Below are 72,089 nucleotides of genomic sequence, written 5' to 3'. Positions count from 1 at the left end.
GAAATTGTCCCATGTATCCTATCAGATCACCATGCACTAAGGCTGATCTTCAATAACAAAATAAATAACAGAAAGCCAACATTCACATGGAAACTGAACAACACTCTTCTCAATGATACCTTGGTCAAGGAAGGAATAAAGAAAGAAATTAAAGACTTTTTAGAGTTTAATGAAAATGAAGCCACAACGTACCCAAACCTTTGGGACACAATGAAAGCATTTCTAAGAGGGAAACTCATAGCTATGAGTGCCTTCAAGAAAAAACGGGAGAGAGCACATACTAGCAGCTTGACAACACATCTAAAAGCTCTAGAAAAAAAGGAAGCAAATTCACCCAAGAGGAGTAGACGGCAGGAAATAATCAAACTCAGGGGTGAAATCAACCAAGTGGAAACAAGAAGAACTATTCAAAGAATTAACCAAACGAGGAGTTGGTTCTTTGAGAAAATCAACAAGATAGATAAACCCTTAGCTACACTCACTAAAGGGCACAGGGACAAAATCCTAATTAACAAAATCAGAAATGAAAAGGGAGACATAACAACAGATCCTGAAGAAATCCAAAACACCATCAGATCCTTCTACAAAAGGCTATACTCAACAAAACTGGATAACCTGGACGAAATGGACAAATTTCTGGACAGATACCAGGTACCAAAGTTGAATCAGGATCAAGTTGACCTTCTAAACAGTCCCATATCCCCTAAAGAAATAGAAGCAGTTATTAATAGTCTCCCAGCCAAAAAAAGCCCAGGACCAGACGGGTTTAGTGCAGAGTTCTATCAGACCTTCAAAGAAGATCTAACTCCAGTTCTGCACAAACTTTTTCACAAGATAGAAGTAGAAGGTATTCTACCCAACTCATTTTATGAAGCCACTATTACTCTGATACCTAAACCACAGAAAGATCCAACAAAGATAGAGAACTTCAGACCAATTTCTCTTATGAACATCGATGCAAAAATCCTTAATAAAATTCTCGCTAACCGAATCCAAGAACACATTAAAGCAATCATCCATCCTGACCAAGTAGGTTTTATTCCAGGGATGCAGGGATGGTTTAATATACGAAAATCCATCAATGTAATCCATTATATAAACAAACTCAAAGACAAAAACCACATGATCATCTCGTTAGATGCAGAAAAAGCATTTGACAAGATCCAACACCCATTCATGATAAAAGTTCTGGAAAGATCAGGAATTCAAGGCCAATACCTAAACATGATAAAAGCAATCTACAGCAAACCAGTAGCCAACATCAAAGTAAATGGAGAGAAGCTGGAAGCAATCCCACTAAAATCAGGGACTAGACAAGGCTGCCCACTTTCTCCCTACCTTTTCAACATAGTACTTGAAGTATTAGCCAGAGCAATTCGACAACAAAAGGAGATCAAGGGGATACAAATTGGAAAAGAGGAAGTCAAAATATCACTTTTTGCTGATGATATGATAGTATATATAAGTGACCCTAAAAATTCCAACAGAGAACTCCTAAACCTGATAAACAGCTTCGGTGAAGTAGCTGGATATAAAATTAACTCAAACAAGTCAATGGCCTTTCTCTACACAAAGAATAAACAGGCTGAGAAAGAAATTAGGGAAACAACACCCTTCTCAATAGCCACAAATAATATAAAATATCTCGGCGTGACTCTAACGAAGGAAGTGAAAGATCTGTATGATAAAAACTTCAAGTCCCTGAAGAAAGAAATTAAAGAAGATCTCAGAAGATGGAAAGATCTCCCATGCTCATGGATTGGCAGGACCAACATTGTAAAAATGGCTATCTTGCCAAAAGCAATCTACAGATTCAATGCAATCCCCATTAAAATTCCAACTCAATTCTTCAACGAATTAGAAGGAGCAATTTGCAAATTCATCTGGAATAACAAAAAACCGAGGATAGCAAAAACTCTTCTCAAGGATAAAAGAACCTCTGGTGGAATCACCATGCCTGACCTAAAGCTTTACTACAGAGCAATTGTGATAAAAACTGCATGGTACTGGTATAGAGACAGACAAGTGGACCAATGGAATAGAATTGAAGACCCAGAAATGAACCCACACACCTATGGTCACTTTTTTGCTGGTAAAATCAAGTATTATTAATATTAGTATAGCTTTCCATTGTAAGTAGGAACACACACATATCTGAGGTGGAAGTCAGAACACTCCACATGAAGTAGGTAGCAGTACTGTCCATGAACTTCAAGATAGATTCTTCTGGCAGTAGGGCTCACAGACATCACCAAGCTCTTGAGAGCAAAAACTGACTAGGGATATCAACATGGTTAACAAAGGCAGCAGGATTAAGTGACATCAAGATATTTTCCTATGCAACTGAGATCAATGATATAATCAATAGGGTCCAAACTGACAGCAAGAATCCCTCATCTTCTTGTGGCTAATGGCAGCCATCATCTGAGATGAACCATGTTGTTTGTTGCCAGGAGGTATCATTGGCATGTACACAGTTTCAGAGGACATATAAGACCATAGACAGTAATGTCCACTCTAGTGGGAGGATAGACCTTTGACATCAAATTGGTTAGAGCTGGCAGTACACATCATATACATAACATGGTGTCAGTTGGCAGAAGTGTGGATTGATGATATCAGTATATATTTTGGTGGCATTTGGAGTAGCTTGTATTAATGTTCCAAGTGGCAGCAGAGAACATGGACATCCTGGATGATCCTGGATGATCCTGGTATCAAGGATTGTGGATATACAACAATGGTATCTTTTCCCAAATTATATCAATGAAATCAATATAACATATCTTAGAACACTTCACAACATGACCTCATGCAGCAGTATTGACCTTAAAGTTCAGAATAGACTCTGGTGGCCACAGGGCTCCTTGATATAAACAATTCCATCAGAAGCAACACAGACCATACATTTCAATATAGATGCTTGTTCCATCATTGGTTATGGATATCAAAATACTTTCTGACAGCACTTTGAATTATTGATTATAATATGGTACTCATTTGCAACAGGGGTCACTGAAATCAAGGTTGCCTGTGGTAGCATAGATCTTGGGGGAAATAAAAAATGGTTACTGTTTCCAGGTGTATCTTTGACATTAGCATAGATTCAGAACCTGGGAATAGTATTAACATAAGTGTCTTCTCCATTGCCAGGATGGATCAATGATACTGTGATCAGTTCTTCTGGTTGCAGTAAAGAGCGTATAAATTATTAAAAAAACCAGGAGGGGCTATATGCATAAATCATTGACATTTCATAGATTCCTGTGCCCCATAATATCTTGAGAGGAACAATAATCACTGTCGTGATTACTGATGTCAGTAGGCAGTCAGGTCACAGGCATGAAAATCATAACTGATTGTAACACAGTACACTTAAGTAAACATGACTTAGGCAAGAGTATTTACCAAAAATTTCAAGACAGAGTCTTCTAGCAGTAGGGATAATAGATTTTAGCAAGATCTTCAGAGGCAGCACTGTCTATAGATATGAACAGAGTTACATGCAGCAATATGGATGGCTATCATCATAATTTTACTATAGGTAGTTGGGAATCACTGATATCATCATGGTCCAAAGTGGCAGCACAAATCTCTAATATGATGTTTGCTATTGGGGGTAAGAATTGTAGATATAGTATGGTATCTGCTGACAAGTGTATCACTGATATTGAAAAGATTCAATTATGGACATAAATCTTTTCTCTGGTGGCAGGAGGGATCAATTACATCAAATATCTTCTTGCAGCAGCAAGGATATTACCCACAACAAGTTCTACAAAAGAAAATACATTCATGTATCAGATATATCAGCACAGTTTTCAGCAGCAGGTAAGCTCTCAGACATCAAGCTTATCCCCAATGCCAGCTCAGAACATTCACCTCAATGTATAACTTTGTACATCAATATGAACCTTGGAATTCAGTCTGTTCTCATGCAGCAAAACAGATCATTGACATCAATAGGTTCTTCCAAGGAATAGAAACTATGGATACAATCATGTTTCCTGGGTTCAGCATATAGCAGTGACAGCAACATAGGTTCAGGTTGTAAGTCACATCAGAGGCTTAAAACAAGTTTCCTATAGGAAAACACACTACTAACCTCATTGGGATCTTGGGCAGAAGTTCTGACCATGCATTTCATAATTGATGCTTTTGTCCACAGTGATCATAGACATTACCAAGATCATCAGAGTCAGCACAAGTGGTTACAAATGGTACAATGGGAGAGTAAAATCAACATATTTATCTTAGCAAATAGGACAATTGGTATCACAATCTGGTCCAAACTGTCAGTAGGTATCATTAACATCCTGGTTGCCTGTGGCATCAAAGTTCTTGGATATACCATGGCGTCTATTGCCAGGAAGAATCAGAACATCGTGATTCTTTCAGAGAGCAGGGAGAACCATGAACAGAAATCACATCTATAGTGTCAGAATGGAGCATTGACTTCAAAATTATCACAGCTAAGAGTATATATATATCTCATAAAAGCCATTCCCACAGGTGAGAGAAGCATATATCACTGACATCAGTATAGATTCCAATGACAGTTGGAATCACTCATATTAATGTGGCCCTAAATGGGAGAAAGGATCAATGACAACATTGTTGCTTGTGGTATCAAAGAGTATAGACATAGAACGATTTGTCTTCCCATGATGTATATATTAGTGAACTCATGGTCCAGAGCAGGGGCTACATGCATATATCAGGGATATCAACAGAATTTCCTGTGGCCAATAGGATCTCAGATATCAATGTGATCTCCATTGCACCTCAGATCCTGTACCTCAATATGATATCCAGTGTCAGTATGGACCATAAAATATGGAATTACCTTAAACAGCAGCAGAGATCATCCTTATGATCATGGTCTCCATCACCTTCAGTAATAGAAACAATGGAATCCATCATGATTGCTGGTCAAACCATTCATTACCCAAATCAACATAGTTTCAGGTTTCAAATACCATTCCAGGTGTCAAAAGTATCTCCAGTAGCAGCACACAGCACTTACCTCATTATGACATTAGGCAGCAATAGTGATCATGAACTTTACAATCGACTCTTTGACTAAAGGATCATAAACAGTACAGTATTCAAAGTCAGACTCTTCAAAGTCAAGACTATCTATGAATCTCAACATGTTTACCAGATGCTTTATCGATAAGTAATGTCAATACTTTTAACTTGGCAATTGGGAAGTTGGGATCTCTGATGTCATTACCTGTTCCAAAGAGGCAGTAAGAATTCCTCAGTACCTGGTTGCCAGTGGCAGCTTAGAACTGGTATATACCACCTTGTTTGATGTCAGGAAGTAGCAAGGCCATCAAAATATTTAAGAGGGCATGAATAACTATGTACAGAATCTTCTTCTCTGATGGCAGGATGGATCTTTGATGTAAAAATTGTTGCAGCTGAAAGCATACTTCTCATAAATAACAGCAGAAAAATTTGGATAACTGATATCAGTAGAGATTCTATAGGCAGTTGGAGACGCTTATATTTATGTTGCCCCATAAGTTAGCAGAGATTATTGTGATCACTGCTGCTTGAGGCCTGAAATGTCATGAATATAAAAATGGTATCTTTTGTCATTATGTGTCCTCAGTGTAACAGAATATGAAACTGAACATGACATGGAGGAACAGTATGACCTAAATTTTCACCTTATGTTCAGATGGTCTCATAGATCCTGGACATTAACAATCTCATCAGAAGCATCATGGACTGTGGGTTTAATCAAGGCCACTGATGGCAGCATAATGGATATCATCATATTTTCTGTAGGCACTTTGAGTGAGTGACATTAATATAGTTCTCAGTGGTAGCAGAGATCACTAATGACAAGGTGGCCAATGACAGCAAGTAACAAAGGCCATACCATGGAATCTATTGCCATTTATATGTCAATGGCATTAGCATAGATTAAAAGGGAAGAAAAATTATGATCATAAACCTCTTATCAGGTGGCAATATTTATCTTGACAGCGCAATTCCAGGGGCAGTAACAACCATGTACATTACATGGTTGATAGCAGGCAGGAAGATCAACAGAATTTCTTATGGAAGATAGAATCTCAGACATCAATCTGATCTACTGTGTCACCTCAGAACACTTACCTCAATATGACCTCTACCATTAACATGAACCTTGTAAGTCAGAACGTTCTCAAACGACAGGAGAGATCATGGCCATCACCAGGTTTTTCATCAGCAATAGAAAAATAAATGGACTCCATCATTATTGCTGGTCACAGCATGCAGCACTCACATCAAGGTATTTTCAGGTTTCAGTTAGGATTACAGGCATCAAAATAGTCTCCAGTAACAGCGAACAGCACTTACCTCATTATGAACTTAGGCAGCAATAATTACCATGGACTTTACAACAGATTCTTATGGTTGATTTATCATAGACATCATGTAGCTTTTCAATGACCACACAGACTATGGGTGTCAAAATAGTTACCAGTGACAGCATGAATCAGTAATGCCAATATATTTTCCTTGGTAGTCAGGATCACAGATATCTTCAATATTGTCCAAAGTGGGAGTAGAAAACACTCCTAATCTGTTTGTCTATGGCAGCAGGGATCTCTGATATAACATAGTATCCATTGCCAGTAAGTACAAGGGACATAAAAATACTTTCAGAGGGTTTCATGCAAACAAATCTCTTTTCCAATTGCCAGGTGCATTGTTACATCAAATTGCTTATGGATGGCAAGATATTTCTGAGATTTTATACAGAAGAATAGATAACAGTCATCAGTAGTAATTCCATTTTCAGTTAATGAAAGTTATAATTTGTGCAGAAGAGTCATCAGGGACCACTGACATATTTTCTGCTAGAGGCCTGAAGTATCATGGACATACAGTGGTATCTGATGCCACTACACACACACACACACACACACACACACACACATATATATATATATATATATATATATATATATATATATAATATATCATCATATCATACCTCAGAACATGTAACTCCACATGACCTAAGATAGCATTATTGACTGAACTTCATTGAAGATTCTGACGGTCTCAGGGATTTTTCACATTTACAATCCCTTCAGGAGCAACACAGACAATGGATTTCAACATGGCTACTAGAGGCAGGATGCATGATTCACATCATCCACATTTCTGTGGCACCTGTGCATTAGTGAAGTCAACATGGTTCCAGTGTCAACTAGGATCACTGACAATAATTTTGCCATTGTCCACAATATTCTCAGACAATAACATGGGGTCTGTTGCCAGGTATATATTAGTGACATCAGCATTGATTCAGAGGGCATAAAAAAATTAGGGTCATAAAACGCTTTTCCAGGAACAAGATAGATCACTGACATCACTACCTCTTTTGGTGGTAGTAAGAATATTGTACATTTCATGGATGATAGCAGGTGCTCCATGAAAGTATCAGGGACATCAACAAAATTACCTGTGGCAGGTTGGATCTCAGGCGTCAATCTGATCTCCAGTGCTACATAAGAGCACTTACCTCAACATGACACCAAGTGTCAGTATGAATTTTGGAATTCAGTATGTTCTCTAGAAAAAGCACAGATCATAGACATCACCAAGGTTTCCATAAGCAATAAGAATTGAGTTCATCATGATTTCTGGTTGCAGAATACAACAATGACCTCAACATAGCTTCAGGTTGCAAATATGTTCAGTGGCATCAAACATGTGTCCAGTAGCAGCACACAGCACTTATATCATTATTACCTTAGGCACCAGTACTGACAATGAACTTCAGAACACATTATTCTTGTTGATTTATCATAGACATCACGACATCTTTAAAGACACTGACTGAGGATCTCAACATGGTTACCAGTGGCAGCATGGATGAGTGACATCAATTTCCCAATTCCCTTGGCCAGTTTCCCTAGCATTTGGGATCACTGATATCAATTTGTTCCAAAGTGTTAGTAGTGATCACTCACTGCCTGGTTGCCTGTGTGAGTAGGAATCTGAAATATACCATTGTATCAGTTTCCAGGGATATCAAGAGAGTTTCAAATGTAGATATGAACATGTAAAGAAACTCCCCTAGTGGCACTTTGAATCATGATATCAAAATGTTTACAGGTAGCAGGATACTTGACATAAATTTGACAGAAGCATTGATAACAGACATCAACAATGATTCAATTGGCAGTAGGAGACAGTGATATTAATGTGGTCCCATAAGGCAGAAGGTATCACCGCCATGGATGATGGATGCTTAAAGTATATGTAACAAGCAACAGTGTCCATTGCCACACTATATGTGACCTCCACATAATATATCTCTGAACATGTAATTCAACATGATGTGACACAGCAGAATTTATCTAAAATTTCACCTAAGTCTCTGCTAGCTTCAGGGATCCTTGACATTAACAATAATCCAAGAAGCATCATGAACTTTGGGTTTAAACATGGCTACTTGAGGCAGAATGGATGATTGATATCACCATAGTTTCTACAGGAACTATGTAATAGTGATATTAACATGGTAACCAGGGACAGCAGGGATCACTGGCAACCAGGTTGCGAATGGTAGCATGGACCTAGCGGCAATCCCATAGGGTGTGTAGACAGTTATATATTAATGATATCAACCTCAAATCACAGAGAAGAATAAATCATTATCATAATTGCCTCATTTAGTTGCAGGATAAATCACTGATATCCACATTATTTCAGGTGGCAGTAAGGATCTTGCACATTACTTAGTCAACATCATGCAATGTATTCATGTATCAGTGAAATCAACAGAATTTGTTGTGGCTGTTAGGATCTTAGATATCAATCTGATCTCCATTATTGAGAACACTTACCTCAATATAACCTATCATTTCACTATGGGCCTTTGAATTCATTAGGATCTCAAGAAACAACACAGATCATAGCCATCACCAGGGTCTCAATTAGCAACAGGAATAAAAGACCCCATCATGATTGCTGGTCATAGCTGCATCACTGACTTCAAAATAGCTTCAGGTATCCAGCAGGATCACAAGTATCAATATTTATCACATGTTAGATATTGTGAGCTACACATACATGAGAAATACCAATTGATGATCCTGTTGCAGGTAGGTTTCCACATTTTAATCTGATCTCCAGAACCAGATAAGAATACTTCCCTCAAAATAAACTTGGGCATTATTGTGGACCTTGAGGTTCATTATATTTTCAAGCAGTAGCACAGATCATAGCCACCACTAGGGTTTCCATTAGCAATAGGAATAAAATCAAACTTGGACTCCATCAAAATTGCTGGTATCAACATAGTTTTGTTTTTTTTTTTTTTTTTTTTTTGGTAACAGGTAGTATCATAATAATGAAAATACCATACATGTTTCACATCAGGAGCTACATGAATGCATCAGGGACATCAACAGAACTTCCTGTGGTGGGTAGGATCTCAGACATCAATTTTCTATCCAGTGTCAGATAACAACACTTACCTCAATATGGCATTATGTATCAGCATTTACCTTGGCATTCAGCAGTTTCTCCAGAAGCAACACTGCTCATAACCATTACCAGGGACTCCATTAGTAATAGGAAATTTATGTAATAGATTCTATTATGCTTGCTTATCACAGCAAACAGCAATGATATCAGCATAGCTTCAGCATTCAGATGTGATCACTGACATCAAAGGGAACTTCAATAACAGTACACAGCTCTTTTGTCATTATAAACTTAGGCAGCAGTACTGACAATGATGTTCACAATAGACATTTATGATTGGGCATCTCAGATGTCATGGACCTCTTCAAAGATAACACATGTTGCTACACCATTCCTGCTACAAACTCTGACTATAAATCTCAACATGGTTACCAGTGACATCATGGATGAATGACTATATGGCCTTTGGGATCTCTGATGTCATTAATTAGTCCAAAGTAAGAGCAAGCTTCACTTTGCTTTGGGGTCTCTGGTGTCATTAATTAGTCTAAAGTGGGAGCCAGATTCACTTTGCTTTGAGGTCTCTGATGTCATTAATTAGTCTAAAGTGGGAGTAAGATTCACCCCTGACCTGGATGCCTATGACAACAGGCATCTGGCATACAAAGTGAAGTTTGTTGCCAAGAAGAATCAGAGACATCAAGGTAATTCAAGAGGCAGGATGCATAGTGACATCACAATTGTTATAGATGGTAAGAATCTTCGCACAAATTGAGCAGAAAAATGGATAACATACATCTGTAATAATTCCATTGACTGTTGGACACCCTCATATCAATATTGTCCCAAATGGCATCAGGTATTACTGGCATGAATGCTGGAGGCCTGAAGTAACATGAACATATACCGATGTCTGGTACCACAATTGATATGTTTTCAACATAACATATGCTAGAATATGTAATTCAACATGACAATAGGCAACACTATTGTACTTGAACTTCACATTTTTCTGATGGTCTCAGGGACCCTTAGCATTAACAATACCTCCAGAAGCAACATAGGTTATATGTTTCAAGAAAGCTACTGGTGGCCCTGCTGGTCTACTCCAGCACTGGGGTTCCTTGCCCACAGAGTCTCTGGACACGTGCAAGGACTCCCACAGGATCCCCCACGGGATCTTAAGACCTGTGATGAGGGGAACAAACCATCTACTCCAATCCAATCACGTGGGACCTGTGACTGCCTTAATTAGGGAAGCAGAAAAACCAGCCTCATCAGGGTCACAATTCCCTTCTTGTCCATACCAGCACCGGGGTACCTTGCTCACAGTGTCTCCGGACACCCGCAAGGACCCCCACAGTGTCCCCCACGGGATCTTAAGTCCTCTGGTGAGTGGAACACAGCATCTGCTCCAATCCAATCGTGCGGGATCTGAGACTGCCTTAATTAGGGAAGCAGAAAAACTGGCAAATCACGGTCACAAGTCCCTTCTGGTCCACACCAGCACTGGGGTTTCTTGTGCGCAGAGTATCTGGAGACCCCCAAGGTCCACACAGGACCCTACAAGGGATCTTAAGACCTCTGGTGAGTAGATAACAACTTCTGTCAGGAGGCATGTTCGAACACCAGATATCTGGGCACTTTCCCTGCAAGAAGAGAGCTTGCCTGCAGAGAATACTCTAACCACTGAAACTGAGGAGAGAGCTAGCCTTCCAGGTCTGCTGATAGAGGCTAACAGAGTCACCTGAGGAACAAGCTCTAAACAGAGACAACTATAACAGCTAGCCTCAGAGGTTACCAGATGGAGAAAGGCAAACGTAAGAATCCTACTAACAGAAATCAAGACCACTCACCATCATCAGAACGCAGCACTCCCACCCCACCTAGTCCTGGGCACCACAACACAACTGAAAATCTAGACCCAGATTTAAAAGCATATGTCATGATGATGGTAGAGGACATCAAGAAGGACTTTATTAACTCACTTAAAGAAATACAGGAGAGCACTGCTAAAGAGTTACAAGTCCTTAGAGAAAAACAGGAAAACACAAACAAACAGGAAGACGTCCTTATAGAAAAACAGGAAAACACATCCAAAAAGGTGATAGAAATGAATAAAACCATACTAGACCTAAAAAGGGAAGTAGACACAATAAAGAAAACCCAAAGTGACTCAACGCTGGAGATAGAAACCCTAGGAAAGAAATCTGGAAACATAGATGTGAGCATCAGCAACAGAATACAAGAGATGGAAGAGAGAATCTCAGGTGCAGAAGATTCCATAGAGAACATCGACACAACAATCAAAGAAAATACAAAATGCAAAGGGATCCTAACTCAAAACATCCAGGAAGTACAGGACACAATGAGAAGACCAATCCTATGGATAATAGGAGTTGATGAGAACAAAGATTTTCAACTTAAAGGGCCAGCAAATATCTTCAAGAAAATAATATAAGAAAACTTCCCAAACCTTAAAAAAGAGATGCCCATGATCATACAAGAAGCCTACAGAACACCAAGTAGACTGGACCAGAAAAGAAATTCCTCCCCACACATAATAATCAGAACAACAAATGCACTAAATAAAGATAGAATATTAAAAGCAGTAAGCGAGAAAGGTCAAATAACATATAAAGCAGGCCTATCAGAATTACACCATACTTTTCACCAGAGTCTATGAAAGCCAGAAGGGCGTGGACAGATGTTATATAGACACTAAGAGAACACAAATGCCAGCCAAGGCTACTATACGTGGCCAAACTCTCAATTACCATAGATGGAGAAACCAAACTATTCCAGGACAAAACCAAATTCATACATTATCTTTCCACGAATCCAGCACTTCAAAGAATAAAAACAGAAAACAACAACAACAACAACAACAAAAATACAAGGACAGAAATCAGACCCTAGAAAAAGCAAGAAATTAATCCCTCAACAAACCAAAAAGAAGACTGCCACAGGAACAGAATGTCAACTCTAACAACAAAAGTAAAAGGAAGCAACAATTACTTTTCCTTAATATCTCTTAATATCAATGGACTTAATTCCCCAATAAAAAGACATAGACTAACAGACTGGCTACACAATCAGGACCCAACATTCTTCTCCTTACAGGAAACCCATCTCAGGGAAAAAGACAGACACTACCTCAGAGTGAAAGGCTGTAAAACAATTTTGCAAGCAAATGGCCTGAAGAAACAAGCTGGAGTAGCCATTCTGGTATCGAATAAAATCTACTTCCAACCAAAAGTTATCAAAAAAGACAAGGAGGGACACATCATACTCACCAAAGTTAAAATCCTCCAAGAAGAACTCTCAATTCTGAATATCTATGCTCCAAATGCAAGGGCAGCCACATTCATTAAAGACACTTTAGTAAAGCTCAAAGCACACATTGCACCTCACACAGTAATTGTGGGAGACTTCAACACACCACTTTCATCAATGGACAGATCGTGGAAACAGAAACTAAACAGGGACACAGTGAAAATAATAGAAGTTATGAAACAAATGGACTTAACAGATATCTACAGAACATTTTATTCTAAAACAAAAGGATATATCTTCTTCTCAGCACCTCACGGGACCTTCTCCAAAATTGACCATATAATTGGTCATAAAAGAGGCCTCAACAGATACAAAAATATTGAAAATGTGCCATGCATCCTATCAGACCACCATGGACTAAGGCTGATCTTCAGTAACAACATAAATAATGGAAAGCCAACATTCACGTGGAAACTGAATAACACACTTCTCAATGATACCTAGGTCAAGGAAGGAATAAAGAAATAAATTAAAGACTTTTTAGAGTTCAATGAAAATGAAGCCACAACATACGCAAACCTATGAGACACAATGAAAGCATTTCTAAGAGGGAAACTCATAGCTCTAAGTGCCTCCAAAAATAAATTGGAGAGAGCACACACTGGCAGCTTGACAACACATCTAAAAGCTCTAGAAAAAAAGAAAGTAAATTTACCCAAGAGTAGTAGACAGCAGGAAGTATCAAACTCAGGGGCTAAATCAACCAAGTGGAAACAAGAAGAACTATTAAAAGAATTAACCAAACAAGGAGTTGGTTCTTTGAGAAAATCAACAAGATAGATAAACCCTTAGCAAGTCTCACTAGAGGGCAGAGGGACATCATCCTAATTATCAAAATCAGAAATGAAAAGAAAGACATAACAACAAATCCTGAAGAAATCCAAAACACCATCAGATCCTTCTACAAAAGGCTATACTCAACAAAACTGGAAAACCTGGATGAAATGGACAAATTTCTAGACAGATACCAGGTACCAAAGTTAAATCAGGATCAATTTTATGATCTAAACAGTCCTATATCCCCTAAAGAAATCGAAGCCGTCATTAATAGTCTCCCAGCCAAAAAACAAAAAAAAACAAAAAAACAAAAAAAAAAAAAAACAAAAACAAAAAAAAAAGCCCAAGACCAGATGGGTTTAGTGCAGAGTTCTACCAGACCTTCAAAGAAGATCTAATTCCAGTTCTGCACAAACTATTCCACAAAATAGAAGTAGAAGGAACTTTACCCAACTCATTCTATGAAGCCACATTTACTCTGATACCTAAACCACAGAAAGATCCAACAAAGATAGAGAACTTCAGACCAATTCGCTTTATGAATATCGATGCAACAATACTCAATAAAATTCTTGCTAACCGAATCCAAGAACATATTAAAGCAATCATCCATCCTGACCAAGTAGGTTTTATTCCAGGGATGCAGGGATGGTTTAATTTACGGAAATCCATCAATGTAATCCATTATATAAACAAACTCGAAGACAAAAAAACACATGATAATCTCCTTAGATTTGGAAAAAACATTCGACAAGATTCAACACCCATTCATGATAAAAGCCTTGGAAAGGTCAGGAATTCAAGGCCCATACCTAACCATGAGAAGAGCAATCTAGCAAACCAGTAGCCATCATCAAAGTAAATGGTGAGAAGCTTGAACCAATCCCACTAAAATAAGGAACTAGACAAGGCTGTCCACTCTCCCCATACCTATTCAACATGGTACTTTTAGTCCTAGCCAGAGCAATTCGACAGCAAAAGGAGATCAAGGGGATACAAATTGGAAAAGATGAAGTCAAAATGTCACTTTTTGAAGATGATAGGATAGTATATATTAGTGACCCTAAAAATTCCACCAGAGAACTTCTAAATCTGAAAAACGGCTTCGGTGAAGTAGCTGGATATAAAATTAACTCAAACAAGTAAATGGCCTTTCTCTACACAAAGAATAAACAGTCTGAGGAAGAAATTAGGGAAACAATACCCTTCTGAATAGTCACAAATAATATAAAATACCTTGGCGTGACTCTAAATAAGGAAGTGAAAGATCTGTATGATAAGAACTTCAAGTCTCTGAAGAAAGAAATTAAAGAAGATCTCAGAAGTGGGAAGATCTCCCATGCTCTGGGACTGGCAGGATCAACATTGTAAAAGTGGCTATCTTGCCAAAAGCAATCTACAGATTCAATGCAACCCCCATCAAAATTCCAACTCAATTCTTCAACGAATTAGAAAGAGCAATCTGCAAATTCATCTGGAATAACAAAAAACCTAGGATAGCAAAAACTTTTCTCAAGGATAAAAGAACCTCTGGTGGAATCACCATGCCTGACTTAAAGCTGCACTACAGAGCAATTGTGATAAAAACTGCATGGTACTGGTATAGTGACAGTCAAGTAGACCAATGGAATAGAATTGAAGACCCAGAAATGAACCCACAAACCTATTGTCACTTGATCTTCAACAAGGGAGCTAAAACCATCCAGTGGAGAAAAGACAGCATTCTCAACAAAGGGTGCTGGCACAACTGGTGGTTATCATGTAGAAGAATGTGAATTGATCGATTCCTATCTCCTTATACTAAGGTCAAATCTAAGTGGATCAAGGAACTCCACATAAAACCAGAGACACTGAAACTTATAGAGGAGAAAGTGGGGAAAAGCCTCGAAGATATGGGCACAGGGGAAAAATTACTGAGAAAAACAGCAATGGATTGTGCTGTAAGATTGAGAATTGACAAATGGGACCTCATAAAACTGCAAAGGTTCTGCAAGGAAAAAGACACCTTCAAAAAGACAAAAAGGCCACCAACAGATTAGGAAAGGATCTTTGTCTATCCTAAATCAGATAGGGGACTAATATCCAATATATATAAAGAACTCAAGAAGGTGGACTTCAGAAAATCAAATAACCCCATTAAAAAATGGGTCTCAGAGCTAAACAAAGAATTCTCACCTGAGGAATACCGAATGGCTGAGAAGTACCTGAAAAAATGTTCAGCATCCGTAATTATCAGAGAAATGCAAATCAAAACAACCCTGAGATTCCATCTCACACGATTCAGAATGGCTAAGATCAAAAATTCAGGTGACAGCAGATGCTGGCAAGGATGTGGAGAAAGAGGAACACTCCTCCATTGTTGGTGGGATTGCAAGCTTGTACAACCACTCTGGAAATCAGTCTGGTGGTTCCTCAGAAAATTGGACATATTACTACCAGAGAATCCTGCAATACCTCTTCCGGACATATATCCAGAAGATGTTCCAACCGGTGAGAAGGACACATGCTCCCCTATGTTCATAGCAGGATTATTTATAATACCCAGAAGCTGGAAAGGACCCAGATGTCCCTCAATAGAGGAATGGATAAAAAAAATTTGGTACATTTACATAATGGAGTACTACTAAGCTATTAAAAGGAATGAATTTATGAAATTGGTAGGCAAATGGTTGGACCTGGAGGGCATTATCCTGAGTGAGGTAACACAATCACAAAAGAACTCACATGATATGTACTCACTGATAAGTGGATATTAGCCCAGAAACTTAGTATAGCCTAGATGTGAGATACAATTTGCAAAACACATGAAACTGAAGAAGAATGAAGACCAAAGTGTGGACACTTTGCTCCTTCTTAGAATTGGGAATAATCGCCCATGGAAGGAGTTACAGAGACAAAGTTTGGAGCAGAGACGAAAGGATGGACCATCTAGAGACTGCCATATCCAGGGATCCACCCCATAATGTGCCTCCAAACGATGACACCAATGCATACACTAGTAAGCATTTGCTGAAAGGAACCTGATATAGCTGTCTCTTGTGAGACTAGGCTGCGGCCTAGCAAACACAGAAGTGGATGCTCACAGTCAGCTATTGGATGGATCACAGGGCCCCCAATGGAGGAGCTAGAGAAAGTATTCAAGGAGCTATAGAGATCTGCAACCCTGTAGGTGCAACAACATTATGAACTAAGTAGTTCCCTGTAGCTCTTGACTCTAGCTGCATATGTATCAAAAGATGGCCTAGTCGGCCGTCACTGGAAAGTCCCATTGGACATGCAAACTTTATATTCCCTAGGACAGGGGAACGCCAGGGCCAAAAACTGGGAATGGGTAGGTAGGGGAGTGGGAGGAGGGTATGGGGAACTTTTGGGATAGCATTGGAAATGTAATTGAGGAAAATACTTAATAAAAAAATGAAAAAAAAAGAAAGCTACTGCTAAAAAGGATGATAAACATTATCCACGTTTCTTCAGACACTTTGGTTTACTGATCTTAACATGGGTCCCAGTGGCAGCATGGATCACTGACCACAATGTTGACAAAGGAAGTATGTATTATGGGCAATAAATACCATGGTGTCTATTGCCAGGTATATACATGTGACATCAGCATAAATTTGGTGAAAACAAATTTATGGGCATAAACTTCTTCTCCAGTGGCAGGATTGGTAGTAGACATCACTACTAATTCTGGGGGCAGTGGCGATTTTATATACTACATGATCAACAGCAGAAAGTACATGCATGCATCAGGAACATCAATTGAATTTCCTGTTAAAGATAGGATGTGACATCAATCTGATCTCCATTGCCAGCTAAGAACACTTACCTCAGTATGCCTTCAGCATTAATTAGTAGGGACCTTGGAATTTTTCAGATTCTCAAGTAGCAACACAGATCATAGCCATCACCAGGATCTCCCTCACCAACAGGAATAATGGACTTCTGCACAGTTGCTGGCCAGAGAATGCACCACTGACATCAGCAAGGCTTCTTGTTACACGTATAATCATAGGCATCAAAATAAATTATATGTTTGACTTTGGTGACTATATGCATGGATAAGGAACATCAACAGAATTCCCTTTGACACTTTGGATCTCCAGTGCTAGTTCTTAATACTTACCTCAATATGACCTCTTGTGTCAGTACAGACCTTGGAATTCAGCATGTTATCCAAAATCAAGATAAATCATAGCCTTTACCAGGGTCTCCATCACTAATAAGAACAGTGTATCCATCATGATTGCTGATCACAGCTCCAGCACTTTCATAAGAATAGCTTCATGTTTTCGGTAGGGTCACAGGCATCAAATTTCTCTCCAGTAGCAGCACACAGCACTTATGTCATTGTGATTTAGACAGCACTACTGAGCATGAATTACAGAAAAGACTCCTCTGGTTCAAAGATCTCACATATCAAGGAGCTCTTCCAGGACAACACTGACTTTGGTTCTCTACATGGAGACCAGTAGCCTCACTGATGAGTGACACAAATATATTTCCCTTTGCAGTTGGGATCTAGTCCAAAGTGGCAGTAAGGTCCAAAGTGGCAGTAAGGGTCACTCATGACCTTGGTGCCTATGGCAGAATTTATCTGGGTATACCATCTTGTCTTTGCCAGGAAATATCATGCACATTCAGACATTTTCAGATACCTAGTAGGACCTTGTAGAGAAACCTCTTTTCTAGTGGTAGGATGCATCATGACATCAAAATGGTTAGGCTGGGAGTACACTTCATCTAAAATAGACAGGAACATGGATAATTGATGTAAGTAAATTTCCATTGATATTCAGAGACACTCATATTATTATGGTCCCACATGGGAGCAGGGATAACTGACATCATACCTGCTGGAAACCTGAAGTCTAATGGATATACAATGGTGATAGTTGCCACTATATATGTTACTCAAAATAACATCTCAGACCCCAAAAATAAAAATATTCTGAGAAAACTGTATTGTTAAATTCTCTGTGGACGTTGCTGGCCTCAGGGATCCTTGACATTAACAATCTCCCCAGAATCATCATGTACTATGGGTTTAAATGGGGTTTCTGAATGATGATTGACATCAACATAGTTTCTGTAGGCACTTTGGATTACTGTTATTAACATGGCTCTCAGTAGCACAGTGATCACTGACAAAGTTGTTGCCAATGACATCGTGTCATGGTATCTGTTGCCAGGTATACAACACTATGTTTAATATCCATTAAGAGTGCAGAAGATATTATGGCCATGCACATCCAGTGGCAGGATAGTGTTTTTTTTTGTTTTTTGTTTTTGTTTTGTTTTGTTTTTGTTTTTATTTTGTTTTGTTTCCTTTCTTTTTTGACATCTCTGTTTCTTTTGGTAGTAGTATAGATCTTATAAATTACATGGTTAACTATGGGCCAACATGAATGTAGTAGAGTCTCCAACAGAATTTCCTCTGGATTGTTTGATCTCAAACATCAATTGGATTGCAAGTGCTAGCTCAGAGATACTTACCTCAATATCTCAGAGATACTTACCTCAATCAGGATGGACTGTCAAATTCACCAGATCGCACCAACACAGATCACCGCCATAGATTAGGTCTCCATCATCAATGGGAATAGATTCCATCATTATTGCCATTCCTATCATGCCACTCTGACTTTAATATAGCTTCAGGTTTCAGGTAGTAACATAGGCATCACAGTACATTTCATTTTTAACATCTGGGGCTATATCCATTCATCAGTAAACATAAAGAGAATTTCCTGTATCGGGTATTATCTCAGACATCAGTCTGATCTTCAGTGCCATGTAGGAAAATTTACCTCAATATGAATTCAAGCATCAGTAAGGACTTTGGAATTTATCAGATTCTCAAGCAGCAACACAGATCATAGCCATCATCAGCATCTCCATCAGCAATAGATATAATGGACTCCTGCCCAATTTCTGTTCCCAAAATGTATCACTGACATCAGTATAGCTGCTTCTCACAGGTAGGACCACAAACATCAAAATACATTGTTTGCTTGAAATTGAGGTTGAAATTGATAAATCAAGAACATCAACAGGATTCCTTATGATATGTAGAATCTCAGCCACTGATCTGTTATCCAGTGCTAGCTCAGAATACTTACCTCATAATGATCTTGGGTATCAGTATGGACCATAGAATTCAGCAGTTTCTCCAGAAGCAGTACAGATCATAGTCATCACCATTATCTCCATCAGAAATATTAAAAATAGACTCTATCTTGTTACTGGTGACAGCATCCAGCTGGTATGACCATGACTGAAACCTCTTATCTAGTGACAGAATGAAAATGGACATAAAAATGTTTATAAATGGCAGAACACTTATCATGAATGTGGCAGAATTATACATAATTGACATCAGTAATTATTCTAATGCAGTACAAGACTGTCATATTAATGTGGTCCCATAATGCAGCAGGGATCACTGACATGATTGCTGCTAAAGGCCTAAAGTATCATGGCCATACATTGTCTGTTGCCAGTATATATGTGACCTCAACAAAACATATATCAGAACATTTAACTCAACATGACCTGAGGGAACAGTACTGACTGTGAAGTTCACTGTAAATTCTGATGGTTTCTGGGATCCTTGACATTAACAATATCTTCAGAAGCAACATGAAATGTGGGTTTCAATATGGCTACTGATGGCAGCATGGATAATTGTGATTGTCATAATTTCTGGAGACACTTTGGAGAGTCAGGTTCTAATGAGAAAGATTAATGTAGAAGGAATAGGGAAGAAGGTAAGATAAACTAAGGATATCTGCAAAAGTCATAATAAATCTCACTACTAACTTCATAAAAACCTATACCTCACATAAGCTATAAGTGAATGAGCATGTACAGTTTAATTAGAACTTTACAGTTTCAATTTACTTATTAAACCAATGTATGCAATTGTTTATGTATCTTTTATTTCAAATTATATAACATTTTCTATTTATATATATTTTGCTCAAATAATAAAATTAGGTTCATATTACTGCTAAATATTACCCAAATATGCATGATGGTTTTTATGTGGGGATTTATTGATACTGTATACATATAGCTAAAAATAATAACAATAGGTTCTCCCCTATGTCCTATCACACCCTGAGCTATTGCTTTTTGGTCAATTTTGCATTAATGAGCACGGTTCCTCTCCTGTGTAGTGAGCCTTGAATCTAATAAGAAGCCCAATATCTATTGACTAAAGTCACTTAATTTTCTTATTCTAAGGTCAAGGGTGTTTAGGATCCACTCCCTGTTTTATCCATTCTATTCCTTCCATATCCCTGTAGGAGTAAATGTCTCCTTCATATTTTATCTGTTCTTTCTGTTAAACCCAAGTATTAGCTCCTTTCCAGCTGCTATGATAAAATAACATGACCAAGGCACCTTACAGAAGGAATAGATTTTGACCATAAACTTTCAGATAGAAAAGACTTGATGATGGTAGGATTGTATGTCAGCAAGTGTCAGGAATAGAATGAGGAGGAAACACTGAGCCCTCTTCTTTAACAAGCACAAAGAAGGGGACTAAATTGGAAATCCAGCAGTGTTAAGTATTCTCAATGCCTGCCTCCAATTACACACTTCTTCAGGCATCACCATAAATAACTGCACCTCCGTAAATACCAGCACCAAAGTAGGATAAAGTATTCAAATGCCTAAGCCTATAGGAGACATTTCTCATTTAACCCACCATATTGAGGTTCTTCTGTCATTAGGTGCATACTTCATATCCTGAAAAAAAAAAAAAAGCTAACTTCCATCTCCCAATTGTGACCAGAAAAATAAAAAGTGGTTAAAATTCCTTAGCTAGCAGTGGGATGTTCTAAAGATCTCACCCCTAAATGCTGGGCTTTGTCTGGCTTGATGTTGAATTTGTCTTCTACATATAATTATAGTCACTATCATTTCACATGTACAAATGCCTTATTGTTTCTGGAAAACAGACTTTCTTTGTAATCATTCACTACCTTTGGTTCTTGCAATCTTTCAACTATCTTCTCCATGGTGACCTCTGAACCTTGAGAGAAGAAGGTAGTGTTGTGATTTAAGTAAGAAATATTTCCCATAATCTTTAGAATTTATACAATTGGTCCCAAATGGTTAATATTGCTTGCAGGTTTAGAATAGGGGTTAGGAAGGAGTACATTATTGCAGGCTGAATATCAGGGCAATTACCATCTCACTACCACGAATTAATTCTCTCTGCTTTCTGCTTTCAGTTCATGATGTGAGCTCTCACTATCCTGATCTAACATGTAAAAGCAAATGAACCTAAGAAGCAACTTGGTTTATCCATTCTAATATCAGAGAGAGAGAGAGAGAGAGAGAGAGAGAGAGAGAGAGAGAGAGAGAGAGAGAGAGAGAGAGAGAGATTTCAAACCAAAATAAATTAATGCAAACACAAAAAGACACTTCATATTCATCAAAAGAAAAAGTTTCACCAAGGTAATCTTTTAATTTTTAGCATCTATGCCATAAATGGAAGGGTACTGGCATTTGTAAACAAAATGAACAGCATTAAAGCTTAAATTATACAAATTCTTATCAGACTGCTAAAGGACTGATAATGCCAATACTACTGGAATCCATTCACAAAATATAAACAGACAGAATATTTCCAAGTTCATTTTATGAGGCAACATTTATCCTGACACCTAAACCACACAAATATTTAACAAAAAAAGTATATCACAGAACAATTTCCCTCATGAACATTAATGCAAATATACTCATAATAAAATACTCACAAAACAAAAAGACATTATATCACACACCATGATAAGGTACATCTCCTCCCAAAGATGCAGAGGTGGTTCAACATACAACAATCAGAAATGTAATCCATCATATAAAATACTGAAACTGTCATGGTTCCCTGTGAAGCAGAAAAGATTCTGTAAGGCAGAGAAAAACACCGAGTGGCAAAACAGTAACCCACAGAATGGGAAAATATTTTCATCAAGCCCAAATTTGACTGAGAGCTAATGTATAAGAAACTCAAGGAACCAGATATTAAGAAACCTAATAATACAATTAAAAATGGGTTACCTTATCTAAAATGAGAATTCTCAAGAGGATATCAAGTGTCCAAGAAACACTTAAAAATTCTCAATATCTATAGCCGTCAGGAAAATGCAATTTAGAACTACTTTGTGATTCCATCTTACACCTATCAGAATGCCTAAGTTCAAACCACAAGGAATAGCAGATGGTGGCAATCAGTTGGAACAAGGGGAATATGTCTCTATTGCTGATGGAAGAGCAAACTAGAGAGCCAGAGAACCGGACAGCTTCTGGGACAGGCGGAAGCACAGAGCCGCTGAGGCAGCACCCTTGGCGGGCCACAGACAGCCGGCCACCGTCCGGACCAGAGGACAGGTGTCTGCCTGGCTCGGGAGGCAGCCTCAGCCTCAGGAGCAGCGGTTGCCATCTTGGTTCCAGGACTCCCTGGAACTTAGGAATTTAGTCTGCACAGGTGAGAGTCTGCACCACAGAAGCTGACAGCTTCTGGGAACTGCCAAAGCAACACAGCTTCTGAGAAAGGCCCTGTTTTGGGCCTTCTTCTTCGACCAGGAGGAGGTCCAAAAACAAGATATCTGCGCACCTTCCCTGTAAGAGAGCTTGCCAGCAGAGAGAGCTCTGAACACTGAAACTCAGAGGAGAGAATCTGTCTCCCAGGTCTGCTGATAGACGGTAACAGAATCACCAGAAGAACAATCTCTAAACAGAGTCAACTATAACTACTAACTCCAGAGATTACCAGATGGCAAAAGGTAAATGTAGGAATCCTACTAACAGGAACCAAGACCACTCACCATAATAAGAACCCAGCACTCCCACTTTGCCCAGTCCAGGGCACCCCAACACACCCGAAAACCTAGACCTAGATTTAAAAGCATATCTCATGATGATGGTAGAGGACATCAAGAAGGACTTTAATAAATCACTTAAAGAAATACAGGAGAACACTGCTAAAGAGTTACAAGTCCTTAAAGAAAAACAGGAAAACACAATCAAACAGGTAGAAGTCCTTACAGAAAAAGAGGAAAAAACATACAAACAGGTGATGGAAATGAACAAAACCATACTAGACCTAAAAAGGGAAGTAGACACAATAAAGAAAACTCAAAGTGAGGCAACACTGGAGATAGAAACCCTCGGAAAGAAATCTGGAACCATAGATTTGAGCATCAGCAACAGAATACAAGAGATGGAAGAGAGAATCTCAGGTGCAGAATATTCCATAGAGAACATTGGCACAACAATCAAAGAAAATGGAAAATGCAAAAAGATCCTAACTCAAAATATCCAGGAAATCCAGGACACAATGAGAAGACCAAACCTCCAGATAATAGGAGTGGATGAGAATGAAGATTTTCAACTCAAAGGACCAGCAAACATCTTCAACAAAATTATTGAAGAAAACTTCCCAAATATAAAGAAAGAGATACCTATGAACATACAAGAAGCCTACATAACTCCAAATAGACTGGACCAGAAAAGAAATTCCTCCCGACACATAATAATCAAAACAACAAATGCACTAAATAAAGATAGAATACTAAAAGCAGTAAGGGAAAAAGGTCAAGTAACATACAAAGGCAAACCTATCAGAATTACACCAGATTTCACCAGAGACTATGAAAGCTAGAAGAGCCTGGACAGATGTTATACAGACACTAAGAGAACACAAACTGCAGCCCAGGCTACTATACCCAGCCAAACTCTCAATTATCATAGAGGGAGAAACCAAAGTATTCCACGACAAAACCAAATTCACGCATTATCTCTCCACAAATCCAGCCCTTCAAAGGATAATAACAGAAAAAAAAAATACAAGAATGGGAACAATGCCCTAAAAAAAAAAAGAAGGTAATTCCTCAACAAACCTAAAAGAAGACAGCCACAAGAACAGAATGCCAACTTTAAAGACAAAAATAACAGGAAGCAACAATTACTTTTCCTTAATATCTTTTAACATCAATGGTCTCAACTCCCCAATAAAAAGACATAGACTAACAAACTGGCTACACAAACAAGACCCAACATTTTGCTGCTTACAGGAGACACATCTCAGAGAAAAAGATAGACACTACCTCAGAATAAAAGGCTGGAAAACAATTTTCCAAGCAAATGGTATGAATAAACAAGCCAGAGTAGCCATCCTAATATCTGATAAGATTGACTTCCAACCCAAAGTCATCAAAAAAGACAAGGAGGGGCACTTCATTCTCATCAAAGGTAAAATCCTCCAAGAGGAACTCTCAATTCTGAATATCTATGCTCCAAATACAAGGGCAGCCACATTCATTAAAGAAAATTTAGTAAAGCTCAAAGCACACATTGCACCTCACACAATAATAGTGGGAGACTTCAACACACTACTTTCACCAATGGACAGATCATGGAAACAGAAACTAAACAGGGTCAAGTTGACATTCTAAACAGTCCCATATCCCCTAAAGAAATAGAAGCAGTTATAAATAGTCTCCCAGCCAAAAAAACCCAGTACCAGACGGATTTAGTGCAGAGTTCTATCAGACCTTCAAAGAAGATCTAATTCCAGTTCTGCACAAACTTTTTCACAAGATAGAAGTAGAAGGTACTCTACCCAACTCATTTTATGAAGCCACTATTACTCTAATACCTAAACCACAGAAAGATCCAACAAAGATAGAGAACTTCAGACCAATTTCTCTTATGAATATTGATGGAAAAATCCTCAATAAAATTTTCGCTAACCGAATCCAAGAACACATTAAAGCAATCATCCATCCTGACCAAGTAGGTTTTATTCCAGGGATGCAGGGATGGTTTAATATATGAAAATCCATCAATGTAATCCATTATATAAACAAACTCAAAGACAAAAACCACATGATCATCTCGATAGATGCAGAAAAAGCATTTGACACCCATTCATGATAAAAGTTCTGGAAAGATCAGGAATTCAAGGCCCATACCTAAACATGATACAAACAATCTACTGCAAACCAGTAGCCAACATCAAAGTAAATGGAGAGAAGCTGGAAGCAATCCCACTAAAATCAGGGACTAGACAAGGCTTCCCACTTTCTCCCTACCTTTTCAACATAGTACTTGAAGTATTAGCCAGAGCAATTCGACAACAAAAGGAGATCAAGGGGATACAAATTGGAAAGGAGGAAGTCAAAAATATCACTTTTTGCAGATGATATGATAGTATATATAAGTGCCCCTAAAAATTCCACCAGAGAACTCCTAAACCTGATAAACAGCTTCGGTGAAGTAGCTGGATATAAAATTAACTCAAACAAGTCAATGGCCTTTCTCTACACAAAGAATAAACAGGCTGAGAAAGAAATTAGGGAAACAACACCCTTCTCAATAGTCACAAATAATATAAAATATTTTGGTGTGACTCTAACTAAGGATGTGAAAGATCTGTATGATAAAAACTTCAAGTCTCTGAAGAAAGAAATTAAAGAAAATCTCAGAAGATGGAAAGATCTCCCATGCTCATGGATTGGCAGGATGAACATTGTAAAAATGGCTATCTTGCCAAAAGCAATCTACAGATTCAATGCAATCCCCATCAAATTTCCAACTCGATTTTTCAATGAATTAGAAGGAGCAATTTGCAAATTCATCTGGAATAACAAAAAACCTAGGATAGCAAAAACTCTTCTTAAGGATAAAAGAACCTCTGGTGGAATCACCATGCCTAACCTGAAGCTTTACTACAGAGCAATTGTGGTAAAAACTGCATGGTACTGGTATAGTGACAGACAAGTAGACCAATGGAATAGAATTGAAGACTCAGAAATGAACCCACACACCTATGGTCACTTGATCTTCGACAAGGGAGCTAAAACCATCCAGTGGAAGAAAGACAGCATTTTCAACAATTGGTGCTGGCACAACTGTTTGTTATCATGTGGAAGAATGCGAATCGATCCATACTTATCTCCTTGTACTAAGGTCAAATCTAAATGGATCAAAGTACTTCACATAAAACCAGAGACACTTAAACTTATAGAGGAGAAAGTCGGGAAAAGCCTTGAAGATATGGGCACAGGGGAAAAATTCCTGAACAGAACAGCAATGGCTTGTGCTGTAAGATCGAGATTTGACAAATGGGAACTAATGAAATTCCAAAGATTCTGCAAGACAAAAGACACCGTCAATAAGACAAAAAGACCACCAACAGATTGGGAAAGGATCTTTACCTATCCTAAAACAGATAGGGGACTAATATCCAATATATATAAAGAACTCAAGAAGGTGGACTTTAGAAAATCAAATAACCCCATTAAAAAATGGGGCTCTGAAATGAACAAAGAATTCTCACCTGAGGAATACCGAATGGCAGAGAAGCACCTGAAAAAATGTTCAACATCCTTAATCATCAAGGAAATGCAAATCAAAACAACCCTGAGATTCAACCTCACACCAGTCAGAATGGCTAAGATCAAAATTTCAGGTGACAGCCGATGCTGGCGAGGATGTGGAGAAAGAGGAACACTCCTCCATTGTTGGTGGCTTGTACAACCACTCTGGAAATCTGTCTGGCGGTTCCTCAGAAAATTGGACATAGTACTACCGGAGGATCCAGCAATACCTCTCCTGGGCATATATCCAGAAAATGCCCCAACTGGTAAGAAGGACACATGCTCCACTATGTTCATAGCAGCCTTATTTATAATAGCCAGAAGCTGAAAAGAACCCAGATGCCCCTCAACAGAGGAATGGATACAGAAAATGTGGTACATCTACACAATGGAGTACTACTCAGCTATTAAAAAGAATGAATTTATGAAATTCCTAGCCAAATGGATGGACCTGGAGGGCATCATCCTGAGTGAGGTAACACATTCACAAAGGAACTCACACAATATGTACTCACTGATAAGTGGATATTAGCCCAAAACCTAGGATACCCAAGATATAAGACACAATTTTCTAAACACATGAAACTCAAGAAAAATGAAGACTGAAGTGTGGACACTATGCCCCTCCTTAGAAGTGGGAACAAAACACCCTTGGAAGGAGTTACAGAGACAAAGTTTGGAGCTGAGATGAAAGGATGGAACATGTAGAGACTGCCATATCCAGGGATCCACCCCATAATCAGCATCCAAACACTGACACCATTGCATACACTAGCAAGATTTTATCGAAAGGACCCAGATATAGCTGTCTCTTGTGAGACTATGCCGGGGCCTAGCAAACACAGAAGTGGATGCTCACAGTCAGCTAATGGATGGATCACAGGGCTCCCAATGGAGGAGCTAGAGAAAGTACCCAAGGAGCTAAAGGGATCTGCAACCCTATAGGTGGAACAACATTATGAACTAACCAGTACCCCGGAGCTCTTGACTCTAGCTACATATGTATCAAAAGATGGCCTAGTCGGCCATCACTGGAAAGAGAGACCCATTGGACACGCAAACTTTATATGCCCCAGTACAGGGGAACGCCAGGGCCAAAAAGGGGGAGTGGGTGGTTAGGGGAGTGGGGGTGGGTGGATATGGGAGACTTTTGGTATAGCTTTGGAAATGTAAATGAGCTAAATACCTAATAAAAAAATGGAAAAAAAAGAGCAAACTATTACAGCCACTATGAAAATCCACATCATGGTTCCTCAGACTATTGGAAATTGTTTTGTCTCAAGATCCAGATATACCTATCTTGAGCATACACCCAGAATACTCTCCATATTACCACAAGGACACTTCCTTAATCATCTTCATTGCAGCTATACTCATAGTGGCCAGAAATTGTAAACAACCTAGATGTCCCTCAACTGAATAGTAAATAAAGAAAAAGTGGTGAATATACACAATGGAACACTATTCTGTGAGGAAAAAAAAAGATACCATCCTTAAATTTGAAGACAAATGGATGGAACTAGAAAAAATTATACTGAATGAGGTAACCCAGACACAGGAAAACACACATGGAATGTACTCATTTATATTTGAACATTCGTTTTTCTTTAAAGGAAAATAATACTACAATCCTCAGATACAGCAAGCCTAAGCAAAACATGAAGAGCTCAAGGAGGGGGAACTTATTGATCTCCTTAGGAAGGGAAACAAATTTTTAGGTAGATTTGAGTCAGGTGCGGATGAAAACATGAGGAATGAGTGAGTGCATGAGAAAGATGGAGGAACAGAGTACTAGGAGAGAAACTGATAAAAATACAAGAAAAATGAACACCATTGAAATCATTTGACAGTAACAAAAAATGAAATGTCATTAAGGTACTTTGAAAACCAAAGGATACTTAATACTACTCTTACACTAATAAGCACTGATGGGAAAACAATTGAAGTAATATTTATCTAAATTTAATTTTTAATAAAGATTTGTATCTTAAGGTAGCAGGTTCCACGAATAAATAATAAAGCTTATATTGATAAAACCAAACCAACATAGCATATATTATTATATTCAACATGTACATTAAAACCATGAAAAGAACTTCAGTGGTAAATAAAATATAAAAGTTTATATAATAAAGGAGTGGGGGTAGGGGAAGAATTGGCACAGTTACACAAAAATGGGCAATTTAAACATCAGAGAGTAACTCTAAAGGGAGGGTGTTTGTCTTGGTGGGCAGGACATCTGGCTAAGCTCAAACCATATCAGCAGGTGGTCCACTACTCATCTTGAGCTTGTCTGGGGGATTATCCTTGCATGCCTTTCTTACCTCAAAGGCTAGTTGGTTCCTGGGATGACTTTACATCCTTTGTTCTTTGCTCTAAGCCCAAAAAGCCCTCCTAACTAGCAAGCTGCATGAGACATGGACCTTGAATAAACTTTCTGGGTAGGGCTTTAAAGTCTTGAATTTAGTTTTCTTTGTTTCAATAGGAACCAAATTTGAGATATTAACATAGTCTTTCCTTTTATGGTTACATTATAATTGGCTATAAAGGAGTCTCCATTGTTCTGCACAACCTTGATAAAACATTTTACCATGAACAAATGTAACAATTTTTTTTAAAATTACAATTATAAAAGAAGCAACAAATATATATATATATATATGTTTGTTTGGGGTGACCACAACATAAGGAACAGTATTAAAGGATTGCCAGCATTAGGAAGGTTGAGGACATCTGCTATAAATGGTACAAATAAGCTACCAGATGCAAGGTAATAACAAGTGAGTTTATAGTAATAGTCCTCTGAAAATACTACAGGCCTTGATACAATGGTCAAGATATGATTAGATATTTCCTAATAAACAGACTTGTTTTATCTAGTTGAAGTAAGACTACACACACTAACATTTTCTGTACCTTGCTTTTTGTCTTGTTGAGAGTGTCCTTTGCCTTACAGAAGTTTTGCAGTTCCATGAGGTCCCATTTATGGATTGTTGGTCTTAGAGTCTCAGCTATTGGTGTGTTATATTCAGGAAATGTCTCACTATGCCATTATATTCGAGTTTACTTTCCACTTTCTCTTCTATTAAATTCAGTGTATCTCGTTTCATGTTGAGGTCCTTGATCCACTTGAATGTTAGCTTTGTGCATGGTGATAAATATGAATCAGTTTGCATTCTTCTACAGGCAGACTGCCAGTTAGACAAGCACCATTTGTTGATGCCTTATTTTTTTCCACTGTATGGTTTTAGCTTTTTTGTCAAAGATCAAGTGTCCATAGGTGTATGTGTTTATTCCTGGGTTTTCGTTTTTTATCTCATTGATCAACCTGTCTGTCTCTGTACCAACTCCATGTGGGTTATTATTATTATTATTTTTTTATTATTAATTTTTCTTAAGTGATTCTTCTAGATATTCTTTTATTGTTCAGAATTGTTTTGGCTATCCTGGTTTTTTGTTTTCCCATATGAAGTTGAAAATTGTTCTTTCCAAGTCTGTGAGGAATTATATTGGAATAGTGATGGAAATTGTATTGAGTCTATACATTTTCAACCTAAAATTGTTCCTATGTAAAAGAAATGCGGGGGAAAATGAAGTAATAACTAAAGGAATGGCAGACCAGTGACCAGCCCAACTTGGGATCTATCTCATGGGCAGGTACCAAACCCTGACAGTATTACTGATGCTCTGTTGTACTTTCAGAGAGGAACCTAGCAGAGAGGAACCTGATCTCTGATATGCTATACCAACAACTGAATGAGACAGATGTAGATGCATATATCCAACTACTAGACTGAGGTCAGAGACATGTATGGAAGATTTAGGGGGAGGAATGAAAAAACTGAAGGGGTTGGCAACATGGAAGACCAACAGTGTCAACTAATGTGTACCACTGGGAGCTCCCAAAGACTAGGTCACCAATCAAAGAGGAAATAAGTCTGGTCTGAGGCCACCAATATATATGTAGCATTGGACTGCCTTGACTGGCCTTAGTGGGAGAGGTTCTGCCTAATCCTGTAAAGAGTTGCAGACCCAGGGAAGGGGGATGCCTATGGTGATACCCATCTCAGAGGCAAAGTGAGAGGGAATAAGGTGAAGAACTGTGCAAGGGGGTGCAGGAGCAGGACAGTATTTGAGATGTAAATAAAACAATGATAATGGTAATAATATGCTCTTTAAATAAAGATGAAAAATAACATTTTTCTGACTTCACTGGATCTCAGAACAAAGGAAAAAAAGGACCAATGAAAAAAGAATATGAAAATATTATGGAAACATAGAAAGACAGACTATGTGTGAAAGAGAACTTGGTTGGCACAGCTGGAGACATTGAAGTCTCAGTATATTTCTACTGTGTCTTACATGATCATTTCTGGGGGAATCTAATCTTCACCTTTATCCAACAGAGTCCTTTGAAAATATAAAAATTATGCCTTTTTTAATAATAATAATCACATAACATATATGCACAGTGTGTGTATAAATAGAACCAATTGATATGAAATAATGATTATTAATTTTTAGGCAGATAAGGTAATAAAAGACCAAACAGTTAAAATAGTGTGTTCCTGGAGACATTAAAGCCTGAGTATCATTGGTCTTAGGAGGATTGCATTATAATACATTGTGACTGGTGCAAAAGCTAGAAGGGGAATTGGGGTTGGTATAAAATAAAAATAGAAGATAAAAAGATAGTAGGGGATAAAGACTGAGTATCCAAATACCACTCATGCATTTTGCTTACTGAGAGATTAGACCATGATTGATAGAGATTACAAATGGATTGTCAATCTTTTCCAATTGTTAAAAAGCACCACAGAAAGACATAGGAATCAGTGGACTACTCATTGATAACTTGTGAGTTTGGAGATTTGATGGAATTCACTTTGGGAGTTGAATGTGTAGTGTGCACATGCTAAGTGTATAGTTCCATGAGAGAGATAAACAAATAATGCAAGAATAAAGCCAAAGCTCCTGAACAACAAACTATATTAACTATTCTGCTTCTAAGTAACTAACAAAATACACAGGCTGGATCTAGGCCTCTCAGCTTAAAGGTAATAGATGTACAGCTTGGTCGTCACGCGGGTCCTGAAGAACTAGAATGGGGGTTATCTCAAAAGAAACAACAATTTGAAAATTCATTGGGAATAACAAAAAACCTAGGATAGTGAAAACTATTCTCAACAATAAAAGAACTTCTGGTGGAACCACATTCCCTGACCTCAAGTTGTATTACAGAGCAATTGTAATTAAAAAAAAAAAAACTGCATGGTATTGGTACAGAGACAGGCATGTAGACCAGTGGAATGGGATTGAAGAACTAGAAATGAGTCAACACACATATGTTCACGTGTTCTTTGACGAGGGAGCTAAAAATAATCCAGTAGAAAAAAGACAGAATTTTCAACAGATGGTGCTGTTTCAAGTAGAAGTTAGCTTGTAGAAAAATGCAAATTGATCCATTCTTGCCTCCTCGTACAAAGCTCAATTCCAAATGGATCAAGAACCTCCTCATAAAACCAGATACATTGAAACTAATAGAAAAGTAAGTGGGGAAGAGACTTGGGCACATGGGCACAGGGGAAAATTTCCTGAACAACAAGAGTTAACAAATGGGACCTCATAAAATTGCAAAGCTTCTGTAAGGCAAAGGACACTGTCAATAAGAAAAAATGGAAACCAACAGAATGGGAAAAAAAATTTTAACAATCCTACATCAAATAGAAACCTAAAATCCAGTATATACAAAGAACTCAAAAAGTTAGATGCCAGAGAAAAAATGACCCTATTAAAAATGGGGTACAGAGCTAAACAAAGAATTCTCAACTAGGGAATATCTAGTGGCTGAGAAGCACCTAAAGAAATGTTCAACATCCTTAGTCATCAAGGAAATGGAAATCAAAACAACCCTGATATTCCACCTCACACCATTCAGAATGGCTAAGATCAAAAACTCAGATGACAGCAGATGCTGGCAAGGATGTGGAGAAAGAGGAATACTCTTCCATTGCTGGTGGGGCTGCAAGCTGGTACAACCATTCTGGGAATCATTTTGGTGGTTCCTCAGAAAATTGGACACAGTACTACCTAAGGACCCAGCTATACCACTCCTAGGCATGAACCCAGAAGATGTTCCAATTTGTAATAAGGTCACATGCTCCACTATGTTCATAGCTGTCTTATTTATAATAGCCAGAAACTGGAAAGAACCCAGATGTCCTTCAACAGAGGAGTGGATAAAGAAAATGTGGTATATTTATACAATAGAATACTACTCAACTATTAAAAATTAATTTATTAAATTCTTAGGCAAATGGATGTCTCTGGAGGATAACATCTTGAGGGAGGTAACCCAATCACAAAACACATGATATGCACTCATTGATGAGTAGACATTAGCCCAGAAGTTCTGAATGCTCATGAAAAAATTCACAGACCACATAGGTGTAGATGAGAATGAAGAATTTCAACATAAAGGTACAGGAAATATCATCAAAAAATATATAAGAAAACTTCCCATACCTTAAGAAAGAGATGGCCATGACCATACAAGAAGCATACACAACTCCAAATAGACTAGACCAGAAAAGAAATTCCTCCTGACACATAATAATCAGAACAACAAATGCACTAAATAAAGAAAGAATATCAAAAGCAGTAAGGGGAAAAGCTCGAGTAACATATACAGGCAGAACTATTAGAATTACTCCAGACTTCTCACCAGAGACTGTGAGAGCCAGAAGATCATGGACAGATGTTATACAGACATAAGAGACAACAAATTTTAGCCTAGGCTACTGTACCCAGCAAAACAATCAATTACCATAGATGGATTAACCCAAGTATTCCATGACAAAAACAATTTCACACAATATCTTTCCACAAATCTAGTCCTTCAAAGGATATTAATGGGAAAACACCAACACAAAGATGGAAACTACATCCTAGAAAAAGCAAGAAAGTAATCCTTCAACAAACCTAAAAGAAGACAGCAGCAAGAACAAAATCGCAACTTTAACAACAATAATAACAGGAAGCAACAATTACTTTTCTTTAATTTCTCTTAGCATCAATAGACTCTCTTCCCCAATAAAAGACATAGACTAATAGACTGGCTACAAAAACAGGACCCAACATTTTGCTGCTTGCAGTAAACCCACCTCAGGGAAAAAGACAGACAGTAATTCAGAGTAAAAGGCTGGAAAATAATTTTCTAAGCAAATGGTCCCAAGAAACAAGATGGAGTAGCCATTCTAATATGGAATAATATTGACTTCCAACCCAAAGTTATCAAAAAAGACAAGGTGGTGGGAATCATACTCATAAAAGATAAAATCTACCAAGATGAAATCTCAATTTTAAACTTCTATGCTCCAAATGCAAAGGCATCCACATTCATAAAAGATATTTTAGTAAAGCTCAAAACACACATTGCACTGCACACTATAATAGTGGAAGACTTCAACAACCCTCTCTCATTAATGGGCAGATTTTGGAAACAAAACCTAAACAGACACACAATAAAAGTAACAGAAATTATGAAACAAATGGATTTAGTTGATGTCTATAGAATATTGTATCCTAAACCAAAAGGATATCCCTTCTTCTCAGCACCTCATGATGCCTTCTCCAAAATTGACCATATAATCAATAACAAAACATGCATCAATAGATATAAAAATATTGAAATAATCTCATGCATCCTATCAGATCACCACAGACTAAGGCTGATCTTCAATAAAAATATAAATAATAGAAAACTCACATACACGTGGAAGGTGAACAACAATCTACTCTATGATAACTCTGTCAAGTAAGAAATAAAGAAAGAAATTAAAGACATTTTAGAGTTTAATGAAAATGAACCTACAACATACCCAAACTTATGGGAAACAATGAAAGCAGTCTTAAGAGGAGAACTCATAGCTTTGAATGCCTCTAAAAAGAAACTGGATAGTGGATACAGGAGCAGCTTGACAGAACAACTAAAAGTTCTAGAACCAAAGGAAGCAAATTCTCCCAAGAGGAATAGAAGGCAGGAAACAATCAAACTCAGGACTGAAATCAACCAAGAAGAACAAAAAGAACTATAAAAAGAATCAACCAAACCAGGAGCTGGTTGTTTGAGAAAATCAACATGATAGACAAACCCTTTGCTAGACTAACTACAGGGCACAGGGACAGTATCCAAATTATCAAAACCAGAAATGAAAAGGGAGACATATCAAAAGAAATTTAGGAAATCCAAAAAAATCATCAGATTCTACTACAAAAGCCTATACTCAACAAAACTGGAAAATCTGGATGACTTGTACAATTATCTAGACAGATATCAGGTACCAAATTAAAACCAGGATCAAATAAACCATGGAAATACTCCCATAACCCCTAAAGAGATAGAAGCAGTCATCAATAGTCTCCCAAACAACAACAACAAAAAAAGCCCAGGATCTGATGAGTTTAGTATAAAATTCTATGAGATCTTCAAGAAGACCTAATACCAATACTATTCAAAATATTATGCAAAATCAAAAGAGAAGGAACACTATTCAATTTGTTCTATGAAGCCGGAATTACAATTATACTCTAACCATACAAAGACCCAATGAAGAAAGAAAACTTCAGACCAATTTCCCTTATGAATATCAATGTAAAAATACTCAATAAAATTCTTGCAAACTGAATCCAAGAATACATCATGATCAAGTAGTAGTCTTCATCCCTGCGATGAGAGGATAGTTAAGTATACAGAAATCCACCAACTTAATCTACTAGAGAAAAAAACTCAAAGACAAAAACCACATGATCATCTCATTAGATGCTGAGAAAGCATTTGACAAAATACTACACCATTTATAGTAAAAGTTGAGGAAAGATCTGGAATTCAAGGCCCATACTTAACATAATAAAAGCAAGAGACAGCAAACCAGTAGCCAACATCAAACTAAATGGTGAGAAACTTGAAGCAATCCTACTAAAATCAGGGACTAAACAAGGTTGCCCACTTTCTCCCTACTTATTTAATATAGTACTTGAAGTCCTAGCGAGAACAAATCAACAACAAAAGGAGAACAAATAAATACAAATTGGGAAGATGGCAAAATATCAATATTTCCAGAAGATATGATAGCATGTATCAGTGACCCCAAAAATTACACCAGATAAATCCTAAACCTGATACACAACTTCAGTGCAGTAGCTAAATATACAATTAACTGAAACATGTCAGTGGCCTTTCCCTACACAAAGAATAAAGAGGATGAGAAAGAAATTAGGGATACAACACACTTCACAACAGTCAAAAAATATAAAATACGTTGATGTGACTGTAACTAAGGAAGTGAAAAGTCTGTATGACAAGAACTTCAAGTCTCTGAAGAAAGAAATTGAAGAACTCAGAAGATAAAATGATCTCCTATACTCATGGATTGGCAGGGTTAATATAGTAAAAATGTCTATTTGCCGAACAAAATCTACATATTCAATGTAATACCCATCAAAATTCTAACTCAATTCTTGACTGAGTTAGAAAAGGCAATTTGCAAATTCATCTGGAATGACATAAACAAAAACAAAAAACAGAAAAAAAAAACAAAAACAAAAAACTAGGATAGCAAAAACTATTTTCAATAATAAAAGAACCTCTAGGGGAATCACCATGGCTGACCTCAAGCTGTACCACAGAACAATTGTGATAAAAACAGCATGGTACTGGTACAGCAACAGACAGGTAGATCAATGGAATAGAATAGAAGACACAGAAATGAATCCACCCTGAGATTCTACCTCCCACCAGTCAGAATGGCTAAGATCAAAAATTCAGGTAACAGCAGATGCTGGCAAGGATGTGGAGAAAGAGGAACACTCCTCCATTGTTGGGTTTGCAAGCTTGTACAACTCTGGAAATCAGTCTGGCGGTTCCTCAGAAAATTCGACATAGTACTACTAGACGATCATGCAATTTCTCTCCTGGGCATATATCCAGAAGATGTTCCAACCAATAAGAAGGACACATGCTCCACTATGTTCACAGAAGCCTTATTTATAATAGCCAGAAGCTGGAAAGAACCCAGATGACCCTCAACAGAGGAATGGATACAGAAAATGTGGCACATTTACAAAATGGAGTACTAATCAGCTATTAAAAAGAATGAATTTATGAAATTCCTAGGCAAATGGATAGACCTGGAGGCCATCACCATGAGTGAGGTAACCCAATCACAAAAGAACTCACACAATATGTACTCACTGATAAGTGGATATTAGCCCAGAAACTTAGAATACCCAAAATATAAGATACAATTTGCGAAACACATGAAACTCAAGAAAAACGAAGACCAAAGTGTGGACACTTTGCCCCTTCTTAGAATTGGGAACAAAACACCCATGGAAGGAGTTACAGACACAAAGGTTGGAGCTGAGGTGAAAGGATGGACCATCTAGAGACTGACATACCCGGGGATCCATCCCATAATCAGCCTCCAAACACTGACACCATTGCCTATACCAGCAAGATTTTGCTGAAAGGACCCTGATATAGCTGTCTCTTGTGAGACTATCCCGGGGCCTAGCAAACACATAAGTGGATGCTCACAGTCAACTATTGGATGGATCACAGGGCCCCCAATGGAGGAGCTAGAGAAAGTACCCGAGGAGCTGGGGGTATCTGCAACCCTATAAGTGGAACAACGATATGAACTAACCAGTAACCCCCGGAGTTCATGTCTGTAGCTACATATGTATCAGAAGATGGCCTATTCGGCCATCAGTGGAAAGAGAGCCCATTGGTCGTGCAAACTTTACATGCCCCAGTACAGGGTAACATCAGGGCTGAGAAGTGGGAGTGGGGGAGGGGAGGGGGGGAGTGGGTCGGGGACCGTGTGGGGGGCTGTTGGAATAGCATTGGGAATGTAAATGAAATAAATACCTAATAAAACTTAAAAAAAAAGAAATGAACCCACACAACTATGGTCACTTGATCTTTGACAAGAGAGCTAAAACCATCCAGTGGAAAAAAGACAGCATTTTCAACAAATGGTGCTACCACAACAGGTGGTTATCATGTAGAAGAATGAGAACTGATCCATTCTTATCTCCTTGTACGAAGTTTAAGTCAAGTGGATTAAAGACCTCCACATAAAATCAGAGACACTGAATTTTATAGAGGAGAAAGTGGGGAAAAGCCTCGAAGATATGGGCATAGTGGAAAAAATTCCTGAACAGAACAGCAATGGCTTGTGCTGTAAGATCAAGTATCAACAAATGGCACCAGATAAAATTGCAAAGATTCTGTAAGGTAAAAGACACTGTCAATAGGACAAAAAGGCCACCAACAGATTGGGAAAGGATTTTTACCAATCCTAAATCTGATAGGGGATTAATATACAATATATACAAAGATCTCAAGAAGCTGGACTCCAGAAATTCAAATAACCCAAAAAAATGGGGTACAGAGCTAAAAAAGAATTCTCAACTGAGGAATACCGAAGGTTTGAGATGCACTTGAAAAAATGTTCAGCATCTTTAACCATCAGGGAAATGCAAATAAAAACAACCCTGAGATTCTACCTCACACCAGTCAGAATGGCTAAGATAAAAAATTCGGGTGACCTCAGATGCTGGCGAGGATGTGGAGAAAGAGGAGCACTCCTCCTTTGCTCGTGGGATTGCAAGCTTTTACAACCACTCTGTAAATCAGTCTGGCAGTTTCTCAAAAAATTTAACATAGTAATATCTGAAGATTCAGTAATTCCTTTCCTGGGCATATACCCAGAGAAGGACACGTGCAGTAGTATGTTCCTGGCAGCCTTTTTTATAATGGCCAGAAGCTGGAAAGAATCCAGATGTCCCTCAACAGGGGAATGGATACAGAAAATATGGTACATTTACACAATGGAGTACTACTCAGCTATTAAAACAGTGGATTTATGAAATTCCTAAGCAAATGGATGGACCTGGAGGACATCATCCTGAGTGAGGTAACCCAATCACAAAGAAGTCACTTGAAATGCACTCACTGATAAGTGGATATTAGCCCAGAAACTTACAATACCCAATATACAATTTGCAAAAAAAAAAAAAAAAAAAAAAAAAACACAAGAAAATCAAGAAGGAAAACAACGCATGGACACTTCATACTACCTTAGAATAGGGAACAAAATACCCATGGAAGGAGTTACAGAGACAAAGTTTGGAGCTAAGTCGAAAGGATGGACCATCCAGAGACTACCCCACCCAGGCATCCATTCCATAATTAGCCACCAAATGCAGACACTATTGCACATGCCAGCCAGATGTTGCTGAACAGACTCTGATATAGCTGTCTTGTGTGAGGATATGCCAGTGCCTGGCAAATACAGAAGTGGATTTTCACTGTCATCTATTGGATGGAACACAGGGTCCTAATGGAGGAGCTAGAGAAAGTATTCAAGGAGCAGAAGGGGTCTGCAACCCTATAGGTGGAACAACAATATGAACTAACCAGTATCCCCAGAGCTTGTTTCTCTAGCTTCATATGTAGCAGAAGATGGCCTAGTCAGCCATCACTGGGAAGAGAGGCCCGTTGGTCTTGCCAACTTTATATGCTGCAGTACAGGGGAGTGCCAGAGCCAAGAAATATGAGTGGATGGGTATGGGAGCAAGACGGGGAGGGGGAGGGTATAGGGGACTTTCAGGATAGCATTTGAAATGTAAATGAAAAAAATATGTAGTAAAAAAATTGAAAACAAACAAAAAACAAAGAAAAGGAATACACCTCACAAGGAAGTTGTACAAGGCATGAAATAGGACAAAAGGAGTTATAGAGAAATATGCAAATTAAAAAATATCAGTGGGTTTTGTGTGTGTGTGTGTGTGTGTGTGTGTGTGTGTGTGTGTGTGTGTTAGGTCAACATTAATTTAAACACACCAGATGCATGCCTGGTACCTGAAGAAACCATAGGAATGCAAATAAGTGCACAAAACAGTGGTTGGAAAAATGACTCATCTGTTAAAATCACCTGTTCTATGCAGATGACCAGGCACAAAACACCCACATCGTGGCTCACAATTTATGCACAGCTAAAGTTTCAGAGAATCAGTGCACACTTCCAGCCTCTGTAGGCAACAGAGGCATAAGTGAGAGAGAGGGCCAGAAGGGTCTAGCATGTTCTTGTAATCAAGGTCAGTACTAGGAAGGTGGAGACAGGAGGGTACCAGGGGATATAGGGGATCTGGATGCTCCCTTCTGATCTCTTAGGACAGAATAAACTCTTGTGGTGTGCTTATGTACATTCAGAAAGAGTCCACACACATTCATTGTTACGCATATGAATAAATACAAACCAAAATGGCATGCAAGAGCCTCTACTGTTGAAATAAAGTAGTGCCATTTGCAGTGTTTCATATGTTTCACATTTGTTCAAGTTTTTCAAGTATGTAAGGGCTTAAAACCTAGAAATTGTCTTAAAGCCAGTAGTAGCTCATTCCCACCTTCTGAAAACTCCCTTTGAAGCGATGGTGCCTGGTACTCCATGTACGCATGAGCAGGATATATTCAGCCAATCAGCACAGACCTGATTTCTCCAGCTTGCATCACAAAGGGTCCTCAGAATCCTCAGTCCAGGAATCTCTGCTGACAACGGTTTTTTACCATTGAGGAGTTGAGCACGGAAGGGTGCAGTTGTGAAGGTGTTCACCTCTGAGATAACCTTTAAGTGATAATCGGCTCTGCTCAGGGTTGTTGGACAGTTAATCGAGGTATGACAGGGTGGGGCATATCAGGCCCAGGTGGCCACTAGGTGAGGGAATGCCTCATGATCGCCATTTCCTATGGCTTCTGATTGTTAACTGAAGGTGGAGGACCATATTCATGGCAGAGGATTGAACAGGTCAGGGCCTTAGAAGATTGTGAACCCTTGGAGGACACAATCATGGGGCCTTGGGATAGGATCAGAGAGCTGGCTGCAGGATTGTGGGTCGGGGGAGCATGGGGCTGTGAGTGAGGAGCCTTGGCGCTTGTCCTGTGTGCTGTAAGGAGCCTTAGGGTCCAACTTGGCGCTTGCCCTGTGTGCTGTCCCGGATCCAATTAAAACACACTGAGGATTCCTCCCTCTTCATTGTCTTCTCTACGGTGTGTTCCTTTGGTATAGACTGTATGGACATTGCAGAGAGGGGAGTGGCGTAGGAAGAATGAATGAAAAGAAGAAGAGGAGACATTACAAGAGATTAATAAGTAATCTGGGAAGGATTCTGAACAGGGATCCTCCTGTCTAATCGCCCATGTATTGGGATTAAAGACTTGGACCACCAAGTTCAGCTTTTTCTCTCAGTTTTAGTTCTGTAGGATGGGATCTTCCTTTGTAGCTCAGACTGGTCTGGCTTGGGCTGGCCTTTAACTTACAATCTTCAGATGTTTGAAATCCTCGGCTTCCCCCAATCCCAAATTTCTCCAATATAAGGATTTTCTGTGTGGGTAGTGGTGGTGAGTGTTTGTTGTAGACTGAGCATTGGGTCTTCTTGACATGAATATATAGTTACCATGTTCATCATCTTTCTGGATAGTACTATGAATTTACTTTAAAACTGAGATATACTGAAAATCAGAATTGCTGATGTTTTGTTTAAAAAGAATCTTTGGGAGATAGTACCAAAATTCAGATGCCTCAAAGTTTAAATGCAAACACATTTTGCTCATCATTTTTGGTGAGAAAGGGAGGACTCACGTATTAAAGGCTGGCCTGTTTTTGCCTTTTTTAAACTGAGAAATGACAGATTGTTAACTTGGGTTCTAAAGAAGGATTTAAAATAAGTAAGTTAAAGAAGATTTTAAAACAAAGTTGGGAGGGAGAGGGACATGATAACTGGGATACATGAAGGAAATTTTAAGGGGAAGCATATATATATATATATATATATATATATATATATATGTGTGTGTGTGTGTGTGTGTGTGTGTGTGTGTATACATATACACATACACACACACATACACATGTACACGTGTGACCATATTGAATATGTATGCAAAACTCTCTGATAAAAACAAATTATTAAAAATATAAGTGTTAAAAAACAAAAGAAACAATCTTTCAATGAGCTAAGATAATTATATAATTATTTGACTTTTTGACATTTTTAACTATTTAAATGATACCTTTGGATTTAGATAACTACATTTTTTTCTTTTTTCCTTTTTATTTTTATTTTTTAACTAAGAAGACAACTGAGCGCTTAAGAGAAAAATGTCTATTAAGAAACTGTGGGTGATACCAAAGGATGGTTACTTATTACTTCTTGACTATGATTCAGATGAAGAAGAAGAGCAGGCTCATTCTGAAGGTATCCAGTCTTCAGTATTGATTGTGTCCTGAAGTTCATTAGACCTTTCCCAACTCACCTGCAATGGAAGAAGTCTTTTCTAAGTTTTCATATACTTCATTTCTAATTTTACCTATATCTATATATTCCTATACCTGAGTTTTAGCAGTGCATATACCTACTCTTGGCACTGTAGACATAATATGTTGAGAAACGATAACTTGCTATGATTTTACCCCAGAAAAAGACATGAACGTTGTTCCTATATGTTAGCAAAACATGAATTTATTTCATAATACCTGCAAATAAATTATTTCATTCCTTTTTTCTATTGTATATTTTCTTTATTTACATTTCAAATATTATCCCCTTTTCTATTTCCCCTCTGCAAATCCCCTCTCCTCTTACCTCTCCCCCTGCCCCCAACACACCCACCCCCAATTCCTGGCCCAGGCATTCCTTAATACTGGGGCATAGGACCTTTTCAGTACCAAGGGTCTCTCCTCCCGTTGATGACATACTAGGCCATCCTCTCCTACATATGCAGCTGGAGCCATAAGTCCCACCATCTGTTTTATTTGATTGGTGCTTTAGTCCCAGGGAACTCTGGGGGTACTGGTTAGTTCATATTGTTCATCCTCCTATGGAGCAGCAAACCCCTTATGATCCTTGGGAACTTTCTCTAGCTCCATCATTGGGGACCCTGTGCTCAGTACAATGGATGTCTGTGAGCATTCACTTCTGTATTCGTCAGGCACTGACAGATCCTCTCAGGAGACAGCTATATCAGTCTCTTGTCCCCAAGCTCTCGTTGGCATCTGCCATAGTGTCTGGGTTTGTTGATTATTTATTGGATTGATCCCTGAGTGAGGCAGTCTCTGGATTCATTCAGTCTCAGCTGCAAACTTTGTCTCTATAACTCCTTCCATGGACATTTTGTTTCCCATTCTAAGAAGGAATGGCGTATCCACACTTTGGTCTTCCTTCTTCTTGAGTTTCATGGGTTTTGCAGATTGTATCTTGGTTATTCTGAGCTTCTGGGATAATATCCACTTATCAGTGAATGCATATCATGTGTGTTCTTTTGTGATTGGGTTATCTCCCTTAGGAAGATATCATCCAGATCCATCCATTTGTCTAAGAATTTCATGAATTCATTGTTTTTAATAGCTGTGTAGTATTTCATTATGTAAATGTACCACATTTTCTGTATCCATTCCACTGAAGAGGGACATCTGGGTTGTTTTCAGCTTCTTGCTATTATAAATAAGGATGCTATGAACATAGTGAAGCATGTCATTATTACAAGTTGGAATATCTTCTGAGAATATGCCCAGGGAGGAGTATTGCTGGATCTTCCAGTAGAACTATGTCCAATTTTCTGAGGAAACACCAGACTGACTTCCAGAGTGGTTTTACCAGCTTGCAATCTCACCAGCAATGGAGGAGTGTTCCTATTTCACCACATTCTCGCCAGCATCTGCTGTCATCTGAGTTTTAGATCTGAGCCATTCTGACTGGTATGAGGTGGAATCTCAGGTTTATTTTGACATGCACTTCCCTGATAATTAAGGATGATGAACATTTTTAGGTGCTTCTCAGCCATTCGGTTTTCCTTAGTTGAGAATTCTTTGTTTATCTCTGTCCCCATTTTTTAATGGGGTTATTTGATTTTCTGGAGTCCAGATTCTTGAGCTCTTTATATATATTGGATATTAGTCCCCATCTGATTTAGGATTGGTAAAGATTTTTTTCCCATCTATTGGTTGCTGTTTTGTCCTATTGACAGTGTCCTTTGACTTATAGAAGCTTTGCAATTTTATAAGGTCACATTTGTCTATTCTTAATCTTACAGCACAAGCCATTGCTGTTCTGTTCAGGAATTTTTCCCCGGTGCCCATGTCTTCGAAGCTCTTCCCCACTTCCTCCTCTATAAGTTTCAGTGTCTCTGGTTTTATGTGGAGTTCCTTGATCTACCTAGACTTGAGCATTGTACAATGAGATGAAAATAGATCAATTTGCATTCTTCTACATGCTAACTGCCAATTGAGCCAGCACCATTTGTTGAAAATGTTGTCTTTTTTTCCACTGGATGGTTTTTGCTCCTTTGTCAATGATCAAGTGACAATAGGTGTGTGGGTTCATTTCTGTGTCTTCAGTTCTATTCCATTTATCTACCTGTCTATCAGTATACCTGTACCATGCAGTTTTTATCACAATTGCTCTATAGTACAGCTTGAGATCAGGCATGGTGATTCCAGGAGAGATTCTTTTATTGTTGAGAATAGTTTTTGTATCCTAGGTTTTGTTCTTATTCCAGATGAATTTGCAAATAGCCCTTTCTAACTCAGTTAAGAATTGTGTTGGAATTTTCGTGGGGATTGCATTAAATCTTTATATTGCTTTCGGCAAGATAGCCATTTTTACTACATTAATCCTGCCAATCAATGAGCATGGGAAATCTTTCCAACTTCTGAGATTTTCTTTGATTTTTCTTCAGAGACTTGACATTTTTATCATACAGATCCTTCTTTCACTTACTCAGTTAGAGTCACACCAACGTATTTTATATTATTTGTGACTATTGTGAAGGGTGTTGTTTCCCTAATTTCTATTTCATCCTGTTTATTCTTTTTGTAGAGAAAGGCCACCGATATGTTTGAGTTAATTTTGTATTCAGCTACTGCACTGAAGCTGTGTATCAGATTTAGGATTTCTCTGGTGTAATTTTTGGGGTCACTTATATATACTATCATATCTTCTGGAAATAGTGAGATTTTGCCTTCTACCTTTCCAATTTGTATTCATTTGTTCTCTTTTTGTTGTCTAATTGCTCTGACTAGGACTTCAAGTACTATGTTGAATAGGTAGGGAGAAAGTGGGCAGCCTTGTTTAGTCCCTGATTTTAGCGGGATTGCCTCCAGTTTCTCACCATTTAGTTTGATGTTGGCTACTGGTTTGCTGTCTACTGCTTTTATTATGTTTAGGTATAGGCTTTGAATTCCTGATCTATCCTGGACTTTTACTATGAATGGGTGCTGTATTTTGTCAAATGTTTTCTCAGCATCTAATGAAATGATCATGTGATTTTTGTCTTTGAGTTTGTTTCTATAGTGGATTAAGTTGATGGATTTCTGTATATTAAACCATCCCTCATCACAGGGATCAAGTGTACTTGATCATGATGGATGATCATTTTTATGTATTCTTGGATTCAGTTTGCAAGGCTTTTATTGAATATTTTTGCATCAATTTTCATAAGGGAAATTGGTCTGAAGTTTCCTTTCTTCATTGGATCTTTGTATGGTTTGAGTATAATTTTAATTCTGGCTTCATAGAACAAATTGAATAATGTTCCTTCTCTTTAGATTTTGCATAATGGTTTGAAGAGTATTGGTATTAGGTCTTCATGAAGATCTGATAGAATTCTTTACTAAACCCATCAGATCCTGGGCTTTTTTGTTTGGGAGACTATTAATGACTGCTTCTATTTCTTTAGGTGTTATGGGAGTATTTCTAGGGTTTATCTGATCCTGAATTATATTTGGTACCTGATATCTGTCTAGAAATGTGTCCATTTCATCCAGATTTTCCAGTTTGGTTGAGTATAGGTTTTTGTAGTAGGATCTGATGATTTTTTGGATATCCTAAGTTTCTGTTGTTATGTCTCCCTTTTCATTTCTGGTTTTGTTAATTAGGATGATGTCTCGGTTTCCTTTAGTGAGTCTGGCTAAGGGTTTACCTATCATGTTGATTTTCTCAAACAACCAGCTCCTGGTTTGGTTGATTCTTTGTATAGTTCCTTTGTTTCCAATTGGTTGATTTCATTCCTGAGTTTGATTGTTTCCTGCCTTCTATTCCTCTTGTGAGAATTTGCTTCCTTTTGTTCTAGAGCTTTTAGTTGTGCTGTCAAGCTGCTCCTGCATCCTCTATCCTGTTTCTTTTTAGAGGCATTCAGAGCTGTGAATTTTAGTCTTATTACTGTTTCCATTGTGTACCATATGTCTGGTTATGTTGTAGCTTCATTTTCATTAAACTCTAAAAAGTCTTTAATTTCCTTCTTTATTCCTTCCTTGACCAAGTTATCATTGAGTAGGTTGTTGTTCACCTTCCACATATATGTGGATTTTCTATTATTTATATTATTATGGAAGATCAGCATTAGTCTGTGGTGATCTGATAGGATGCATGGGATTATTTCAATATTTTTATATCTGTTGAGGCATGTTTTGTGACTGATTATATGGTCAGTTTTGGAGAAGGCCTCATGAGGTACTGAGAAGAAGGGATATCCTTTCGATTTAGGATACAGTGTTCTATAGATATCAACTAAATCCATTTGTTTCATAACTCCTGTTGGTTTCACTGTGTCTGTTTTTAGTTTTTGTTTCCAGGATGTGTCCATTAATGAGAGACGGGTTTGGAAGTCTTCCACTATTATAGTGTGCAGTGCAATGTGTATTTTGAGGTTTACTAAAGTTTCTTTTATGAATGTGGCTGCCCTTGCATTTGGAGCATAGATGTTCAGAATTGGGAGTTCCTCTTGGTAAATTTAATTTTGATGAATATGAAGTGTTCCTCCTTGTCTTTTTTGATAACTTTGGGTTGAAAGTCAATTTTATTTGATATTAGAATGCCTACTCCAGCCTGTTTCTTGTGACCATCTGCTTGGAAAATTGTTTTCTAGACTTTTACTCTGAGGTAATATCTGTCTTTGTCTGTGAGGTTTGTTTCTTATATGAAACAAAATGCTGGGTCATGCTTACACATTAAGTCTTTTAGTCTATGTCTTTTTATTGTGGATTTGAGTCCACTGATATTAAGAGATATTAAGAAAAAGTCGTTGTTGGTTCCTGTTATATTTGTTTTTAGAAATGGAATTTTGTTCATGTGGCCATCTTCTTTTAGTTTTGCTGCAAGATTACTTTCTTGCTTTTTCTAGAATGTAATTTCCCTCCTTGTTTTGGTGTTTTCCCTTCATTATCCTTTGAAGGGCATGATTTGTTGGAAGATATTGTGTAATTTTGGTTTTGTCATAGAATACCTTGGTTTCACCATCTATGGTAAAAGAGTTTTACTGTTTATAGTAGCCTTGGCTGGCATTTGTGCTCTCTTAGGGTCTGTATGTCAACTGTCCTGGATCATCTGGCTTTCATAGTCTCTGGGGAGAAGTTAGGTGAAATTCTGATAGGTCTGCCTTTATATGTTACTTGAACTGTTTTCCCTTACTGCTTTTAATATTCTCTTTTTTGTGTGCATTTGGTGTTTTGATTATTATGTGATGGCAGGAATGTCTTTTGTGGTCTAAAGTATTTGGGGATCTGTAGGCTTCTTTTATGTTCATGGGCATCTCTTTCTTTAGGTTAGGGAAGTTTTCTTCTATAATTTTGTTGAAGATATTCACTGGCCCTTTAAGTCTGAAATCTTACTTCTCATCTATACCTATTATCCTTAAGTTTTGTTTTCTCCTTGTATACTCAATAACCTTGATGTAATTATTTCATTTATAAAACTGTTTGAAAAACTCACGTGGGCAGTTTTTCCAGAGAAATGCAAATTGAAAATACTTTATTAACTATTACTTATATAGCATACTTTCAAATGTTTCCATTTTCTATTGTCAATATAGTAAAGAGGCCAGCATTTGGCAAACATGAGAATATGCCGCCTCACGTAGAAGCAGATGAAGATATAAGGTAATATTTTCAATTTTTCCCAGTTCAATAGAGTACTTCAAAAGTAGTGTTTGTGATCCCTTCACTGGAGGAGTAGATTCAGGAAAATCAACAATTCATGGTCAGATGCAGCTATATATTGAGTTCAAGCCCAGCTTGGGGTCCTTAAGTCCTTGTCATCACAAACACATAGCAACTAGGACAATATACCCACCTGCATGGGATCTTCCCAGATATACACACAAACAAAAGGAGAAACATAATAAAAATAAGAGGGGGACCATCTGGGAAGAAGAAGGGTCTCAGCAAGTGTGGGAGAGTTATGAATAAACTACTGTGTGTTGTAAATGTATGAATTGTTAAAAGTAAATAATTCAGGTTCACTTTGGTTGTCTGCCATGTATTTTATATGCAAATGACATTTGTTCCAAACCAAACATTATATATTTATTCTAAATAATTAAAAGAAGTTCCTGTGTAAAGTTTTTTGTGTGCTAGGCAAATGCTCTACCAGTCCACTATATTTCTAGCTTTAAAATTTTATTGTCCTTTCTTCACAGAGATGAACAAGACAGTATGTTGGATAAATCTGGAGGTAGGTGTTTTTGGAGATATTTGCCTGTTGTTTGAAGAGGACATAAGATGGCATCAGATCTCTATAAACCCTACAGCATAAGAGGATAATTTTAGGTTTCACAGTAATTGTAGTTTTCTTTAAAACACATACAGATGACTACTCACCCAACATTCAGAAACAAAGATTAGCTGAAGGTGTACCTCAGTGGTACAGCACCATGTAATAGCTATGAGTTTCATCTTCAGTGGTGAAAAAACAAAACAAAACCCAACCAACACACGAAATTAACAAAACACCCACCAAACAAACAAAACACAGCAATAAGCCTAGCAAATGAAATGTTAGTTTTCCCAGTTTGCCCAATTAACTGTAAAGTGAGCAAGAAATGCAATTGGCTATTATAAGGAAACAAACAAAACCAGCATTAAGCATTTTAGGAACCTAAATTCAGGCATGATTAGAGAAATACACCCCCCCCCATATAAAAAGACAGTGGCTACAGCAACATAACAAACCTTGCAGAGTGGCTAGAATTATGGCTCACTTGGTAAAGTGCTTTCCTTGAAAATATATGGACTTAAGGTGGGGACCTAGAATCCACTTTAAAAATGCAGGCTGCAGTCCAGTGCTGAGTAGGTAGAGATAGCTAGCTGGCTAGCCAGGCTAGTGACGTTGGTGAGCTGCAGATTCAGAGACACCCTGTCTCTGAAGATTTAAGTTGGATCAGGCAGTGGTGGCGCATGCCTTTAATCCCAGCGTTTGGGAGGCAGAAGCAGGGGATTTCTATGTTTGAGGCAACCCTGGTCTACAGGTTGAGTTCTAGGTCAACCAGGGCTATACAGAGAAACCCTGTCTGGAAAAACAAACAAACAAAAAATGTAAGTTGGAATATGATTGAGAATAAAGCCTTCTTCTGCACACATATACTGAAATGTATACACATCATTTTTGCTGAATCTCTTTTTATGATTTACAGAATCCTTTAAAATTATGTTTTTTTTCTTTTTCTGGAAATAGACAATATTAGGAAAGTGTCATATTTCTATAATCTCCACTGTATATTAAAAATAAACATCTATCGAGAGAAATGATCCAGCATACCTTAAAACACACACAGGACAGGGATGGAAAGATAGCTTTCAAATTAAGACCACTTGTTGCTCGAAAAACAAGGTTTAGTTCCTAGGACCCATATAATGGCTCACAACCATTTGTAATTCGAGATCCAGGGGAATTGGCATCCTATTCTAGTTTCTATGAGCACCAGACATGCATGTTGAACAAATACAAACATGCAAAAGCACGTTAGTTAAATAAATAAAACAAATCCGAAATACACATAACAGCCCCTTCAACTGAAACAAAGTAGGAGAGTCTTCTTTAGGGTTCATTTTATTTTAAGTTTCAAGTTAGTATTGCAAACTTGGAAAATGGAAAACTTCTGGGTAGTAGTGGCAGCTAAAATACTATCTCTTATTTGCTGCTTGGATGACAGATGACTGATAGAGCCTCTCTCACTTTAGTAAGCATGTGCAAACACGGCCAATCAGCAAGGGGCTTGGCTGAGATTGTTTTCCAGCTGCCCAATCCCTGTTACCCAGTATGCTTTGTGGTGGCCACGAAGCTGAGTTCTTGAGGAAGGGAAGTTTCTTGAGGAAGCATGGTAGGGGGAAGTCTCTGTGGAGGTAGTCAGTGACCTGTTAAAAGATGGTTAATAATGGTTCAGGTGGGGGTCCGGGTGGGGTGAAGGTGGCGGGGCGGAGGTGTTACTTCCAGAGTAAGGAGAGGAGGTGACCCTCCCTGGACTCCGGATAGCACTGCTGCTGGGTTCACAATCGACTTTACCCACTTAGACCTCTGCGGTGAAAAACGGAGAACTTCACTAAGGGCAGGAGTTTGAAAAGCCTAGCATCTAGCAGAAAGCAGGAAGGCCATGGAATTGGAGACCCTGAAAGTCTTCCTTGGGCCTGGGGATGTGAAGTGTGAGTAAACTGGAGGTCAGTTAGTGGCAGAAACAGACTAGAACCTTTTCTGTGCTGCTGCTACCCGACAGAAATTCATTAAAAACAAACTGAAGACGAGTCTTCATTTTCTTCTACCTGGTGTTGAAAGGCCAGATTGCCGAAATTTGTATATATAGGATCCAAACGGCCTCAAAATCCCGAGGCTCCTCTCAGCCTCTGAAGTGCTGGAACTTCAGACATACTTCAGGCCAGGCTGTGTTTATTTATGTGTTGTTTTGGTTTAGGGAAGTAAGCTCTAACTCTGTATCTCAGGAGTGTCTGAAACCTCATGTGCAGCTTGAACTGGCCTCGAAACTGAAGTCCTCAGCCTTACAAATGTACTGGGACCTGAGGAAACATACTTGTTTTATTTTTTACTTTTAAAATTTGTGGGGGTTTTTCATAGTTGAAGATTGAACCCAGAGCTTCTTGCTGTAGCAGTGAAATATATGTCCAGCCAGACAGAACTTTATAATTTAGATTTGTATTTCGATGAAAAAGATTGAGGAGCTTGGTTGTGATAATAGCAACTATGATTTTATTTGGAGATTGAGATGCAGACACATTTGCTCTAACTTATCAAAAACCTTGCAGGAATGGGACCAACATGCAGATCCTCCTATGTTTAGATATAAACCCACATGAAGTCACAGTTAAAGCCATCATAGTGTGTGTGTGTGTGTGTGTGTGTGTGTGTCTGTGTGTGTGTGTGTGTAAGAGAGAAAGAGAGAGAGAGAGAGAGAGAGAGAGAGAGAGAGAGTTTTAAACTAAAAAATAACACACCTCTATTCTTTTATAGTAAGGAAGACCAAGATACTTTATTCAACTTAAATAATTCTTTTTAAAAATGTGTACATATTAAAGTTAAGGTTATTAATGGCTATCTTTGAAGCCAACTATTGTGTTCCATGTTTAAATACTAAAGTCTTTAGTATTAAATCAGAGGGTAATAGAAATATGGTTTTATCTTTAAACTCTTCATGCAATTATGAAGTGCTGTTTTTGTAAAAATCATTCCTTAATGTTATTTTATATTTCAATTTTATTAGTTTAAGTGATTTTTTATTCAAAAGGCTTGAGAAAATTTCTTTTTTTATTTTAAATCAGAAAACGTAAGTTTCTCAGAGGAATGGCAGCGTTTTGCACGTTCTGTAGAGACACCAATGGAAAACTGGAATTTGTTAAGTGGTGAACAGCAAGTTAGGAATGCTTCAGAATTGGACCTTATGGAAGGTACCAGATATTTAATGATGGGCATTGATGTTACACTTCCTTTTTTTCTCAGTTGTTCTTAGGCTTGTAAAGGAGATCAAAAATCTCATATTGTATCTCTTGTCTTTAATCACAACATATAAATAAATAGCTTAAAACATATTTTTAGATGACAATTAGACATTACTTGATTTTGTTTAACTTCTAGGCAAATAATAGATCTGCTTTAAAACCTAATGTTGGCACTATGCCTGAATGATCACAAAGTATTTCATTAAAATTTGCAAAATAACATAATTGTTTTAATATCTTGTTTTATTACGAACCCAGTACAGAATCCAGTAACTCATGATGATGGGAATGCAAATCCTGAAGAAGTAGTTGGAGATACACGGTAATATGTTCAAACTTACTATTTCCTTCTTAGTGTAAGTACTTCCAGAAAAGTTTAATTGATTGTATAGCAAGTAATGTATATTAATAATTGAAATATGATATATACTATAAACAATATTTCTATAAGATTAATCCTTAATTTGAATGGTTTTCTTGGAGGCTGTAATGTTGTGGGTCAAACTCTCATCGTCCTGCTTGTAGGACAAAAGCTGAGCAATCAAACAGTATCCCCAGCATCCTTACTTTGTAAAGCTTTAATTACTTCACAGATCTCCAGTACAAAATATACTGGGAAATTTTGAAGGTACATTTTTGGATATATAATTTGTTTAAAACTATATAGTATTAACATAATTTATATATTAGATAATATTGATTAATATACTATATGACATCTTAATGACTTATTTATATGTAGTATTTTGTGAATATTTTTATTTTAATTTAATTTATTTATTATGTGATAATATCTTTATTTACATTTCAAATAATAGCCCTTTCCTGGTTTCACCCCAGAAACTCCCTATTCCATTACCCCTCCCTGTGATACTATGAGGGTGTTCGCCCACCCACCCACTCCCACTTCCCCACCCTCGCATGTGCATACACTGGGGCATTGAACCTTCACAGGACCAAGGACCTCTCCTCCCACTGATGTCTGACAAGGCCATCTTCTGCTATATATGCACTGGAGCCATGATACCCCCTCTTTTGTTGATGGCTTAGTCCCTGGGTGCTCTGGGAGGTCTGGTTCATTCATATTGTTGTTCTTCCTATAAGGTTGCAAACCCCTTCAAATCCTTCAGTCCTTCCTCTAACTCCTCCACTGGGAACCCTATGATCAGTCTGATGGTTGGCTGTGAGCATCAGCCTCTGTTCTTGCCAAGCTCTGAAAGAGCCTCTCAGGAGAAAGTCATATTAGGCTCCTGTCAGCAAGCACTTGTTGGCATCCACAATCGTGACTGGGTTTGGTGTCTGCATATGGGATGGATACACAGTTTGGGCAGACTCTAGATGGTCATTCCTTCAGTCTCTGCTCTGTACTTTATCTCCATGTTTCCTCCCAGGAGTATTTTGTTCCCCATTCTAAGAAGGACTGAAACACGCACACTTTTGTCTTCCTTCTTCTTGAGCTTCATGTGGTCTGTGGATTACATTTTGGGTATTCTGAGCTTTTAGACTAATATCCACTTATCAGTGAGTGCATACCATGTTTGTTCTATTGGGATTGGGTTACCTCACACAGGATTATATATTTTAGATCCATCCATTTGCCTGTGAATTTCATGAAGTACTTGTATCTGTACCATTACCATACATTTTTATCATTATTTCTCTATAATACAGCTTGAGGTCGGGAATGATTCCCCCTGAAGTTCTTTTATTGTTGAGAATAGTTTTTTGATATACTGGATTTCTATTATTCCAAATGATTTTTCAAATTACTCTTTCTATTTCTATGAAGAATTGAGTTTAAATTTTGATGGAGATTGCATTGAATCTGTTGATTGCTTTTGGCAAGATGGCCATTTTTACTAAATTAATTGTGCCAATCTATGAGCATGGGAGATCTTTCCATCTTTTGAGATTTTCAATTTCTTTCTTCAGGGACTTGAAGTTCTTATCATACAGATCTTTCACTTGCTTGGTTCGAGTCACACCAAGGTATTATAATTTGTGACTATTGTGAAGGGTGTTGTATCCATAATTTCTTTTTCAGCCTGTTTATCCTTTGAGTAGAGGAAAGCTACTGATTTGCTTGAGTTAATTTTACATCCAACCACTTTGCTGAATTTGTTTATCAGGTTTAGGAGTTCTCTGTTGGAATTTTGGGGGTCACTTACATATACTATCATATCATCTGCAAATAGTGATATTTTGAATTCTTCCTTTCCAATTTTTATCCCTTTGACCTCTTTTTGTTATATAGTTGCTATGGATATAACTTCTAGTACTATAAAATTCTACTATATTATATACTACTGTGAATAGGTAGGAAGAGAGTGGTCTTGTCTTGTCTGATATTAGTGGGATTGCATCAAGTTTCTCTCCATTTAATTTGATGTTGGATACTGGTTTGCTCTATATTGCTTTTACTATGTTTAGGTATGGGCCTTGACTTGATCTTCCCAAGAATTTTATCATGAAGAGTTATTGAATTTTTGCAAATGATTTCTCAGCATCTAATGAGATAATACTGTTTTTTTTTCCTCAAGATTTTTTACATAGTGGATTACGCTGATGGATTCCCATATATTGAACCATCCCTGTATCCCTGGGATGAAGAACACTTGATCATGAAGGATGATCATATTAACATGTTCTTGGATTAGGTTTACCAGAATTTTATTGAGTATTTTTGCATCAATATTCATAAGTGAAACTGGTCTCAAGTTCCCTTTCTTCATTTGGGTCTTTGTATGTTTTGGGTATAAGTGTAATTGTGGCTTCATAGAAAATTGAATAGTGTTCCTTCTCTTTTGATTTTGCATAAAAGTTTGAAGAGTATTGGTATTAGGTCTTCCTTGAAGGTCTGATAGAATTCTGTACTAAACCCATCTGATCCTGGGCTTTTATTTTTTGTGAGGGGGTTGGGAGCCTATTAGTGACTGCTTCTATTTCTTTAGGGGTTATAGGAGTGTTTACAGGGTCTATTTGATCCTGATTTAAATTGGTACCTGATATCTGTCTAGACAGTTGTCCATTTCATCCAAATTTTCCAGTTTTGTTAAGTATAGGCTCTTATAGTAGGATCTGATGATTTTGGGGGGGGGGGTTCCTAAGTTTCTGTTGTTATGTCTCTCTTTTCATTTCTGGTTTTGTTAATTTGGATACTGACTCTGTGCCCTCTCTTTAGTCTGCCTAAGGGTTTATCTATTTTGTTGATTTTCTCAAAGAACCAGCTCCTGGTTTGGTTGATTCTTTGTATAGTTCTTTTTGTTTCCACTTGTTTGATTTCAGCCCTGAGTTTGATTATTTCCTGCCTTCTACTCCTCTTGGGTGAATTTGCTTCCTTTCGTTCTAGAGCTTTTAACTGTGCTGCCAGGCTGCTAGTGTATGTTCTCTCCAGTTTCTTTTTTGGAGGCACTCAGAGGTATTAGTTTTTCTCTTAGGAATGCTTTCATTGTGTCCCATAAGTTTGGATATGTTGTAGCTTCATTTTCATTAAACTCTAAAAGTCTTTAATTTCTTCCATGACCGAGTTATCGTTGATTAGACTGTTGTTCACCTACCACGTGTATATATATGGGTTTTCTATTATTTATATTTTTATTGTTATTATTATTATTATTATTATTTGGGGGGTTAAGACAGGGTTTTTCTGTGTATCCGTGGCTGTCCTGGAACTCACTTTGTAGACCAGGCTGGACTTGAACTCAGAAATCCACCTGCCTCAGTGTCCCGAGTGCTGGGATTAACGGCATGTGCCCCCATGCCTGGCTTATTTCTATTATTATTGAAGATAAGCCTTAGTCCGTGGTGACTTGATAGGATGCATGGGATTATTTAAATATTTTATATCTGTTGAAGCCTGTTTTGTGACCCATTATATGGTCAGTATTGGAGAAGGCATCATGAGGTGTTGAGAAGAAGGCACATTCTTTTGTTTTATGATAAAATGTTCTATGATATCTATAGATATAGATATCTGTTAAAACCATTTGTTTCATAACTTCTGTTAGTTTCACAGTGTCTCTGTTTTGTTACTGTTTCCAGGATCTGTCCGTTGCTGAGAGTGGGGTGTTGAAGTTTCCCACTATTATTATGTAGGGTACAATATATACTTTGAGCTTTAGTAAAGTTTCATTTATGAATTTGGTTGCCCTTGCATTTGGAGCATGGATGTTCAGAATTGTGAGTTCATCTTTGTTGATTCACCCTTTGACAAGTATAGTGACAGTCCTTATCTTTAAAAAACAAAAACAAAAACAAAAACAAAACAATAACAAAAAAAACAATAACAAAAACCTTTTGGTTGTAAGTTGATTTTATTCCATAGTAGAATGGCTATTCCATCTTGTTTCCTGGAAATATTTGCTTGCAAAGTTTTTTCCAGACTTTTCCTCTGAGGTAGTGTCTGTCTTTGTCACTAAGGAGGGTTTCCTGTATGCAGCAAAATCCTGGGTTCTGTTTATGTATCCAGTCTATTACTCTATGTCTTTTATTGGGGAATTGAATCCATTGCTAAGAAGAAATATTAAAGACCAGTGACTGTTGGTTGTTTCCTGTTACTTTTGTTGTTTGAGGTGGAATTATGTTTATATTGCTATCTTCTTTGGGGTTTCTTGAAAGAAGATTTCTTTCTTGATTTTTGTATGGTGTAGTGTTTCCCTCCTTGTGTTGTAGTTCTCCATCTATTTTTTTGAAGGTTTGGATTCGTGGAAAGATATTGTGTGAATTTGATTTTATCATGGAATACTTTGGTTTCTCCATCTACGGTAATTGATAGTTTTGCTGGGTATAGTAGCCTGGGCTGGCATTTGTGTTCTCTCAGAGTCTATATAACATCTGTCCAGAATCTTCTGGCTTTTATAGTCTCTGGTGAGAAGTCTGGTGTATTTCTAACAGGTCTGCCTTTTTATGTTATTTGACTTTTTTCCCTTACTGCTTTTAATATTTTATCTTTAGTGCATTTGTTGTTCTGATTATTATGTGTCGGCAGGAATTTCTTTTCTGGTCCAGTTTATTTGGAGTTCTGTAGGCTTCTTGTATGTTCATGTGCATCTTTCTTTAGGTTTGGGAAGTTTTCTTCTATAATTTTGTTGAAGATATTTGCTGGCCCTTTGACTTGGGAATCTTCTCTCTCTTCTATACCTATTTTCCTTAGGTTTTGTTTTCTTATTGTGTCCTGGATTTCCTGGATGTTTAGGGTTAGGAGATTTTTGCATTTTGCATTTTCGTTCACTGTTGTGTCAATGTTTTCTATGGTATCTTCTGTACCTGAGATTCTCTATTCTATCTCTTGTATTCTGTTGGAGATGCTTGCATGTATGTCTCCTTGGTTTTCTTTCTCCAGGTTCATCTCTCTTTGTGAGTTTTTATTCTGTATTTCCATTTTTAGATCTAGATGGTATTTGTTCAATTCCTTCACCTGTTTGATTGTGTTTTCTTTAACTCTTTAAGGGATTTTTGTGTTTCCTCTTTAAGGGCTTCTAGCTGTTTTCCTGTATTTCTTTAATGGAACTATTTTTGTTCTTAAAGACCTCTATCATCATCATGAGATGTGATTTTGAATCTGAATCTTTCTTTTCCAATATGTTGAGGTATTCAAGACTTGCTCTGGTGGCCAAACTGGGTTATGATGATGCCGACTAGTCTTGGTTGCTATTGCTTATATTCTTGCACTTACCTCATGCCATCTCATTTTCTTTGGTGCTACCTTCCCTTGCTGTCTCTGTCTGGAGCCTGTCCCTCCTGTAATCCTAGTTGTGTCAGAACTCATAGGAGTCCAGCTGTCTCTGAGATCTTGGGATCCTGGGATCCTGATATTTTGGGGGTGTCTGAGCTCCTGGAAGTCATGCTGCCTCTTGGATCTTGAAATCCTGGTGTGACCAATCTCCTGAGATCCTGCTGTGTCAGAGCTCCTGGGGGTTAAACGTTTTCTTGGTGTTGCAAGATTTGGTGGGGTGCCAGAGCCCTAGGTTTTCTCTAGACACAGTTGCATACTGCAAGGAACCTGTGCCTCTGGCCGGGAGGATGATTTTGTTTCCCTGGTTCTTGTGGGGGTCCCAGATACACAGGTTGTTGGGAAAGATGTTGTGCCCTCAGCTGTGCTCTTCTGTCAGAACTCCAGTGTTCCTGGGTGTGTCTGATCTCCTGGGAGTCGAGCTTCCTCTGTGATCCTGTGATCTTGGGCATTTCAGAATACCTGGGAGTCATGCTCCCTATGGGTGTTTTAAGAGTGGGTGCAGAGCCAGTACCCCAGGTCTGATCCAGGTGCAGTTTCAGACCAGAAGGAATCCATGCCACTGGCAAGGCAGGAGTTCCTGTGTCCCTGGATCCTTAGGGACTCAGTTACTCCTGATGTTGGGGCCATTCCTGTGATCCTGGTAGTGTTAGAGCACCTGGGATTTGAGCTTACTAGGGGTATTGTGGGACTAGGTCAGCACCCAAGATCTACTCATGACACGGACTCTTGCAAATATTTTTGATTTAGCATCATGGACTTATTTTTGCCTGTGGTACAGAAGTGAAAATGGTGCTTTTTCAACAGGTGTGACATTAATTAAACTTAATTTTAATTTTTTCGTATATTTGTGTCTGTGGTGCATATATACACATGTGGAGGGCAGAGGAGGATGTTGGGTTTTGCTCTATTTCTTTCCACCTTATTCCCGTAAGACCTGCTCTTTCACTGAACATGTAGCTAGATAAGCAGCCAGCAAGTCCTAGCAATTCTCACTCTGCCTACCACAGTGCTGCTATTGTAGAAGCAACCATCCATGGTTAGTTTTCCAAATGGGTACTAGAATCAAACTTGCGAACGTCCTCCTTTCACAGTAAATCCTATTTATTACTGAGGCATTTTCATAACTGCATTGAAGGGATTTTTAGAGGAAAAAAATGATGTAAACTTTTCTACATTCCATGTATTCAAAGCTAAGTGATATGTATACAAAATTCTGTACATGCAACAGTATTTCGTTGACCCAGTATTAATTTTATATTAAGTCAGTTTCTTTTCTAAAACTCCTCTGTGCTTTTCTTTATATGACACAATGGAAAAATGAATTCTTTAATATAACCCTTATTACTTATTTTTTTAAATTTTATTTTATGGGTATGTTTGTTTTGCTTGATTGTGTGTATGTACACAGCTTGTATGTCTTGTACCTGAGGAGGCCAGATGAAGGCATTGAATTCCCTGGAACTGGAGTTATAGGTTGTGAGCAACCTTGTGGATGCTGGGAATCCATTCTCACATCTCTGGAAGGGAACCAGTGCTCATAACTGATGAATCATCTCACCAAACCCCTCACTGATTTTTATAAAATGAATTATGTAACTGAAAGTGAAAGACAAATTTACTAACCAGTGAGGGAATGAAACTCAGATCCCAAAGAATCTATTTTAAATTATATGTAATTGAATGTTGCATGAGCTTTCTTTGAGGATAATAATTTGTCTTTGATATATAGTCTCACTATGTATGTCAGGCTGGCTGGAATTTTCCTATGTAACCTATGTTGTCCTTTACACTGGAAATCTCCTGCTAAGCTTCCTAGACTAGGATCATAGACCCAAAACGTCTTACATGGCTTAAGAAACAAAGCTCTTAATACCTATTTTTCAGACATATTTGTGTATTAGTGTTTTGCTTACAGGTATATATGTGCACCACATATGTGCCTGTTTCCCATAGATATAAGATGATTATTTCAGACACCTTGGACCTGGAGTCACATAAAGAGAAAACACATGGAAACTTATATCAAAGATTCTTTCAAAAAAAAGCAACCAGAAATTAGAATGACTTTGGCAAACAAACAAATGGGAGAGGTAGAGTTGTTAGGTTTGTAGGGTCACATTTGTATCATTTTAAAAATTATATGTGGCTGAAGTTGAAAAAAAAAACATTACTGAGCTTTTAGTAAAAATGTGCGTCTTTGATTTTGTCTAAGCAGTTAACCCTATAACTTCATGCCTTCAAGGAAACTAAATCTAAATCTTAGAAATCTGTGAAAATTTTTATTTTCTACTTTAAGTACCTGTTAATGAGATTTTAAAATTTGGTTTACATTCATTGTGGAAACACAGAAGTCTTGCACAAAATCTTAGAAATGTAATTTGTTGTTTATTATGTTTAACAATATGGAAAAAATCAATTACATATGCAGACAATTTGTATATTTTAATTGACTTATGTTTTGCACTAAGTCTTAACTGAATCAATATAGCAAAATAAATTAGACATTATATTTGATAGAAAATAATGAAAAAATACTTTGAAATACAATTAATTTTCTAAAATAAGATATATATGTATTAAAACTACTTTAATTTTTGAAAAGCTAAAACATAAAAGAAGACTTCTCTGATAATCTTTCAGGGAAAAAAAAACTATAATGATTTCCCATTAGATAATATTTTACTGCTGTTTTTCTTTTTATAGTATGAAATGGTCAATTTAATTTGTTTTGAGTGTTCTTTTTCATATTGGTATGAAATGTGACTGCTTTTATTACTGTGCTTTACAGAAAGAAGATCAACAACAAATTGTGTGAGCAGAAGTTTGATATGGATATACAGAAATTCAATGAAGAACAAGAAAAATCAGTGGTTGGTATCATAACTAACTTTATAATTAACCTAGAATAACTAAGTATCAAGTAGGAATGGAGAAACTAGCCTTGTGTTGGGCACATGAAACGAAGTTAAGTTTCATTATCTATCTATCCTTGGTTCTGTTCTAGTCCTACTGAATTGTAAAGCAGAGAAGTATGATCACATACTATATCAATGAAAACCACTAGGTATTTTCTGGTAGACCAGATTATAAATTTTCAAGAGGCAGACTTTTGCTGAAAGATGAAGAGAGGATTACCAGTTTCTACAAAAGTAAGCACACTATGTCAGCCTCAGGTACAGTTGAAAGGAGAGAGAAAGCTTACTTACTGGTGTCATCTGGACTCTGTTGTTAATATTCGAAAGCCAACTCAAACTGGCAAATCAGTTCTTACAATCCTAAACTTAGTACAAATTTTGTAACAACAGTGGATAGAAACAACCTTTCTCAACAGCCCTGGCAGAATATTCCTGTGGAAGAATATCACCAAACTATTTTAGATCATCTCTCCATTACTGTACCAATGACTGTAGTCAGCACATAGTTTCCAAGTAAGATCTGAGATGATGACCATATTAACTATTTTTTATTTGATTGGTTAATAGTTTGAGAAGTATTCAATTTGAAATGAACAGGAGATCCATTCCTGCCTGGGAAGGCATTGAGGAAGCCGCCATTATGAGTCAGTTCTGGAAAGAGATAGGGACTAAAGATAAAAAGTAAATGAATACTCCAATTGAAGGCAATTTTTAAACCTTGAACCCTGGATGAAATTTCAAGGGGGAGTAATCATCCATGTATATGAGGAGTCTAAAGACAGACTCCCAGAGTACTTCAATATTTGTAATTCTGCATGAGGTAGGGGTGGGGGGGTGAGAGTGAACCAGTAAGGGAAGAGAAAAATTGGTACAAATAAAACTACCATGAGTGAAGGAAAACATTTAAGGAAGAAAAGTTCACTAACTTTGTCATATGCTGCTAATGGGCCAAATAAAATAGATTTGCAGGGCTGGAAGATGGTTTATTTGGTAATCTTTCTCACTGTAGGCATGGAGACTCGAGTTTATATTCCCTGAGTAAGCATGCACGCACACACCTCCACCACCACCACTACCACCAACACCACCAACAACAAAACAAACTAGCAAAACTAAAAACAAACCACCACAACAATAAAAGTTGGTGTGGTGGTGAGCATTTTAGAACCACCAAACTCAGATTTAGTTCAGAGATAAGAAGATTCCCAGAGCTTCCTGGCCACCAGTTGTAGCCTAATGGATGAGCTCTAGGTTCATTGAGACCCTGTCTCCCAAACAGTGGGATGCAACCAAAGAAGACACCCAATATTAATCCTTTGTCTCCATATGTATGCACGTGTACATTTTTTAAAGGGAAACTTCACAAAGTGCAGGTCATTGTACTTAATCAGGATGATTTGAGTGGAAATGTGAGGTACAAAACTGATCACAGTGAATAAAGGACAAAATAGGAATCTAGTAGCACAATGAGAAAAGGTGGAAATGGCTTGTCTTAATTTTTTTAAATGCAAATTACCATGGTTGTCTGCCAACATAAAGAATACGAAGAGAAATTTATATTACTTCTTCCATGTGTTACTTGAGATTGGAACCTAGAGACAACAAATCTACCACTAAACTTTGTCCCCAGACATCTTTTTACACTTTATTTCGAGGCAGGGTATCTTTAAGTGATCAAGACTATTCATGATCTTGTGATCATTCTAACTCAAACTTTATAAAAGTTAGTTTTATAGGCATTACACTGACAACCAGCTAAAGTCATGAATTTAAAATAACAGTTACAATTGCTGAAACTCTTGACAATAGTTGAGAAAAGTGAAGATGTTGGACTTAGTAAAGAATAAGTATAAGGCATCCTTAAGAAAGGAAGAGAAAGTAGAAGACATGGCACATACACCTTAGGTGGGGACTAGATACAGAGATGAGGTAGTGAACCACCTCCTGGGATTACTTCTGCTAGTTAGAAAAAGGAGGCCACCATATGGTAAAAGCATTAACACTAGCTAGAGTTAAGCTTACAGGGCTAGGATTTTACCAAGTTCATGTTTACATGGTGCATGCCTATAAACTTAAGTACTTGAGAGGCTAAGGCCAGTCTCTGCAGCATGGCAAACAATTTCTCATAAAAAAAAAAGTTTTATTAACCCACAATTGGTAGTATAATTGTATTTCATGTTACTTAAAAATATAAGTATATTTAGTCATAATAGTTGTTAAAATGTTAAATCACTTGGAAAACTATTCCTTTTACTTTTCATATGGAATTATTTTTGCTCACGTAAACATTTTAGTATTGGAAATACATTAAGTGGTTGGTTGTTAGCCTAGCATTCATGCTGCATGGCAGTAACAACAAAAATGAACAGAATTGTTACAGTAATGTTTTCCTTTTACATTTGTAGAACAATTATCAAAAAGAACAACAAGCATTAAAACTGTCCGAATGTAGTCAGAGTCCGACCATGGAAGCAATTGAAGACATGCATGAGAAGTCCATGGAGGTATGTTGCACATGGTCCATAAAATGTTCTTAGGAAACGAAATATGTTTTAGGAATCAAAAAGTTTAACTACTTGCTATTTTGAATTATTTCTTGCTGAAGTGACTGATATTATCTGTAAAATCCTAATGACTTTGTAGGACTTATTCAAGACATGAAATGATAAATTGGGAATTTGACCTCAGATGTACCTCATAGTTTATTAACACTATAATTATCCTGCTTAACTAAACATAGCACATCTATACATCATTTGCACAGAATCTTTCATATTTGTATCCTTTGGAGTTTCTTTAGTAAGAAGTGCTTTTCTGTTTTAGGGTTTGATGAACATGGAGACCAACAACTACGATATGCTTTTTGATGTAGATGGTGAAGAGACATTATGAAGCATACTCTGAAGTACTCTTCTCCTTTCCCATCTTCAGACTAATGAAGCATACATATTTCTCACTTGCTGGTACATTTGTAACCTAATAAAAAATTCACTAACATTTTTGTCTCCTATGAAACAGAGTTTGAAAGGCTCTTTAATCCTTGTAATTCTGATGATTCTAAGAATGAAGTTAACCCCCATGATTACAAAGTTAACTAGGAGGTATACCTTTAGAGTCAAAATAGAACTCCTTTATTTTTAAACATCTTTAATCATTTTCTTGTTTAAGTGTAAGAGCCTCTTTATATTAACTTCCAAACAAAATCTAAATGAATAAGTGAGTGGCAAATAGTCCTTTGTACCGAACTTCCACACACTAATGTAGTGAATTATTTAAAATTTATTCCTTAATCTTTTTTTAAAGTCCAGACTTTATCCCCCTCCTTGTCCACCCTCTGATTGTTCCACATCCCATACCTCCTTGCCTCATGCTCCCACACCCCCACTCCTCATCTCTAAGAGGATATCCCCACCATCCTACCCCCACCCCACCAGACCTCCCTACTCCCTGTGGCCTCAAGTCTCTTGAGAGTTAAATGCACCTTCTCTAACTGAGAACAGACCTGGCAGTCCTCTGCTGTATATGTGTTGGGGGCTTCATATCAGCTGGTGTATGCTGCCTGGTTGGCGGCTCAGTGTCTGAGAGATCCTGGGAGGTCCAGGTTATTTGAGACTGTTGGTCCTCCTCCTTCAACTCCTCTTCCTCAGCTTCTTCTAGCTTTTCCCTAATTCAACCACAGGGGTTCCCAGCTTCTGTCCATTGGTTGCATGTAAATTTCTGCATCTGACTCTTTCACCTGCTGGTTGGGTCTTTAAGAGGGCAGTCATGATAGGCCCATTTTTGTGAGCACACCATAGCATCAGTAATAGTGTCAGGCCTTGATGCCTCTTATTGAGCTGGATCCCAATTTGCGCCTGTCACTGGATCCCCTTTTCCTTAGGTTTTTCTCCATTTTTTTCCAGTAGTTCTTTCAGACAGAAACAATTCTGGGTTAGAGCTTTTGACTGTGGGATGGCAACCCCATCTTTCCACTTGATGTCCTGTCTCTCCACTGGAGGAGGACTCTACAAGTTCCCTCTCCCCACTGCAGGGCATTTCATCTAGGGTCCCTCCCTTTGAGTCCTGAGAGTCTTTCACCTCCCAGGTCTGTGGTATATTCTAGAGGGTTTTCTAACCTCCTACATATCAAAGATGCCTGTTTCCATTCTTTTTGCTGGTCCTCAGCGCTTCAGTCCTTTTCCCCAACCCCACAATACCTGATCATGTTCCTCTCCTCTTCTCCTTGTCTGCTTTCCCACCCAGGACCCCTCCACCCTCCCTGTAGTGATTTTTTTTAACCTTCTTAACATTTCTAATTATTTTTATTCATAAGGATAATTGAAATTTATTTTTGATTCATTATCTTATTAGTTCCCGAAGGTACAAGATACAAATATAGAAGGCACATTGGTTTGGTTTTATTTCATTTATTTTATTTTTGAGATAGGCACTTAGTATTTTTTGTATGTCTAGTAAGGTCTAGAATGTTTTGGTTCAGCATTCCATGTAGGTGCTATACAGGAATGTGACAACATACCTGGCTTACACTGTTCTTAAGAAAATAGTCCCAAAAAATCTCCTATAAACACTATAAAATTAACACTGTCAGTTCTGAGAGACGAAAATATTTCCTGTTCACTTACAAAATTCATTGACAGAAAGTATATTTGTTTCTTGAAACAAACTAAACTGCTAACTGTGAGGCAGGATAAAAGAACTGATTAGCCCCATCTCACTGTTCCAGGCCCAGCCCCTTCTCTCTGTTCCCATTGTTCTTGTTTCTGAGCTCTCTGTCTCTGTCTTTGTTCTCAGCTTCCCCTCTATCTGTTCTCTGCCCTACTTTTTCTGACCTAATGACTTTGCTTCTTCTGTCTGTCTGCCTCTATCCCTTCCCCAGTTCCTCACTCTTCTCCCCTCCCCCAATAAATCCATTTTATACCAGGTCTGTTGCATGGTATAATTTCTCAGGGGCACACCTTGCATGAGCCCACCAAAGGTACTCCCTTGCCATGTTATATTTCATAACACTAACACATTAAATGCAACTGACAAAATCTATAAATATTAGTTTGAGACATGGATTTTTGTATTCTCATAAAGGCATCAAAACATCATTTCATTGTGCTTGGCCTTCAGATAAATAACACCTAACCTTACCTAATGCTTAAGAATGCTTCACATATGTCTTCAAACATAAGTAATCAAGAATGCCTTCTATTTTCATGTTCAGCAAACATATAGAAGTTTGATTTTTAGATTCATTCTTTTTTTTAGTATTAGTATTTTATTTATTCATGCAGATTCAACATCTTGCAAACTTTATATGTTTCAGTATGGGGGAACAACAGGGCCAAGAAGTGAGAGTAGGTGGGTAGGGGAGTAGGGGGAGGGTCTAGGGGGTTTGGGGGATAGCATTTGAAATGTAAATGAAGAAAATACCTAATTTTAAAAAAGAAATAATTCTGATAGGCCTGAATTTATGTGTTACTTGACCTTTCTCCCTTACTGCTTTTAATATTCTATCTTTATTTAGTGCATTTGTTTTTCTGATTATTATGTGTCGGAAGGAATTTCTTTTCTGGTCCAGTCTATTTGGAGTTCTGTAGGCTTCTTGTATGATCATGGGCATCTCTTTCTAAAGGTTTGGGAAGTTTTCTTCTATGGTTTTGTTGAAGATATTTGCTGGCCCTTTAAGTTGAAAATCTTCGTTCTCATCAACTCCTATTATCCATAGGTTTGGTCTTCTCATTTTGTCCTGTATTTCCTGGGTGTTTTGAGTTAGGATCCTTTTGCATTTTGTATTTTCTTTGATTGTTGTGCCAATGTTCTCTAAGGAATCTTCTGCACCTGAGTTTCTCTCTTCCATCTCTTGTATTCTGTTGCTGATGCTCACATCTATGGTTTCAGATTTCTTTCCTAGGGTTTCTATCTCCAACTTTGCCTCACTTTGGGTTTTCTTTATTGTGTCTACCTCCCTTTTTAGGTCTAGTATGGTTTTGTTCATTTCCATCACCTTTTTGGATGTGTTTTCCTGTTTTTCTATAAGGACTTCTACCTGTTTGTTTGTGTTTTCCTGTTTTTCTTTAAGGACTTGTAACCCTTAAGCAGTGCTCTCCTGTATTTCTTTAAGTGAGTTATTAAAGTCCTTCTTGATGTCCTCTACCATCATCATGAGATACGCTTTTAAATCTGGGTCTAGCTTTTCGGTTGTGTTTGGGTGCCCAGGACCAGGTGGGGTGGGAGTGCTGCGTTCTGATGATGGTGAGTGGTCTTGATTTCTGTTAGTAGGATTCTTTTTTTTTTTAAATTAGGTATTTTCCTCGTTTACATTTTCAATGCTATCCCAAAGTTACCCCATACCCACCACCCCAATACCCTACCCACCCACTCCCCCTTTTTGGCCCTGACGTTCCCCTGTACAGGGGCATATAAAGTTTGCAAGTCCAATGGGCCTCTCTTTGAAGTGATGGCCGACTAGGCCATCTTTTGATACATATGCAGCTAAAGACAAGAGCTCCCGGGTACTGGTTAGTTCATATTGTTGTTCCACCTATAGGGTTGTAGTTCCCTTTAGCTCCTTGGGTAATTTCTCTAGCTCCTCCATTAGGGGCCATCTGACCCATCCAATAGCTGACTGTGATCATCCACTTCTGTGTTTGTAAGGCCCCGGCATAGTCTCACAAGAGAGAGCTATATCTGTGTCCTTTCAGCGAAATCTTGATAGTGTATGCAATGGTGTCAGCATTTGGAAGCTGATTATGGGATGGATCCCTGCATATGGTAATCACTAGATGGTCCATCCTTTCGTCACAGCTCCAAATTTTGTCTCTGTAACTCCTTCTATGGGTGTTTTGTTCCCATTTCTAAGAAAGGGTAAAGTGTCCACACTTTGGTGTTCATTCGTCTTGAATTTCATGTGTTTGGCAAGTTTTATATTATATCTTGGGTATACTAAGTTTCTGGGCTAATATCCACTTATCAGTGAGTACATATTGTGCGAGTTCCTTTGTGATTGGGTTACTTCTCTCAGGATGATACCCTCCAGGTCCATCCATTTGCCTAGGAATTTCATAAATTCATTTTTTAAATAGCTGAGTAGTATTCCATTGTGTAAATGTACCACATTTTCTGTATCCATTCCTCTGTTGAGGGGCATCTGGGTTCTTTCCAGCTTCTGGCTCTTATAAATAAGGCTGCTATGAACATAGTGGAGCATGTGTTCTTCTTACCGGTTGGGACATCTTCTGGATATATGCCCAGGAGAGGTATTGCAGGATCCTTCTGTAGTACTATGTCCAATTTTCTGAGGAACCGCCAGATTGATTTCCAGAGTGGTTGTACAAGCTGGCAATCCCACCAACAATGGAGGAGTGTTCCCCTTTCTCCACATCCTCGCCAGTATATGCTGTCACCTGAGTTTTTGATCTTAGCCATTCTGACTGGAGTGAAGTGGAATCTCAGTGTTGTTTTGATTTGCATTTCCCTGATGGTTAAGGATGTTGAACATTTTTTCAGGTGCTTCTCTGCCATTCGGTATTCCTCAGGTGAGAATTCTTTGTTCAGCTCTGAGCCCCATTTTAAATGGGGTTATTTGATTTTCTGGAGTCCACCTTCTTGAGTTCTTTATATATATTGGATATTAGTCCCCTATCTGACTTGGGATAGGTAAAGATCCTTTCCCAATCAGTTGGAGGCCTTTTTGTCTTATTGACGGTGTCTTTTGCTTTGCAGAAGCTTTGCAATTTTATGAGGTCCCATTTATCGATTCTTGATCTTACAGCACAAGCCATTGCTGTTCTATTCAGGAATTTTTCCCCTGTACCCATATCTTCAAGGCTTTTTCCTACTTTCTCCTCTATAAGTTTCAGTGTCTCTAGTTTTATGTGGAGTTCCTTAATCCACTTAGATTTGACCTTAGTACAAGGAGATAGAAATGGATCAATTCGCATTCTTCTACATGAAAACTGCCAGTTGTGCCAGCACCATTTGTTGAAAATGTTGTCTTTTTTCCACTGGATGGTTTTAGCTCCCTTGTCAAAGATCAAGTGACCATAGCTGTGTGGGTTCATTTTTGGGTCTTCAATTCTGTTTTATTGGTCTACTTGTCTGTCACTATACCAGTACCATGCAGTTTTGATCACAATTGCTCTGTAGTACAGTTTTAGGTCCGGCCTGGTGATTCCACCAGAGGTTCTTTTATCCTTGAGTAGCGTTTTTGCTATCCTCAGTTTTTTGTTATTCCAGATGAATTTGCCGATTGCCCTTTCTAATTCGTTGAAGAATTGAGTTGGAATTTTGATGGGGATTGCATTGAATCTGTAGATTGCTTTTGGCAAGATAGCCATTTTTACTATATTGATCCTGCCAATCCATGAGCATGGGAGATCTTTCCATCTTCTGAGATCTTCTTTAATTTTTTTCTTTAGAGACTTGAAGTTCTTATCATACAGATCTTTCACTTCGTTAGTTAGAGTCACGCCAAGGTATTTCATATTATTTGTGACTATTGAGAAGGGTGTTGTTTCCCTAATTTCTTTCTCAGTCTGTTTATCCTTTGTGTACAGAAAGTCCATTGACTCTATTGAGTTAATTTTATATCCAGCTACTTCATTGAAGCTGTTTATCAGGCTTCGGAGTTCTCTGGTGAAATTTTTAGGGTCAATTATATATACTATCATATCATCTGCAAAAAGTGATATTTTGACTTCTTCCTTTCCAATTTGTATCCCCATGATCTCCTTTTGTTTTCTAATTGCTCTGGCTAGGACTTCAAGTACAATGTTGAATAGGTAGGGCGAGAGTGGACAGCCTTTTCTAGTCCATGATTTTAGTGGGATTGCTTCCAGCTTCTCACCATTTACTTTGATTTTGGTTATTGGTTTGCTGTAGATTGCTTTTAACATGTTTAGGTATGGTCCTTGTATTCCTGATCTTTCTAAGACTTTTATCATGAATGGGTGTTGGATTTTGTCAGATGCTTTCTCAGCATCTAAGGAGATGATCATGTGGTTCTTGTCTTTGAGTTAGTTTATATACTGGATTACATTGATGGATTTCTGTATATTAAACCATCCCTGCATCCCTGGGATGAAACCTACTTAGTCAGGATGGATGATTGTTTTGATGTGTTCTTGGATTCGGTTAGCAAGAACTTTATTGAGGATTTTTGCATCGATATTCATAAGGGAAATTGGTCTGAAATTCTTTATCTTTGTTGGGTCTTTTTGTGGTTTAGGTATCAGAGTAATTGTGGCTTCATAGAATGAGTTGGGTAGATTACCTTCTACTTCTATCTTGTGGAATAGTTTGTGAAGAACTGGAATTGGGTCTTCTTTGAAGGTCTGATAGAAGTCTGCATTAAACCCGTCTGGTCCTGGGCTTTTTTTTTTTGGCTGGGAGACTATTAATAACTGCTTCTATTTCTTTAGGGGATATGGGACTGTTTAGATGGTCAACTTGATCCTGATTCAACTTTGGTACCTGGTATCTGTCCAGAAATTTGTCCATTTCGTCCAGGTTTTCCAGTTTTGTTGAGTATAGCCTTTTGTAGAAGGATCTGATGGTGTTTTGGATTTCTACAGGATCTGTTGTTATGTGTCCCTTTTCATTTCTGATTTTGTTAATTAGGATTTTGTCCCTGTGCCCTCTAGTGAGTATAGCTAAGGATTTATCTATCTTGTTGATTTTCTCAAAGAACCAACTCCTCCTTTGGTTAATTCTTTGAATAGTTATTCTTGTTTCCACTTGGGTGATTTCACCCCTGAGTTTGAGTATTTCCTGCCTTCTACTCCTCTTGGGTGAATTTGCTTCCTTTTCTACTAGACCTTTTAGGTGTGTTGTCAAGCTGCTAATGTGTGCTCTCTCTAGTTTCTTTTTGTAGGCACTCAGAGCTATGATTTTTCCTCTTTGGAATGCTTTCATTGTGTCTCACAAGGTTGGGTATGTTGTGGCTTCATTTTCATTACACTCCAAAAAGTCTTTAATTTCTTTCTTTATTCCTTCCTTGACCAAGGTATCATTGAGTGTAACACAAAAGTGCCCCTCCTTGTCTCTTTTTGATGACTTTGGGTTGGAAGTCAATCTTATCAGATATTAGGATGGCTACTTCAGCTTGTTTCTTCATACCATTTGCTTGGAAAATTGTTTTCCAGCCTTTCAATCTGAGGTAGTGTCTATCTTTTTCTCTGAGATGAGTTTCCTGTAAGCAGCAAAATGTTGGGTCTTGTTTGTGTAGACAGTTTGTTAGTCTATGTCTTTTTATTGGGGAGTTGAGACCATTGATATTAAGAGATATTAAGGAAAAGTATTTGTTGCTTCCTGTTATTTTTGTTGTTAAAGTTGGCATTCTGTTCTTGTGGTTGTCTTCTTTTAGTTTTGTTGAGGGATTATCTTCTTGTTTTTTCTAGGGCGTGGTTCCCATACTTGTATCACGAGATATGCTTTTAAATCTGGGTCTAGCTTTTCTGTTGGGTTGGGGTGCCCAGGACTAGGTGGGGTAGGAGTTCTGCGTTCTGATGATGGTGAGTGGTCTTGATTTCTGTTAGTAGGATTCTTACGTTTGCCTTTCGCCATCTGGTAACCTTTGAGGCTAGCTGTGATAGTTGTCTCTGGTTAGAGCTTGTTCCTCAGGTGACTCTGTTAGCCTCTATCAGCAGACCTGGAAGGCTAGTTCTCTCCTTAGTTTCAGTGGTTAGAGTATTCTCTGCAGGCCAGCTCTCTTCTTGCAGGGAAGGTGCCCAGGTATCAGGTGTTCGAACCTGCCTCCTGACAGAAGTTGTGTTCTACTCACCAAAGGTCTTAAGATCCCATGGAGGGTCCTGTGCGGACCTTGGGGATCCCCAGAAACTCTGCGCACAAGGAACTCCGGTGCTGGTATGGACTGGAAGGGAATTGTGACCCTGATCAGGCTGGTATATCTGCTTCCCTAATTAAGGCAGTCTCAGGTCCTCTGTGATTGGATTGGAGTAGATGGTGTGTTCCACTCACCAGAGGTCTTAAGATCCCATAGGGGATCCTGTGGGGGTCCTTGCAGGTGTCCGGAGACTCTGTGGGCAAGGAACCCCGGTGCTGGAGTGGACCAGCAAGGCCACCAGTAGCTTTCTTGAAACATATAACCTACGTTGCTTCTGGAGGTATTGTTAATGCTAAGGGTCCCTGAGACCATCAGAATAATGTGAAGTTCAAGTTCAATAGTGTCGCCTATTTTCATGTTGAATTACATATTCTGGCATGTGCTATGTTGAAAACATATCAATTGTGGTACCGGACACCGGTATATGTCCATGTTACTTCAGGCCTCCAGCATTCTTGATGCCAATTGGGACAATATTGATATGAGGGTGTCCGACAGTCAATGGAATTATGACAGATGTATGTTATCCATTTTTCTGCTCAATTTGTGTGAAGAATCTTACCATCTATAATAATTTTGATGTCACTATGGATCCTGCCTCTTGAATTACCTTGATGTCCCTTATTCTTCTTGGCAACAGACTTTACTTTGTATGCCAGATGCCTGGTGTCATAGGCATCCAGGTCAGGGGTGAATCTTACTCCCACTTTAGACTAATTAATGACACCCGAGACCCCAAAGCAAAGTGAAGCTTGCTCTTACTTTGGACTAATTAATGACATCAGAGATCCCAAAGGCCATATAGTCATTCATCCATGA

The 72,089-nt window shown here is 38.0% G+C and overlaps 1 protein-coding gene across 1 annotated transcript; it reads left to right on the top strand.

Annotated features, from left to right (window-relative positions):
• Positions 1 to 40,554: 40,554 nt before the first annotated feature.
• Gm10096 (predicted gene 10096) lies at positions 40,555 to 63,450 on the top strand. The gene is made up of 9 exons (NM_001102678.2): positions 40,555 to 40,691; positions 42,150 to 42,272; positions 47,881 to 47,947; positions 48,487 to 48,521; positions 51,614 to 51,739; positions 52,049 to 52,112; positions 60,313 to 60,394; positions 62,845 to 62,943; positions 63,263 to 63,450. Exons 2-9 carry the CDS (start codon positions 42,176 to 42,178, stop codon positions 63,329 to 63,331), a joined length of 639 nt encoding a protein of 212 aa, NP_001096148.1. The 5' UTR covers positions 40,555 to 40,691; positions 42,150 to 42,175; the 3' UTR covers positions 63,332 to 63,450.
• The last annotated feature ends 8,639 nt before the right edge of the window (positions 63,451 to 72,089 follow it).

Source organism: Mus musculus, chromosome X (genome assembly GCF_000001635.26).
Source record: "Mus musculus strain C57BL/6J chromosome X, GRCm38.p6 C57BL/6J".
In the NCBI taxonomy this organism is placed as follows: Eukaryota; Metazoa; Chordata; class Mammalia; order Rodentia; family Muridae; genus Mus; species Mus musculus.
This window is presented reverse-complemented; position numbering and strand designations above follow the sequence as displayed.

Bases quoted from the DNA above. Each gene is read 5' to 3' on its own strand.
- Gm10096 (NM_001102678.2), top strand. From the start codon at position 42,176: ATGTCTATTAAGAAACTGTGGGTGATACCAAAGGATGGTTACTTATTA. The intron at 42,273-47,880 runs GTATCCAGTCTT...TTGTCAATATAG, and splicing joins AGAGCAGGCTCATTCTGAAG to TAAAGAGGCCAGCATTTGGC. The intron at 60,395-62,844 runs GTTGGTATCATA...TTACATTTGTAG, and splicing joins AAGAACAAGAAAAATCAGTG to AACAATTATCAAAAAGAACA.